At 42.1% G+C, this 61,157-nt stretch overlaps 2 protein-coding genes across 3 annotated transcripts; both read left to right on the top strand.

Moving 5' to 3' along the window:
• Window positions 1-2,641: 2,641 nt before the first annotated feature.
• Window positions 2,642-21,831, top strand: ARHGDIB (Rho GDP dissociation inhibitor beta). 2 transcript variants are annotated; one of them, XM_055571029.1, is made up of 6 exons: window positions 2,642-2,734; window positions 13,494-13,677; window positions 14,507-14,590; window positions 16,544-16,620; window positions 18,176-18,239; window positions 21,111-21,829. In XM_055571029.1, the coding sequence occupies exons 2-6, from the start codon at window positions 13,500-13,502 to the stop codon at window positions 21,308-21,310; spliced, it is 603 nt and encodes a 200-aa protein (XP_055427004.1). In that variant the 5' UTR covers window positions 2,642-2,734; window positions 13,494-13,499; the 3' UTR covers window positions 21,311-21,829. The 2 variants fall into 2 exon arrangements, with proteins under 2 accessions (XP_055427004.1, XP_055426995.1); XM_055571020.1 differs by lacking the exon at window positions 2,642-2,734 and adding an exon at window positions 2,807-3,128 and having other exon boundaries at window positions 21,111-21,831.
• Window positions 21,832-23,747: 1,916 nt separating this feature from the next.
• Window positions 23,748-47,528, top strand: ERP27 (endoplasmic reticulum protein 27). Its single transcript, XM_055566151.1, has 7 exons — window positions 23,748-23,841; window positions 24,407-24,504; window positions 26,723-26,860; window positions 40,170-40,286; window positions 44,679-44,804; window positions 46,392-46,589; window positions 47,481-47,528. Exons 1-7 carry the CDS (start codon window positions 23,748-23,750, stop codon window positions 47,526-47,528), a joined length of 819 nt encoding a protein of 272 aa, XP_055422126.1.
• Window positions 47,529-61,157: the final 13,629 nt, after the last annotated feature.

Here is a 61,157-nt window from a genome sequence, read left to right as displayed (position 1 = left end):
ATTGAATCTACCATTCCGGATTCTTCAAGTCCTTCTTGTTCCAAATAATGTATTCTACCTATGTTGTGGTTTTTTTTTATTGAGGTATATAGTTGATTTACAGTGTTGTGTTAGTTTTAGTTGTATGGATTCTTCTTCAGATTCTTTTCCATTACAGGTATTACAAGATAATGCTTCCCTGGTGGCTCAGATGGTGAAGAATTCACTTGCAATGCAGAAGACCTGGATTCAGTCCCTGGGTTGAGAATCCCTGGAGGAGGGCATGGCAACCTGCTCCAGTATTCTTGCCTGGAGAATCCCCATGGACAGAGGAGCCTGGCGGGCTACAGTCCACTGTGTTGCACAGAGTCAGACATGACTGAGCGACACACACAGTGAGCACAGCACGAGATACTGGAAAAGTTCCCCATACCACCCAGTAGGATCTTGTTGTATAGTAGTGTTATCTGTTAATCCCAAACTCCTTGGGATTTCCCCTTTGGTAACTATAAATTTGTTTCCCTTGTCTGGGAGTCTGTTTCTGTTTTGTAAATAAGTTCATTTGTATCATTGTTTTTTGGATTTCACATATAAGCAGTATCATATAATGCTTCTCTCTGTCTGACTTACTTCACTTTAGTATGATGATCTCTAGGTCCATCCACATTGCTGCAAATGGCATTATTTTGTTCTTTTCTTATATCTGAGTAATGTTCTATTGCGTGTGTATATAAATATATAAATATAACATCTACATATATGTGTGTGTGTGTGTGTATACATCACACCTTCTTTATCCATTCATCTATCAATGAACATTTAGGTTGCCTCCATGTCTTGGCTATTGTAAACAGTGCTGCTGTGAATATTGGGATGTGTGTATCTTTTCAGATTAGGGCTTTTGTCTTTTCTGGAAGTATGCTCAGCAGCGGGATAGCTGGATCATATGGTAGCTCTTCCTGTTTTAAAACTCGACCTATTTTTAAATTATCTTCTCCCAGATCATAAATTCCACAAGCCAGCAGAGATTTTGAGATTATGACTGCTGCCTGCAGCTGTATCTTGATACTTTGTATTTACCGACCCTGTATCTAGATGCAGTGTCTAGAACAGGACCTGGAGGAACTATGTGCTCAAAAAATATTCTTGAAAGAAGAAATATGTCCTCTCTTGAGAGTTCTGTGCTACAAAATTTACCGTCTACTGAGTAAATTAATATTTGCTTCTATTTATAATATGGTCATCCTCTTTGTTTCAAAAGCTCTTTCGTATCTACATCATCCTGAAATTTATAGACTAAATCTGTTTTTTGTTTTCAGCACTTTTACTGTTTTTCTTTTCATATTTTTCTAGATTAATCTCTTTTCTTCCATCAAATAATCACCACTTCCTTGATTACTTTAGTTCCACTGACTAAAGATAAGATTTAGCTGGTGCCATCAATATACAAAATGAAGTAAACAAAATGCATTACATTTCAATGACAACAAAATAAATGTCAGTTTCTTCAAATATATTTGCATAATTAATCAGCTCTAAACATATTGGAACAATGTAAATACTGAATGCATGTGTACTAAGTCACTTCACTCATGTCTGATTATTTGTGATGCTATGGACCATAGTCCATCAGACTCTTCTATCCAAGGGATTCTCCAGGCATGTATACTGGAGTGGGTTGCCATGCCCTCCTCCAGGGGGTCTTCTCCACCCAAGGATCGAACCCACATCTCTTACATATCCTGTATTGGTAGGTGGGTTTTTTACCACTAGCACCACCTGGGAAGCCCCAAAATACTGAATATTTAAATATTAATAATAACCATTTATTATTGGCAGCAGTTGTGGAGATGTCTAATGAAAATGTGGTTTGGGTGCTTTAAAAACTTCCCTCAAATGATTTAAATATGGCCTCTGTAACTTGTTCCCATTCAAATTACTTCACAAGCCATTTCCTCAAATAAGGTACAAAGTCAGTTTTAGCACTTGTTAAATTATAACAAGTTCTGACTTAGAAGACTATGAATTAATGAAGTTTTATTTTGCTATCTGCAATCCTTAGGTTTAATCAAAACAAGGCTTTGACTTTTTAGAAGAAAAATTAGTGAAAACTACAATACATAACATGTGATGATTTGTGCTGGCATACAAGCCACATCTTGAAATTCTGACCAACAAAACTCTAAAAACCAATTTGAGGACCAATGTTAAGATTTAGGGCTAAATACATGTAGTTAAAATTCATAATTTCTTAGCACCCCTTAGCAGTATTCACTGCCAGCAAACTTGCAACATATCTGGCTGATAAGGGAGCTGGCAGAGACCCCAAAGGAACAGAAGGTAGTCATACAAAGTAAGGCCTATGCGAATTTTCTGCTACTGGTTTTAGACAACTTGCCTCAGAAGTGTATGCACTGAAATGGCTTGATTTTTAGGTGCAGCCACACAATTATTCACAGCACTCACAATGATAGGCTGCAGACCCTTGTCTGAATCCTCAGGCAGCTGTGTGTTCACCTGGGTGGTCATGCTCTAGCCTGCACTATGAATCGTCAAGAGTGCTGCTCAGAGTTGGCTGATCAAGAGATACGCAGCCTGAAGGAACAGGATTTGAGACAGCCCAGGGTTTCCTCTTTGAGTAGGTTTAAAACATTTTTTTTTTTTCTCACAACTTCCTTCCTGTTCTAACTGCCAGTACTCAGAAGTCAGGCTTGAGAGACAGAGGCACCCAGGACGGAGACGTGGACCACTGACAGTAAGTTGAGATCCCTTCGGGGTGGGGAAGGCTGCAGGTGAGCACAGACAAATGCAAGAAATTTCTAAACCTGGCTACCGCCTGTACAGTTTATTTATTTTAAGAGGGGTTGTTCCTCTTTAAAATAAACCATGATAAGAAAGTTATTAAGGAGGCTGCAGAGAAGGGGAAGTCCGGGCAGGGAATGGCAACAGTGACTCAGGGGAGGCTGGTCTATGAGGGAGGGCGTGCACGCCTGCCCAGGAGCCCCATCCTTCATGTCCTGGAGAAGGATTCCAAGGGCACCCGCCAGCAGTGCCTGGCCGGGTTCCTACAAGGTCGAAGCCGGCATCTGGCCAAGCTCAGAAGCAAAAAGACTGTAGAACCAAGCTGTTACGAACCAAGCTGGTGCATGGTAAGTTGGTTGGTGCTGGGGTGGAGATGTGTGGTTTCCTGTTTTTAAGCAGACTTAAAGAGATGGGTTGAAAAGAAAAAAAAAAACAAAAAAAACATGAAACTGTTCTCCACGGGAAGAATTTTCTGGGCACATAAAGGAAATATATAATGAAAGCCTCCCCTGGGGTCCAGTGAGATTTAACAATCCAGTGGGGAGCATAGCAGAACGCATGGCTATTGATTCATCATCAGTCTACCAAGATGGCATTTTTACCACTAGCAAAAGCCAGTGAGGTGGGCAGAAAGAGAACTGCTGCTGTTGCCAAGACCAGCTCTTTACATCTGAGAGGGCTAAAAGGAAACCCAGAAGACACCCAACAATTTATTGAGAAATGCACGCTTGGTTGCTCTTTGCTTGCATGCTCTATCTGACTCTTTGAGATCCCATGGACTGTAGCCTGACAGGCTTCTCCCTCCAGGGGTTTTTCAGGCAAGAATACTGGAATGGGTTGCCATTTCTTCCTCCAGGGGATCTTCCCAACCCAGACTGAACCCTGCGTCTTCTGTCTCCTTCATTGCGTGTGGATTCTTTACCTGCTGAGCCATCAGGGAAGCCCCTTATTAAGAGATGCATTCTAGTAAAATTCAAGTAGGCTCAGCTAGGACACCCAGTCAGTGGGCCTTCCAAATGTTGGGGTCTGGTTTTGGCAGTCATGAGAAGTGCTTTAGGTGTGACCTGAAATACTTTCTTCTCTTTTAAAGGATGTTCCAGGTAGCACATGTTACAAACATGGTCTGTACTTCAACTCTGGTTTTTTGTTTAGTTGCTAAGTCCTATCAGGCTCTTTTTGTGACCCCAGAGCACACCGGGCTCCTCTGTCCCTGGCATTTTTCAGGCAAGCATACGGGAGTGGGTTAAACTCTGGACCTAGGGTAATTTGTGGTATAAGTCTGATAAACTCTGAGGTGTTCTGTTCAAGGTAGGGGAAGGTAGATGCCCTGACTTGGAGGTCCCATGGTTGTATCTTCATGGAGAGACCAAGAAACACTGGATTCAGAGTTAGCATATTGGATGCTCAAGCAAGGGAAGTCAAGAGGTCTGTGCTGGCGCCCAGGAAGTTCAGTCATAGGCAGTTGCCATTTATTTTCGCCATTGCTTGATTTCATTACATTTATAAAAAAAGGCCCCTCCCATATCTGGATATGACACAAGCACAGTAAGATTGTTTTATTCTTTCCTGATATGTGTGCAATTCTGAAATAAAAGTTCATTCACCACCCATACTACACAGATACAGCCTGTGAGGAATAACCAGGTTATAGCTGAACAAAGGCCAACAACCTCCAGGCACTGGACTATGTTCCTCTCTTATTTGGGAGAGCATGAGCTTGTCCCTCAGGCAGTATGCTCTGAGCAATGAGGTTCTGTTCTCAGCGGAAGCTCAGAATAGCTAAGTCAGTCTGATGGGAACATGAGGGGGCCTTGTCCAATTCACGGGAGCACAATAGAGTCCAACTTCAGCAGGCCGATAGAGAGACACCCTGAGGAGTGGGGGTGGGGGGCAGTAAAAGTTAAGAAGATAAAGAGAACCAGCTTATATGGAGGGCCTTCTGTGTGTCAGATCTGGTGTGAGAAACGTATAAAACTGAATCCCATGAGGACATTGAGAGGACAAGAAGGCTCAGAAGTATGCAATGACTTGACTGAAGTCACACACTGATGCAAAAAACAATCAGTAGCTATGCTGCCTCGGAAGGACATTTTAGGAAATGCCCCATGGCAGAAATGTTCTTTAAGCCCCCATTCTGAACACCCTTGTTCTAGATCAGTATTATTGTCACCCCAGATCTAGTGTTAGAGTCCATACTGGCTCCCCCCACAGATAGGTCTCATGTTCTTTTTGAAACTTCAATATTTATCCACTTAATAAAAGAATTACTGAGTCCCTCCCTACTGGTTTCCACATTCTGGCCCCACTTGGGTTTTCTTAGAAGAGTTAATATTCACCATGTGTGCTTATAAAAATTGTCTTTGGAAAAGTGTCAGTTGCTCAGTTGTGTCTGACTCCTTGTGACCCCATGGACTGTAGCCTGCCAGGCTCCTCTGTCCGTGGGATTCTCCAGGCAAGAATACTAGAGTGGGTTGCCCTTACCTTCTCCAGGCGATCTTCCTAACCCAGGGATGAAATCCTGGTCTCCTCTATTGCAGGTGGATTCTTTACCGTCTGAGCCATAATTTTTCATGTTTAATATAAAACCTCTGTGAGTGGACTGAGTAATTGCAGTGTAGTCTTTTGCCCAATAATGGCTGCCTTTATGCAATTTTCTTTGCAGATTATTTTAAATGAGTATTCATGAGAGCACCTAGCACTGTGACTTTACATAGTAGACACTCAGAAAAGCTGAATGCATCCACTGAGTTCGCTCTCCTTTTGCATATGAATCTAGGTGTCCACGGGGCATTGGTTCTAGGACCACACCCGTCCTCCTTGATACCAAAATCCATGGATGCTGCAAGTCCCGTGCTCTTGGTATCAAGAGAGGACCAACCGTACTATGAATGCCCAGGGAGGAATAACGTATTATATCTTGGGAAATAATTACTTCAAGGGAATCACTAAAGAATTCTGCTTCTAAGAATCTGTACCCTGCTCTGGCTTGATCTTATGCATGTAAGAGGACACTGTCCTCTCAGGCACTGGGTTGGTTGCTGTCTTCGGGCTCTGCAGTGGCAGTTGCTTTTGGTGGGGTGGAGGCAGTAGAGAGCAGCTCCTAATTGGAAGCATCAATTTCTCCGGGTCATTAGGGAATAGTGACACACCAGAAAGGAACTTAGAACCGAGACAGCGTGCTGTGTCCTGAGGGTTAAAGTTAGATTTCCCAATGAAGCCAAATCACCAGGCAGCAGAGCAGACCCAAATCCTCCTCGACTGGCTCCGAAACGTCTGTGGTCCTTCAGAGACGGTCCAGCTCACCATGACCTGCTGTAGACCAACGACCTCCAGTATGGGGAAAGTGAGCATATCCTAGACATCAGGAAGTAAAGATGACCGGGTGACATAGAATGCTGAGGCTCACATAGGTACTTCTCTGCTGGAAACCCCCTACCTTCTGGCACTTCCCCATTTCTTTCTATCCCTCCCTCAACTCTAACTCTTCTGTCTAATCCTCCTGGCCGGTGCATCAGGTTGTGTGATTAGGCAATTTCGGGGCTTGAGTTAAGTCTCCACTGCCCTTTCCTCCAGAGCCAAAGGAAAATCTCTCTATTTGCTGTGCCTGTGTCTCCTATCATTTCCCATCAGTCCCAGAATGACCTCTGGCTTCACTAAGAAAGGGAGCAATAAATAGAATCTAAAATTAAATTGCTCTTTAAAGAACTAGAATAGTGACGATTGCATTTTACAGGCTGATTCAGTTCCTAAACAATCCTGGCAGTTCCCAGAACCTCTTGTCTCTTCCATGCTCCTCAAAGAAACCAAATCTATTTTTAAGGAGGAAGGAGAGGACTTTGTCAACATGGCAGAGCCCAAAGAAAGCCTTGGTGTCTGGCAGTCAGGTACCTCGCTGAAACTGAAACCAGCAAACACGGAGTATCATGAAAAAGGGAGGAGAAGAAGGGAACAGAGGGTAATTGAACATCTACCGTTGGCCAGAATAGTCCTAGAACTTTTCACGTCTTCTCTAACTCTTCAACTCCATCAGAAAAGCTTATGATTCCCACTTTACTGGTAAAAAAAAAAACTCAGGCTCAGTGAGGCTAATAACACCCTTACATCCTGGAACATCAGTCATGGACACACATTTTGAATCTCTAGTCTATCTGACTCAGTGCTCAAGTCCCAAGAGACACAACAAAGGGTCATTGCTTTATGAATTAACCAGGTGGTTTGTTTCGTCTAAATTCAAGAGTTTTACCTTGTCTTTGTCTTCCACTTATTCAGAACTGCATTATGAACCAGAATAGTGTGCTGCATCCTGAGACTGGTAAATTCTTAGGTGTATGTCACTTCTGGTGTCTTGGAAATTTCACTGAATTTTTAAGCAAAAACACTGATTTGTGCTGCTATACCCGTGCCATGAATACCCACCCTAATTTAATTTGGCATTTTAATTGAGCCTGAGAGGATTAAGTTCCTGCCTCAGCCCATCTAATGCTTGACCCTGTTTCGCTGAGCAGTAAACATGGGTGTGTGAGGGTTCGCTGTGAAAATTCACCTGTATAGGCATCTGTGAAGCAGGAAATAAAGATAACTAGAGAGGTGAGCACATGAAAACAGAAAAGAAAAGTGTATATGCTTTGGGGCCTTATTAAATATGTAATTAATAATTCCCCATTTCACTTTAGGGCTTCCCAGGTGTCTCAGAGGTTAAAGTGTCTGCCCGCAATGCGGGAGACCTGGGTTCAATGCCTGGGTCGGGAAGATACCCTGGAGAAGGAAATGGCAACCCACTCCAGTATTCTTGCCTGGAGAATCCCATGGACGGAGGAGCCTGGTGGGCTACAGTCCACGGGGTTGCAAAGAGTTGGACACGACTGAGCGACTTCACTTTCACTTTCATTTCACTTTTACTGTGTAAAAAACTGTAATCAAACACAGCATGAAAACAAGCGACACAGCCCTGCTCTTTGTGGAACAGGGTACAAGCCCCAGAGGGAGGTGAGCACAGCCCAATCTAGAATGTTCTATGCTGATGATCTGGGTTCTCCCCAGCCTCACATCCACTTCCTCTTCCCTTTCTTGGTTTACAACCTTGTTTAAATTAAGGACAGCATTAGAATCATTGAATTATGAAGGAGCCTCAGAGATCTTTCAAGGCATCCGTTTCACTCTGCAGAGGCCAAAACTGGAGCAGAGGTTTAGCAGCTTGCGCAAGGGGACATGGGGTAGAGTTGCACCGAAATTCTCTTTAGATGACACTTCCCTGACTTGCTAAAGCTGCCCTGCAGAGTTTTGCAAGGCAGCACTCACCTCTGCCTGTGCAGCATCCCCCATGGAGATTCGCAAGATAACCAATGAGCTTTCTAATTTCATTATTACTTCTTAATAAAGACAGCTGGAGTGACAGAGCTTAGAGCCTGCTGTCAGAAACCTCCCCCCGGGCTCATATTCATGCTGTCACTTACACAGCATGCTTTCTCGGGCAAGTTATTTACTTCAAGTTTGGTTCCCTAATCCATAGAAGGGATGATGATAACAGCCATCCTTAAGCCTGTGGTGAGGACTAAGTGAGATAATCCTCGGGACAGGGTTTAGCGCTATGTGTGATAGCTGGTAGAATTATTGTTATCAATAACAAAACCAGATGTTCTTCACAGACTTACAGAATGAATTTATGGTTTTGGGGTTGGTGGATAGTGGGGGGAAGGAATAATTAGGGAGTTTGGGATGGGCATGTACACACTGCTATTCCTAAAATGGATAACCAACAAACACCTACTGTACAGCACAGGGAACTCTACTCAATGTTATGTGGCAGCCTGGATGGGAGAGGAGTTTGGGGTGGAATGGATACATGTGTATGTATGACTGAGTCCCTTCACTGTTCACCTGAAACCTTCACAATGTTGTTAATTGGCTATACTCCAACATACACACACAAGCTGTTCGTTAGATGATGCAATTGGAGAGCAAACTGGCATTTCCCTAAAATTCCTACAAAATGGAAGGATGAAAAGAGAAAAATGAGGGAGTTCCCCAGTGGTCCAGTAGCTAGAACTCTGTGGTTTCACTGCCATGGCCAGGGTTAAATTCCTGGTCAGGAAACTAAGATCCTGCAAGGCACATGGTGCAGCCAAAAAACAAACAAACAAACAACAAGAAAAACAAACAAAACACACACACACACAACACAAACAAAAAAGTTTTAAACTATTTTTAAAAGGAGAAAAATGATACATGTAGTTCACTATACATACACAGCTTGGGAAACTGTTGTCAAGATATATTAACCAGTTGGGGCCTTGGGAGAATCTGAAATTTCCCGGAAATGAATTGTAAAATTGAAAATGCAGACTCTTTGGGGAATTCACATAAATAAACAATATGAAATAATAAAACAGAGGCAGATAGCCTTTTATGCAGGTGAAATTTTATACAGGTGAAATAAGGTAACTGAAGGACAAGTGAGCTGACACCTGGCTACAGGTAGCAACCTTAGAAAAGGAAGCACCTAGAGATGGTCTCCCCTAACCCGTCACCTCCCAAGATGAGGAAAGGAAGATCACAGTGGTTGGAACATGTGCTCACAGGGTCATAGCTAGTTAGTGGCAAAGCCAGAATGAAAACTCATGCATGATGAGGCCTAGTTCATTGAGGGGATAATTATCCAAAATCAAGTACATTGACCCAGAACTCTTCCCAAACCACAGCTCTTCTGCTGGACTATGGTCATGTTCCCTGAGATCCAGACGTTACTCAGTATCTCCTCCTGCCTCCGCAGGTCCAGGGTTTCAGGTTCACAGACATGATCCTTGGCTTGAGGCTGAGTTGTGTCGTTGGTCTGGCCAGGCTTCGGAGAGAAGCAAAAAGTGAAAAAGAAAGTGAAGTCGCTTAGTTGTGTCCAACTCTTGGCGACCCCATGGAATGTCTGTCCACGCTCCTCTGTCCATGGGATTTTCCAGCCAAGAGTACTGGGGTGGGTTGCCGTTTCCTTCTCCAGAGGGTTTTCCCAATCCAGGGATCAAACCTGGGTCTCCCGCATTGTAGGCAGACGCGTTACCATCTGAGCCACCAGGGAAGTCCATGCTTAACACTCAATGCTTTGCTTCACTGTTTCCAAAAGTTATAGTTTCAAGGTCATGTTCTTAATCATGGACTCCAGTAGAGTCTATGAAGGACTTCAGGGCTCCACGAATCCCTGTGCTGCTTGCACAATTTCATGGGCTTTTGCTTTTCTCCTTTTATAAAGACCATGACTCTTACTAGATTTTTAAAGAGACTTGCAATCTCCAGAAAGATTAAGAACCACCAATCAAACCAGCTGGGCATTTTTGGTATGGCTAGATTGCTCATCCCCCAACTTTTTCCACTTTGGAGAATAACTTAGACATCAGTATGTGCTAAAGAACAGTGTCTTGTAAATGCTAGATGCTCTTCAAATATTTGTGACCTTCATTTTGCTTTCAGAAGGGCTTTCCCTAAGAAGTGCTTTGCAGTCCTTTCTTTGTCATTTTATTACATTTTCATCTTTTTTTCTTTTTTCTAATCAGCCTCTCAGAGTGAACTGATTTGGAGTCATCTGACTTCATATCTCTATTTCTTATGCTATATAATTAGACCAAATTATTTTCATGTGGTCCCAAATTTCCTCCTCTTGACTGCCACAATTTCATATCATAATCCCACATTATTCTCTGTTCTTCAATGTCTTTAAATAAATGTGTGGCTCATTTTCATTGAGCAATTATTATATCTGTTTGCAGTGGATCAAGGAAATTTAAAAGTGACATGTCTCTGATTTACCAATTAAAAAATCAAGATCTAGATGACAGATAAATTATGTTGCCAAGTATGACACTATTAAAAGTTAGAAAATACTGTCCTAGATCAGATCTTTCTCTCTGTCTCTGTTTCCCTCTCCTTTCAAAATTGAGATTTGAGGGTACAGAATTACAATTCCCTGTGTGTGTGCTCAGTCACTCAGTCATGTCCGACTCTTTACAACCCCATGGACTATAGCCTGCCAGGCTCCTCTGTCCATGGAATTTTTCTAGGCAGGAATACTAGAGTGGGTTGTCATTTCCCTACAGATTATTAAAATCACCTTGAGCTAATTAGTGCCTGGATGTGATGTCATCCTCTCATAGTCAAACTTCAAGCACATGACTTGTGAGAACCAAGTAATACATTCCAGAAAGGCCTCTCTACAGTGCTGAGATGTCCTCATATGGTGATAGCTTTGCTGATGCTCTGTCTGCAGTTTTTTTATGTGACCTCTACCCTGGGTATTTGGTCAGGCTCCTGGTGTCACCAGAGGAGAACCTGTCTCATCTAATTAGTCTCATCTGCGTTGTTCTTTATCTGTGGCTTAATGGTTGTCCTTAAACTACCCACAGCCTACAACCTCCACCAACTACATCCTTCATCGTTTTTCCAGCCAGTTTATTCACTTTCCCTGAGTGTTGTTTGGAATAGGACTTGAATTAGTCACTCTGTTTATTGTGCTGTTCTCTAGAGGCTCAGCTCTGAGTGGTTCTGGTTCTTCGGCAGAAGCGAGAGTTGCCATAGCAACAGGCCTACAAGCTTCCTTCCTGCCCAGGAAGTGGACCCAGGCAATGCAACACTGTTTGCAGAGTTGATCAAGGCTCATAGTGTTCAGCTTGTTGTTTTTCTGGAAGAGGATAGATGAGCCAAGAGATATCATTTCTTTTCCTTTCCTTTTTTTTCTCCCTGTTAAAATTGCTTTTGTTTAGCTTCACTTCCAAATTATTTTTCTTCCCATTGCCAATAATAGCAACATTAAATTTGAAACCACAACTGATTTGGGCCACAGATAGCTTCACTCTCAGAGGAACCTTATAGAACTTGGCAGGGTCACTCAAGAGGAGATGTGATAGGTATTGTCTTAGAGTTCTACCACTTCGGAACAGTAAAGCCTTTACCCAAGGCAGGGAAGAGAGTTACCCTGGGAGCAGAATGAAAGGAAACCAGGAAATTATCTCCTTGTCTAAATATCTCCCTTGTTTCCCCCAAATAGCTCCATTTCTGCCAACCCCAGGCCTGAAATTCTTCCTAGAGATTCCTTCCTCTTTATTAGGACAGGGCATCTCATTGAGATACATGAACTTGGGCAATTCTCTTAAGCTCTGGGTTTCGAGTTTCTCAGTGATAAAACGAGGGGAAGGGAATGGCTACCCACTCCAGTATTACGGTGTGAAGAATTCCATGGACAGAGGAGCCTGGTGGGCTACAGTCCATGGGGTCACAAAGAGTTGGACACGACTGAGTGACTAGCAAGTTTTTGGACTATGTCACCTTCAAGGTTCATTTCAACTCTGAAAAGCTCTGACTATACCTGCTTTAAGAAAAATAATTTTAAAATTTACAATCAGTCATTAACACTTAAGTGTAAATAATTGTATTAGATCTTCCCTTGATGTTTTAACACAAAACAAGTAAATGTAGATGATGAAGGAAGAAAACAGGGTATGCCCAGGTGAGGTCTTAGAGCATAAGGTCACAGGAGATCTGGAGAAGGGAAGGAGGTACTAAAGGAGAAGTGGAGATGGACAGAAGGGTACTAAAGAGACAGTTGCAATTTGTCTAGAAGTTGGAGTCCTTTATTATTTTGTGTTATTTCAAAAGAACAGAAGCTCATTAGATATAGAACCTATTAACCCAATCAATGAGCACTTATAAAATGACAAGTATTCAAGTGTTTCGGGAGATTCAAGAGACTTTTTGGTGGTCCAGTGTCTAAGACTCTGCGCTCCCAATGCAGGGGCCCTGAGTTTGATCCCTGATTGGGGAACTAGATCCCATATAATGCAGTTAAGACCCAGGGCAGCCAAATACATTTTTAAAGTGAGAGAGAAACAAAACCCACTAGCTGGCCTCGGGGAATTATTAACAATGTTGGGAGACGGAGGAGGACACTCAGGCAGATATCACAGGGGCCTAAAACTTCTCATGACTTGCTTTTGAGTTCTTGCAGGAGTTCAGGGAAAGATGCAATGAATGGGGAAAAACTAACTTGCTTTACCAAGTACTTGACACCATTATGACTGGGATTGTATTGATACATGCTGAGCACTTTGACACCTGCAAGACTGGCTGGATTTGTAGGACTATGATCATTTCTATAACTCTCTGAACTGGGGCTGTTCGCTCATTATTCAGGACAGCTTGTACTATGTTGCTTCACTTGTTTTATAGAATTCACAAGTGAGTTACTTACTGTCAGTTTCATTGAATGAATAGGAGGGATTCATCACAATATGAAAACATTCAAACATGTCAAAGGAAAACCTAGAATGTGTTATATTCTTATTTTGTGAAATAGAATGAGGCTGAATCAGAGGGAAATCTCCTGTAAAATCATTGACAATTACAGAAGTTTATTAGGGCAAAAATAGCACTAAGAGTGGGCTTCCCTGATGATTCAGTGGTAAAGAATCCATCTGTCAGTGCAGGAGATGTGGGTTCAATCCCTGGGCCAGGAAGATCTCCTGGAGAAGGAAATGACAACCCACTCCAGTATTCTTGTCTGAGAAATCCCATGGACAGAGGAGCCTGGCAGGCTATAGTCCATGGCATCGCAAAGAGTGGGATAGGACTTAGTGACTAAACAACGACAAGACTAAGAGCAGCCCCTCAAGCATAGCTCATATCCACAGACTTTTGGCCAATAGATCATCACTGTCTCTCTTTCTGTCTCCCTCTAGATCAAAATGACTGAAAAGGCCCCAGAACCACACGTGGAGGAGGATGACGATGAGCTGGATGGCAAGCTCAACTACAAGCCCCCCCCACAGAAGTCCCTGAAGGAGCTGCAGGAGATGGACAAAGATGATGAAAGTCTAACTAAGTACAAGAAAACGCTCCTGGGGGACGGTCCTGTGGTAGCAGGTATGTGTATGTGAGGAGACAGAGTGGGGCTGGTCGAGGGGCATAGAAAAGGCAGACATTTGAGCTACTCAAGAGCAGGTGCAAAGGAGAGGGTACCAAGTGCTTCTAAGCTTAAGGGAGTGAGCTGCAGTCTCCATGTGCCAAACCAAGTTATAGATGGATAATTAAGTTTTCTTTGGAGATAAGGGGTACGTTGCCTTGAAATAGGCAAAAATAACACATAGGACAGGTTTAGGAGTTTCAGACTATTACTCGGAATTGGATTCTCTCCATGGTCTCTCACATTCTCTCTTTCTCCTTCTCACTCCTTACCTAACATCCATCATTTCCAATACACAATGGCAGAGTCAGACATGGCCCAAAGATATGGATGCACCCTGCCCAACCAGCAGAGTACTTTACTCCTAGCCACTCGGGAAATGTTTGCTATTGATGAATAAGGTGGGCCTACAAGTACCCAGGTTCGATCCCTGGGTTGGGAAGATCCCCGGGAGAAGGAAATGGCAACCCCCCTCCAGTATCCTTGCCTGGAAAATCTCATGGACAGAGGAGCCTGGTGGGCTCTAGTCCATGGGGTCGCAAAGAGTTGGGCACGACTGAGCGACTAACACACTTACAAGTACCTGAAGCAGAAATAGCTTCACAGGAAGGCCCAAGGTCACTAAGACCAAGCCTGGTGAATCTGCCACTTCCATCTTTATTTCTCCTCTAGAGACAGAGATCCATTTTTCTTTTTCATCTTCTCTCTTTCCTACTTGAAATGGATACACACACACACTGTATGTATATACCTCTTCTCTGTGCTCACAGTGCCTTATAATTTCTGCAGACCCAACAGCCCCCAATGTCACTGTCACCCGCCTGACCCTTGTTTGTGAAAGTGCCCCAGGACCAATCACCATGGACCTCACTGGTAAGTGGTCACAGCTCTTCTGTTTGGTGGGGCCTCATGTCATCATGAGGACAAGGGCATGGTTTTTGTCCCTTGTCCCAGCCAAAAAAAAAAAAAAACCTAGTAAGGTAAACAGCTTCCCAGGTGGCACAGTGGTCAAGAATCCACCTGCCAATGCAGGAGACACAGGAGACTTGGGTTTGATCTTTGGGTTGGGAAGATCCCCTGGAGAAGGAAATGGCAACCCACTCCAGTATTCTTGCCTGGGAAATCCCATGGACAGAGGAGCCTGGCAGGCTACAGTCCATGGAATCACAAGGAGTCAGATATAACTGAGTGCACACACACACACACACACAAACACACACACATACAATATAAAGATCAGAGAAAATATTGATCCTGTGTTAGCTATAGAACTCACCTGAAGGCAAGAAATCTAAGACCTCTTGATTAATGCTAGGAAGTCCATTGTGAAATATGCAGGATTTTTTTAGCTTAAAACTCTGATTCTTTGAAAGAAGCAACTTCCCTCACTAAAGATGTACAACTTAACATGTTATTTTCTTTCACTTTATTGCTGCCAAGGTCAAGTCCTTTCCTGAGACTTAGGTCTGGAGGACATGATGAGACACTGGAAAGGTGGCTGATTTGGGGGAAAGTAGGCCACTGGGAGAAATAAGGAAAGGGCCACCAAGCCAGGGGTTGGGGACATCAAAGGCGGATCTTTAGTGAAAAAAAAAAAAAAAATATATATATATATATATATATTATTATTACCAGATTCATAAAATAGACTCATGAGACAGAACAGAGCATGCCTCTAGAACAGCAAGCTTAGGAGCAAGGTAGTTCCCCTCTCATAAGACAACCACTCTTTACCTTATATGGGCTTTTTGTCAGAGGGAGGAAATTGGAGGCTGAAAAGACACACTTCCTGTTCAACTGAAATCATTAGAGCAGAGTCCCACATTCAACTACCCCCACGTTCTAGCATCTCTCAGAAAGAAATTCTCTCTCTCTCTCTCACCGGGCCTCAGACCTCTTCCTGTGAGAAATTGTGTAAAGTTAACAGGTACAACCGTCATTTTGCAAGATAAGGTCTGAAGTAGTACTAAGGAAACCTGCTCTGTTCGGAAAGGCTCAATGATCGATCCTGCAGGGAAAACTTGGTCCCTGTCCCTTTTTCCCAGCAACAAGAAAAGCTTGGTTTTCTATCAGCAAAAAAAAAAGCCACTGAAGTGAATCCTAGATGTATACAGAGGAGGCTGGTGCCAGCTATATGCATGAAGCATCTGCACAAAACTGTGCAAAACACACACACACAGTCACCCCAATTGTCAAATTATACAGGATCACTTTGGGAAAGGAACAAAGACCACCTCTCTAACCAAGGTACAGGAATTAGGGGGCAGATCCCAGTTTTATGGAGCCTGAAGCCTTTAGAACTTAAGTGATAAGTTTTCTTTTCCTTAAGAAAAAAAAAGTATGAAATTGCAAATGCAAAAGCAAAATTAAGTACAAAAGTCTATTTTTTTAATTTTTAAATTTTACATATTTTTTAGAATGATAAAAAGGACCCAAACAAGCACATTTTCTAAAGCTTAGAAAACACAACACACGTTAACAAATCTACAAAAACAAATAGCTGGCATTCTTACATAATATTTTTCTCCTATATATTTGAGGACTGGGGGCAGAGTCTTTAAGCACAAAGTCTTGCATATTCTTAAGGCTGTAGTCAAACTTGGAGGGAAAGCTCTATCATGTTTCTTTCATATCGGCTATAAGATTTCAGGAATTCCAAATGTGTGTTTGTGCAGCGACTAATCTCAAACATTCTTTGACCTGAGGACCGTAGGGACTGTGTTGCTCTGAGGAGTCCAGAAAATGGCTCAGGAGCTTTGACTTCATTCATCTCCTTGTGAATGTCCTTTCAGTGAGAATTAACTCTTATAAAATTCACTTCTACAGGGGATCTGGAAGCCCTTAAAAAAGAAACCTTTGTCCTAAAGGAAGGTGTTGAATATAGAGTCAAAATTAACTTCAAAGTAAGTATCTGGCCCTGTATGTTTGTATAAAGTTTAAATTCTTCCTGTAATCAGAAGAAGAAAAAAAATCAAATTTATTGCATTATCACATTGGCATAAGTTTGTTAATTTCTATTTCTCCCTAAATCTGGGCTCTCGGTTTTAGTTCCCAAAGCTTCTTCCTCATGGGGTGGAAGACAATCGGGAAGGGTGGGCAGGCAGAGGCAGGGAATAACAAGGAATATTCACACTTTTCTTTTGTTCATCTCAACCATGTTTATATTAAATGGACGATCTGTGGAGCAGTAGAAAAACAGGAGTCTTTCTTTTTTGAAGTCCTTATTACCACTCCACCACCATTTCCGTCTTTTTTTGGTCTTTTACCCACCAGACCACATCTTCTACTATGCCCAGGAGACCAGCTTAAAGGCTTCTAGAAGGATGTGGGTTTTTTCCCTATATCTATGAGTCACATGCAGAAGTTAGAAGAATTAGAAAGCGGGTTTCATTTTATCACACTTTCTTCAATGAAGCTGTTTTCCTTCTGTCTGCTTTCAATAGCTTTATGCTACAGGTTTTGCTGACTGACTGTTCCAAACCTAAGCAAGAAGTATTCATGGCTATACTACCCCATTGCCAACAAAACAAAATGTATCACTGAGATACTGCTCTAATTGTTCTGTCCAAAATAAAAACAGAGCCCTGGTTATTGTCAAGGAGAAACAATACTCTTTCATTCTTACATGGGTGAACAATTAACCAAGCCATCCAGCTAATGGTGTTGTGCCCACTTTAATTTGCTTGTATAAACATGACCATGGTATAAAATTAACAGACCGGTTCAGCTCTAGATAGAATGAATCATGGAAAAATAAAGTGATCAAGCTGTCTATATTTTCATTCCACTTTAGTAAATTTTCTCTGAAAGGCTTGGGAAAGTGGCAAGATTCCAGACAACATCTGAGAACGACAGCCATCCAAACTATATGCCAGAGGCAAATGGATTTCACCTATTATTTTCATCCGAGGGGGATGTTTTCCCGTGACTCATCTCATCTCTAGACTCCAATCACAGTTATGTTACAAGCAAAATCATCTTCTAGGTCCAACCTTCCATTACAACTTTTACCCCTGTTTGTTCTTCATATGTTTGGTGGATCATTTCTGAGATTAGGATTTTCAGATATTTACATAATAATTAGTTTCCATTAATGCCTTTGTAACCTAAAAACAAGAAAGGCCTTATGGACAGTCTTCAGGGAGAAGGAGCTCAAGACCCTTCTCTGGGCCATGGAGGAAGGAGAGTAATGTAGACTATTGAGACTGTTTTAATTAACCATCCCCTCCCCCACACCAAAAATCATAGTATTCAACAATTGGAACCAGCTTCGGTAACATTGAGTCTTGTGACTTCCTCTCTTTAATCTCTGCTTCATCGCCAGGCTAAATGATGGTAGTAACTTATTCTGAACTAAATCTTCAGTCCAAGCCTCAGCTAGGTCAGATCAGCATGAAGTATGAGGAAAAATTGAAGACCCTCTTTAATCTGAATCACTTGGCTCCTTCCCACCTACAGGTGAACAAGGATATTGTGTCAGGACTGAAGTATGTTCAACACACCTACCGGACGGGGGTGAAAGGTAAAGTACGCACACTTGCCACTGTACCAAACTCCGCTTCTCAGGGACACGTAAATGTCGGGTTATCAGCGATGTTTAGTCCTAAATTCACTGAAGAATCTGATGACAGCTGTGGACATTCACACTTGGAGAGGCACACATATACTTATTTCCATGTTAACAGAAACCTAGTTAAGACTGGGTCAGCCACCAACGTTCAGCATTCTACTTCTGAAATCCAATTTTATTACTTATAAAGGGGAAGAATAAGAATTCGATCCCTGGCTCGGGAAGATCCTCCGGAGGAAGGCATGGCAACCGACTCCAATATTCTTGCCTGGAGAATCCCATGGACAGAGGAGCCTGGAGGGCTACAGTCCATAGGGTCGCGAAGAGTCGGACACGACCTAAGCAACATAGCACGCAAGCGAACACAACCAAGTTTGAATTCAAGTACATAAATGTACTCTTGAATTTTTTTAAAAAGCAGTTCACAAGTAAAAAACCTGCTGCTGCTGCTGCTGCTGCTAAGTCGCTTCAGTCGTGTCCGATTCTGTGTGATCCCATAGACGGCAGCCCACCAGGCTCCCCCATCCCTGGGAGTCTCCAGGCAAGAACACTGGAGGGGATTGCCATTTCCTTCTCCAAAAAACACCTGAGTGTCAGAGAAATCCGAGAGGAAAGACCTACCCAAATGGGAGGTGCTCGTAACATGTGATAGGCAGGTGGCAGGGGAGTGGGGAGCGGTGGGCTGAAGTGCTCAATTTCCTAGCCAAAGAATAGGGGGAAGAAAACAAAACAAAACCAAACCTCTTTCTAGAACTGAGAAAAGCGGCTCAGATGGTAAAGCGTCTGCCTACAATGCAGGAGACCCAGGTTCGATCCCTGTGTAGGAAGATCCTCTGGAGAAGGCAATGGCAACCCACTCCAGTACTCTTGCCTGGAAAATCCCATGGACCGAGGAGCCTGGTAGGCTACAGTCCATGGGGTTGCAAAGAGTCAGACAGGACTGAGCAACTTCACTTTCACTTTGTAACTGAAACAAATATCACATTACTTAATCTACAGTTTCCTTGACAAGCTGCACCTAAACGGTGCATGTTCAGTTGTGTTCTGTTAATGAGAGCAGAGAAAAATGAAAGGTAGAAGGCTGATAAAAGCACTTCCAACTTTTCGTTAACCTAATGGTGTGAAACAGCGTCCCCTAGAGGTGTAAAGCAGTAATGCATAGGTCAGTTCCACCAAATCCATCAATGAGGACTAAGGAAGACAAAGATCAATTAGCATGGAGTAAAGACCCACTTCGGAGAAGGCGATGGCACCCCACTCCAGTACTCTTGTCTGGAAAATCCCATGGAAGGAGGAGCCTGGTAGGCTGCAGTCCATGGGCTCACGAAGAGTCGGACACGACTGAGCGACTTCACTTTCACTTTTCACTTTCATGCGTTGGAGAAGGAAATGGCAACCCACTCCAGTGTTCTTGCCTGGAGAATCCCAGGGACAGGGGAGCCTGGTGGGCTGCCGTCTATGGGGTCGCACAGAGTTGGACACGACTGAAGCGACTTAGCAGCAGCAAAGACCCACTTAATGACTCAAATCCCACAGAAGATAGTTAACCTGAAAGATCGTCCTTGCTCTTCCAATACTTAGTCTCACGAAAACATAGTTCAGTTTCCTATTTTCCTTTGGATGTAAAGACTCTGATGTACCACTTGGGCAAAAGGTTGTCAAGAATGTCTGCAGCTATTCCTCCAAACTTATTCAAAATAACAGCCAATTTAAACATCACCTGCCTGCCTGCCCACCTACCTTTACTTAAACTTTCTAGTCCTTATTATTCCTAATATATATCCCAGTTGCTCACCTTTTAATAACTCTGGTTGGCTATTTTTACCATCTGTTTCAGCTTACCACTATTTAAAAAAAAAAACCCACAAATTATTGGTTTTCCCATTTCATCTTATTCCATCCATGATGTCTGTTCATTCTGATCACCAGCTGTTACCTTATCTCTTGAAACTATCCACAGAATGATAGTTTGTAGATAGAAGATCCTCAAGGTGTATTATATAGAAAAGAAACTGAATCCCCGAAACGTAGATGGTAGCAGGGCTGAGATCAGAACTCTGGTCTCAATTAGTTTCAGGGTTTTTTTAATTGAGATATAATTGGCATATAACACAGTGTTAGTTTTAGGTATACAACATAATGACCTGTACCTGTACATATTGTAAAATAATTACTGTGATTAGTCTAATTAACCCCCATCACCACACAGTTTCCATTTTTTTTCTTGTGATGAGAACTTTTAAGATCAACTCTCTCTGCAACTTTCAAATACACAACATAGTATTGTGAACTATGGTCACCACACTGTACTTTAGGGCTTCCCTGGCTCAGTTGGTAAAGAATCTGCCTGCAATACAGGACACCCACGTTCGATTCCTGGGTTGAGAAGATCCCCTGGACTTACTTATCTTGTAACTGGAAGTGTGTACCTTTGGAGTACCTGGAATTGTTTTTGTTTGTTTGCTTGTTTTTTATGATATAATCTGCTACATCTTCATAGAGTCTTGATCCCCATTGATTTAGGGCACTAATTCCTCAGCTTTCCTAAATCTCAGAGTTAAAGACACTGATTCTTGGGACTCCACGATAGTACTAACCATAGATTGAGAGTGGGTCAAAGTATATTACATTATGAAGAGATTCCAACTTTAAAAAATGTTTTTTAAGGAAAAAAAAAAAGTTGCTCCAGGTAAATCTGATATTTAGCCAGGCTTGGAAACTATTACTCTTGGCTTTGATCACAGTGAGCTCTGCTCCAAATTGTCACATGCAGCGTTTTCATCTAACAGGCTCTCACCCTAATGAACTTTTCTTTCTTCCCAGTGGATAAAGCAACGTTCATGGTGGGCAGCTACGGGCCTCGGCCAGAGGAATATGAGTTTCTGACTCCAATTGAGGAGGCCCCCAAGGGCATGCTGGCCCGAGGCACTTACCACAACAAGTCCTTCTTCACCGACGACGATAAGCATGACCACCTCACCTGGGAGTGGAACCTGTCCATTAAGAAGGACTGGACAGAATGAGTGCCTTGGCCCTTCGCTCTGCCTATCTTTGCCACCCAGAAGAGCCCTTGGTCCCTCCTCCCTGATCACAGTTGGGCCCCTTCCCCAGCAGCCTCCACCCTCTTAGCACTGCACCTCTCCCACATGGAGTCTCCCAGTGATAGGCGAACAAGATGCTTAAAATTGGGCTTTCATCCTGCCCTCCTTCTGATCATGCCCAGATCTCCCAAGTTCTCTGTCCCATAGACAATCATTTAATATTCCTTCTTTTATTCCCATTTGAGCAACTGGAGATCAGAAAATGGGCAAACTAGCACAGTCCTGTCTCAGGTCCTTGTCTCTCCCTCCCACCCCTGGATTCTCCTGTGGTTACTGCTGGTTCAGTGAAGGTCGATCATCACGTTCCCTGCCAACTGGGGTTTTTCTTTTGTGGGAGACACTGTAAACAGCACAAGAGAACAAGAATAAAGCAGTTATAAGAGCTGACTGAGACCCTCCTTTCTCTGCATTTTCCCTTCAAGCAAATATGGTAATTGGAAGGTTCCCATTCATGCGTTTCCTCAGAAGAGGTGGGCAGAGCTCAGTACAGGAGGTTTTACATCACTGGGAGCAGTTTCACCCCCCTGTTTCAGTGCAAATGCTAGAAAAATCTCAATTTATTTATTTATTTTTTTAATAAGCGTAGTATTCTTCTTCTTCTTCTTTTTTTTAAAATTTGCTTTGCTGTGGCTTCCCTGGTGATTCAGACGTTACCATCTTTACAGAATCTGCCTGCGATGCAGGAGACCTGGGTTTGATCCCTGGTCAGGAAGATCCCCTGGAGAAGGGGATGGCAACCCACTCCAGTATTCTTCCCTGTAGAATTCCATGGACAGAGGAGCCTGGCAGACTACAGTCCAGGGGATGGCGAAGAGTCGGACACGACTTTCACTTGCTGTGGTGAATATTAGTTGCAGCACGCAGGATCTAGTTCCCTGACCAGAGATCGAACAAGAGTCAAATAGAAGCAAGAAGGCTTTTTTTTTAATTAATTTTTTTTTAATGTTTGGCCCTGCTGGGTCTTGCTGCACACAGTCTGTCTCTAGTTGTGGTGAACAGGGGCTACTCTTCATCGTGGTGCTCAGGCTTTTCATTGGAGCTGCTTCTCTTATTTCAGAGCACAGGCTCTAAAGTACAGACTCAGTAGTTCCAGCTCCTAGGCTCTAGAGCACGGAGTCAGTAGTTGTGGCTCATGAGCTCAGTTGCTCCAAGGTGGGATCTTTCTGGACCAGAGATGGAATCTGTGTTCCCTTCATCTTCAGGCAGATTCCCATCCACTGCACCACCAGGGAAGTCCTTCAGTGTATTTTATTATCATATAGTGCATGCATGCTAAGTCGCTTCAGTCGTGTCTGACTCTTTGCAAACCATGGATAGAAGTTTCTACTAAGCTTGAGACTTATATATCCCCTGCTTATGAGAATCCCTTGGATTTCCACAGGCACTTGGGCCACATTAGGCATTTTTTCTCTCCTGCTTAAGCTCTTCAGTGGCTTCCCATCACCTGGAAAATATAGCTGAAGCTCCTACACTTAGTATACAAGGTCCCCATCATCTGAAAAATATAGCTGAAGCTCCTACACTTAGTATACAAAGTCCCCTGGGATCTGGCCTCAGAATGCCTTTCTGCCCAGATTTATTATTCCATTTTCTGGTAATACTCAATTACTAATAATTCTCTTACTAGTAATTTGCACATCACATTTGCATCTCAGTGCTTTGGCTCTTTACGTGAAACTCCCTTTCCACCTTCATTGCCTGGAAAAGTTTTATTTACCCAGGACTCTGCTTAGGCATGCTTCCCACATGGCGCAGTGGTAAACTGCCTGCCAGCGCAGGAGATGCGGGTTCGATCTGTGTGTGGGGAAGATCCAAGGAGAAGGACATGGCAGCCGATTCCAGTATTCCTCCCTGGAGTCAGACATGACAGAGTCTGCACACACGCACTGCTTGGGCACCCCCTGCAGGAAGACAGCTTTTACCAGACACCATCATTGTCCAAAATGTCCTTAGTTCATCTTCTCCTAGCACCCTATGAGTTTCCCAATTTTTTAATCACTTTCCATTTTACATTTAAATGATCTATTTAATTGCCCATTTTTCATATTAACAATCTAAGCTGGGAGAGGTGATCAGATCACCATTATTGCTACGTCCGTAGTGCCCAAGTCAACACTTGGCATAGAATGTTTTGTTTTATTTAAAGGAACTAGCCTGACTTTCTTCTGATTGGTTTCATTCTGAGGCCCTGTTACCGAATCCTGTCTCTTATCTCAAAAGTTGAAGGTCCCCCTGCCCTGGAGTCAGCTGCAATGTTCCCAGAGCACAAATTATGCCACAATCCATTAACTGCAGAGTGGGCTGCCCTGAGTCAGAGGCTCCAAACACCAAGGCCAGGGCGTGGAGCGAGAGCAGGAAAATGGAAGCCATGCTGTCCAGATGCCTGTTTCTGTTATTTCTCTCCACATGCAAACTGTCCCCGGAAGTTGCTGCAGAAGTTCAGGAATCATCAGGTAAAAGAAAAGAGCACTTGAGTGACCAGGGGGTGAAAGTGTTATTGGGAGAAGGGAAGGGAATATTGGTAGAACTCTGGGTATTTGTTCCCCAAACCTAGGAACTTTTCAGGAAATGCTAGATAAAGATCTGCCTTGCCTAGTAGAGAAGAGGAGAGTCTGACATCCTTCAGAAATGGGCTATCATGGACTTCCCTGGTGGTCCCATGACTTAAGTCTCTGTGCTCCCAATGCTGGGGGCCCCAGGTTCGATCCCTGGTCAGGGAACTAGATCCCACTACTGCAACTGAAGATTCTGCATGCCACAACTAAGATCTGGAGCAGCCAAATAAATAAATAAATATTATTTTTAAATGGGCTATTATGAGAGGAGTCCCCCTTCCACAAGTTAGTAAAGGAAGAAAGCCTTGGAATGACAAATGCACTCCTGACTCTCTTTGGCCTTAAGAAGAGGAAAAATAGAGATGCCCTTGTGATTTAGAGCTGCTTTTTCTCCACTTGGTACCTGCAAACTCTCTGTCTCTCTCTGTCTCTTCCTCCCACCCCTACCCTCATCTCTGTCTAGATGGTCCTGGTGCCCAGGAACCCATGCAGCTCACAGATGTCCAAGCTGCCATGGAATTCATTGCTGCTGCTGAGGTGGCTGTCATAGGCTTCTTCCAGGTTTGTTCAGATATTGCCACCTGCCCTTCTCCCAGTTCAGTTCAGTTCAGTCACTCAGTCGTGTCTGACCCTCTGTGACCAGAAATATGCTACCTTAAGGGAGCCATGCTAGTCACTTGCTGGCCGGATGATACTGCCTTAAAAGTCAAAGGGAAGAGTCTAATTTTAGCTTGTCAATCAAGATCTCACAATTTCTAGATGTTCCCAGTCTCTGAATCACATCTTTCTCATATTTGTTTTGAGAGTTCTGAGGCTGCTGTCTGGGTCTCCCCATCTGTACATGCTTTGAAGCGTCAGTCAGTATTTTAATTTCCAAGGCAGGGCCCAGAGTAAACCAACTTGTATCAAGCAGGCAACACATTTGTGAGTAGCTGCCTCCAGTCTAGAACCTCTTACCAAGTAAGGAGTCCCCCACTCTTCTTTTGCTTCCCAGGTGGCTCCATGGTAAAGAATCTGCCTGCCAATGCAGGAAACACAGGTTCAATCCCTGGGTCGGGAATATCCCCTGGAGTAGGAAATGGCAACCCACCCCAGTATTCTTGCCTGGGAAATCCCACGGACAGAAGAGCCTGGTGAGTTACAGTCCATGGGGTCGCAAAGAGTCCGACACAACTGTGCAACTGAGCATGCATAAACACTCTTTTTTTTTTTTCATCTGTTTGCTCTGAAATGTTGAATAAGGATGACATTTTGCATATTGAAGGTCTTAGCCAGTCTTCCAGATTGGCTGCCTGCTAAAAAAAATCAACCATAAAGGAAAAGGCATTATTCCAGCATTTTTCTTTTTCTCTGGAGGTAACATCTGGTGATTTCACAGCTAATTAATCCCCTACTCTCTCCTCTCAGACCTTGTCTGTTTCTATTCATTAATTCCAAATCACCATCATCTTGTCTTTTCTGCGTACACAGCTGGAAATAAAATCGATGAGATATAAGTAGGGGAGGAAGACGGGAGTAGGGTGGGGAAGTGGGGGTGAGGCCTGGGGGCAAATTTTTTAGTAATGAGAGATCAGACCTGTAGACAAAAACAGCAGCCTACACTCAGGCAGGAGTGGCAAGGAAGTGGAACTGGAGGAGGGTGCGATAACTCAAATGGCCACCAGGTGTCGCTGTTTGCTCCGAGAGCAATTCCATTCTAAGGAGCAGATTTTTTTAAAAAAGATGAAGCCTTGAAGAACAATTGTTCATAACCTAAAATGAACTCCACACGCCCTTTCGGATGAGCAAAGTGCCAACTCCCTCTACTTGACCCCAGCTGCAAGGCTAACCATGATCTTTTCTCTGAACACATTTCCTTCTCTGGCCAGAGAAATGTCAAGGACATGTTCACGACTGTTTATTGCTCAGAGCTTCTGGGGACGAGGGTCCCATGACTGCAGGGAAATAAGGCCAGCTTGCTGTAGAAGGCCTGGAATCATCATTCAGAACAGGCTTCCCTGCTCTGTCTTGCAGGCCTTGGTTCTAGAGTTGGAGCAACGCCTGAACAGTGTCTTCATGGCTTACACACAGTGGAAAGAGCACCCCAACGTCCTACACAGCCTTGTTAATAAAACTTCTAAGCTTCCACTTTAATTTCTCTTATTTTTATTTTCTCTTTTTTGGTTCTTTTGACAGCACCTATTTCTGATTTTTACATTTCTTCTTTCCTCTACAAATTATTCCCCAAATATTTGCCTCCTTTGGTTTATCAATGACTGTGGAGGCCAACTCTTCAAGTCTTTGTGATTTTGAGATCCCACTCAGCTATTAACAAACTAAAAGTTAGTCATTCAGTCATGTCTGACTCTTTGCAACCCCATGGATGGTAGCCCGCCAGGCCCCTGTGTCCATGGAATTCTCCAGGCAAGAAAACTAGAGTGGATAGCCATGCCCTTCTCCAGGGGAATCTTCCTGACCCTGGGTCTCCTGCATTACAGGCAGATTCTTTACCGGCTGATCCACCAGTGAAGCCCAACAAACTACAAGTTCTATGGTAAAGCCAGATAGGTGTTCTAGACTTAGCCACTATGTCATAGTTACCTATTAACCCACCCAGCCTGGAAAATTCAACCATGTCCCTGAGAAGCCAGCCTACATTTTTAGAGGTAAATGTTGTCTCACTGGACGCTTCGATTTGATAAGTATGAGCATATTTCTACTCCCTAGTCTCTTTCCTCCAGAAACAACCTGTGGGTTTTTTTTCTTTTCTTTTTTTTTTTTTTTTCCCTCTTGTCTTTAGGATTTAGAAGTACCAGCAGTGTCCCTAATCCACAGTGTGGTGCAAAATTTCCAAGACGTGTCTTTTGGGATCAGCACTGCCTCCGAGGTTCTGGCTCACTACAACATCACTGGGAACACCATTTCCCTCTTCCGTCTGGTAAGTCAGGTGGGCAGCTCCAGCCTTCTAGTTCTTCCTTGGGTTGTGAATACACAGACTTCTGAGACCAGAAAGGAGTCTAGATCTTGAATCACAACAGTGATGCCAGCATCAGGGACCATATGAGGAGGATGGCTCAACTCAAGCTTCCTAAACAGATGCTGTCATGAAATAGGAAGAGGCCTGGACTGAGGGTCAGCACATAAGATTTACAGCACTGCTTTGTCACTGAGCATCCATGTGACTTGGGCAAGTCACCAAACACTTTCTTGGCTTCAATTCTTTCATCTATAAAATAAAAGGGGAGTGGGAGGGAGGCTCAGGAGGGAGGGGATATATGTATACATGTAGCTGATTCATGTTTTACAGCAGAAATTAACACAACATTGTAAAGCAATTATACTCTAATTAAAATAAATAAATTTTTAAAAGAAAAAATACCAAGAAAAAAACTACTGCATACAGCGCCATAATTTGGACATGGCATAGCTTAATTAGCCATTTTCCTATTTATAGATAATTCGGTGTGTGTATTAGTCCCTCAGTCGTGTCTGACTCTTTGCAACCCCATGGACTGTAGCCCATCAGGTTCCTCTGTCCATGGAATTCTCTAGGCGGGAATACTGGAGTGGGTTGTCATTCCCTTCTCCAGGGGATCTTCCCAATCTAGGGATTGAACTCAGGTCTCCTGGTTAGCTCTCTACAGATAATTAGATAATCTCAAATATTTTATATTACTGCAGTTCTATAATAAATGCTTTTATGGGGCTTCTCTGGTGGCTCAGACAGTAAAGAATCTGCCTGCAATGTGGGAGACCTGGGTTTGATCCCTGGGTCAGAGATTTTTATATTTTTATATTTCCATATATATATACTTTTTAATATCTTCATATCTTTGAGAGTTTGCTTACATTTATCAAACATATGTTAACAACTACTGGGTTCTCTATGCAAGGTAATGATCCTTAAAACACATTGAGTATATTCTCCCCTCTCATAGCTCTTAAAATATGGTAGAGATTGTAAACATAACATACAAGTATCTATAATACAAACAGCATTACCATGGGTAAAATATTGTGTGTGTGTGTGTTAGTTGCTCAGTCATGTTCGATTATCTGAGACCCCAGGGACCTCCAGGCCCCTATTTGAGCCCTCCAGGATCCTCTGCTCATGGAATTCTTCAGGCAAGAATACTGGAATGGGTAGCCATTTCTTTCTCCAGGTGAAACATTACAAGAGTTTAACTGGTCAAAGCAGGATAGGCACTAAATGACTTGGCCCAAAACATCAGCTTTGTAACCCATGATCCAAGTTCTGGCTGAATGGCCTTAAGAGTTATTCCACATTCTGGACCTTCTGTATTGCCTGCACACATTAAATCCAGAAATGTGCAAAATATAAAATGCCATTTTCTTCCTTTGAGCCATCTCCCAAACCCCTACAGTTTCCCTGTCTCTTTTACAATGAAGAAAATCAACAGTAGGTTAAGAAGATTTCAGTGAGTATTGGAACACAGTTCCTTTGTTCCCTTCTTAAGGACGTTCTCAGTACTGACATCAACACAGTTTCTAATGTTAATGCCATTATCAACAGTGTTAAGGGTAATATATTCTAATAAAAAGAATAAAAAATGGATTAAAAAAAAAAGCAGAGTAGGAATTCTGACCAAAATAAGTTATGAAGGAGACAACTGAACTGGGATTTAAAGAACAGATAAAATTTGGACAACATAAAGGAGAGTTCATGGCCAAAATGGGGGAAAAAAATTAAACTTGGGAAAGAGTGATCAAGCCAACTTGACTGGATCTCAGGGAACATGTTTTGGGCAGATGAATAAAAGAGCAATTTGATTGGAACCATATTGTCGAGAAATTTGAATACCAGCTTAATGAGTTTGCACTTAAGTTGACTGGCGCTGGGCAGCCCCTCAAGCCTTTAGATCAGGGGAATAACATGAACAGAAATGTGTTTGCACAAGATTATTTTGGCAGCAATGAGTCAGATGGATGATTAGGCAAAAAATACAAGAATAAAGAGAACTTTTATTAGGCTGACGAGATAGATCGTGTACTAAGGATCTGCAGCGAAGAGGAAGCAGCAGAAAGTGAAGAAAAGACATCATATTCTCTCTTTCCTTGACCTGGGAGCCTGCTTCTCTGGGTCCATCTCTTCTTTTAGTCTCCTTGAGTTCTTCTCTTTCTCTGTCCACGCTACTGCAAGGATCAGATATCAAATTATGGAAAGGAGGAGAGGTTGGAAGTCACAGTATCTAAGGAGTAGTGAGGTTATAACAGAAGTAGGTATTTCTGAGGCTTTCTTTGGTTGTTGAGTTTATATTGTTGGTGGAATGTCATAGTGAAGATGACCAGAGTCCACTGGAAATAAGAAACTGAGCAGACATTAAAGTTTCAAAATTTCTGGTCTGAATGTCCTTCCCTCTCCTCTTTATCCTCTCTCTCTCTTACATTCTTCATCCAAATCTCTTTAAAATGTATTTTGTATTGTCTTCAGCTTTCTTTAAGCTCTTAATACATTGTTATCTAATTTGCATATCACTCCATTAAAACTGCTTTCAACCAGGTCACCATGGCTTCCATATCTCCAAACCCAACCAACATTGTTTAGATCTTATTTTACTGACCATTTATGCCATATTTGACATTGTTAGCCACTCTTTTCTCTTTAATATTCTCTCTTTCCTTGATCTAGGAACCTGCTTCTCTCGGTCCACCTCTTCTTTTAATCTCCTTGAGTTCTTCTCTTTCTCTATCCACACTACTGCCTGACCCAGTGCTCTTCCCAATCAAAGTTATAGAATCCATGGAGGCAGAGACTGTCTTATTCACTACTTCAACCACTGAGCATTTAACAGCATCTGTCAGGACTTCCTTGGTCGTCTGGTGGTTAATAATCTGCAATTCCACTACAGGGGCATGGGTTTGATCCCTGATCAGAGAACTAAGGTTCTGCATGGGGTGATCTGTGGCCAAAAATAAACTAAAAATAAATTTAGGTAAGCATCTTAAAAAAAAACAAAATAAAAAATAAAAGTGCCTGCCCAGCAGGTACTCATAAATATTTGTTGAATAAATGAATATGTGCATGAATCATTTTTTTTAATTTTTGAAAAAGGCTTTATTTATTTAGAGCAGTTTCAAATTCAGAGCAGAACTGAGAGTAAAATGCAAAGATTCCCCTTATATCTCCTGCCACACACATCCATGGCCTCCCCCATCAGCAGCATCTCCACCAGAGTGGTAGACTGGTCACAGCCGATTAGGCTACACTGAAATGTCATAACCACCCAAACGCTATAGTTTACATCATAGCTCACTCTTGGTGTTCTACAATGTATGGCTTTGGACAATGAGTAATGGCATAAACCTATTGTTATGGTATTCCAGGATTTTCACTGCCCTTAAATTCCTCTGTGTTCTGCCTGTGAATGAATCAATGAATGAATGAATGAGTAAGTCTTCAGTAACAGGATCTTTTCTTATGTTTGACGGTTATGTGTTTGTTGAGAATTTGGCATGTTTTATCCCTAGCCTAGACCTCTCCATGATTCAGATGCTTGCTGGATATAACTATTTGAATATCCTCATAAATACTGCAGGCCTGGAGTTTGAGCAAGCTCCAGGAGTTGGTGATAGACAGGGAAGCCTGGTGTGCTGCAGTCCATGGGGTTGCAAAGAGTCAGAGATGACTGAGCAACTGAACTGAACTGACTGACTGCAGTCTTCACTTAGTCAAAACTGAATTTGTCATCTTCCCTCGCTGTGTCACGTTCTTCCCACGAAAACACTATTTTACTGAATAGCTATGTTCATTCAGTCTCTAGTCTTTGCCGATCATACCTCCCACCCTGTATTTGGAACCTATGTTCTCCTTCACTCTTCTTTTTACTTTCTATTACATCAGTTTATTCAGGCACCATCAAAATATTTGTAGAGACACAAAAAACACAAGTGATACTTCTGAAGGAAGACAGTAATCAACAATATTGAGTTCATAAATGTAAGGGAAAGGGTTAGTGGCTCAATTATGTCCAACTCTTCAGGACCCTATGAACTGTAGCCCACCAGGCTCCTCTGACGATGCAATTCTCCAGGCAAAAATACTGGAGTGAGTATCCATTCTCTTCTCCAGGGGATCTTCCTGACCCAGGGATTGAACCTAGGTCTCCTTCATTGCAGGCAGATTCTTTACTGTCTAAGCTATGAGGGAGGTCCCTTAACAGCAATGAAAACTCAGTGTTGCCGCTGGTGAGGCTCCGTGATAGAAGTCTGATTTAGCCAGTCCCACAGCCATGGCCATTACATGTTGTTTTTTTTTTTTTTTTAATTTTATTTTATTTTTAAACTTTACATAACTGTATTAGATTTGCCAAATATCAAAATGAATCCGCCACAGGTATACATGTGTTCCCCATCCTGAACCCTCCTCCCTCCTCCCTCCCCATTCCATCCCTACATGTTGTTTTATTATCCAGTTAATACTTCCATCTTTATTAAATAGATTGAAGTATTTTCTGTGTCTATAGCTGCCCGAATCTTACTGTTGCTCCTGTATTATTATTATTGATTCAATTAATGTACTGATGGTGTTATGCACAAAATTGACTTTTCCTCTGCTCTTTCTATTTTGTTCCTCACTTAGACTCTTAGCACCTTTGGCATAAACATTTTAAATACCTTCTTAATAGGTTTCCATTCACTATTTCTTATTCAGTTTCTAGATTGGTATGACAATGATGGATTTAAAATGGACATTTGACCATGACACCTCCTTCTTAAAAAACTCTTCAATATCCCCCCATATTACAAGAACAAAATCAAGACATTTAAATGTGTAGTTTTTATGACCAGGCCACTACCTGCTTCTCCATTCCCTTTTCTAGCACATTCCCACCCTAGTCTCTACCATTTCAATACCCAACTATACACAGTATGAGGACATGATTCTATCATGTCACATGGGCTATTTCTCTGCCTAGAATGCCAGCCCCTCTTGGGCCCTTTTCTCTTAGGCTCACCCAACCAACTCCTCCTCATATTCCAGTGAATCAGTTCCAGCAGCTTATCCTTCAGAAAGGCTCCCTGGAATCTCCAAATTGTCCTAACTACTCTTCTAAAGCTTCCCAGGTCGCACAGTGGTAAAGAATCTGCCTGCCAATGCAGGAGATGCAGGAGACTCAAGTTTGATCCCTGGGTCAGGAACCCCTGGAGGAGGAAGTGGCAACCCAGTCCAGTAGTCTTGCCTGGAAAGTCCCATGGACCAGAGGAGCCTGGCTGGCTACAATCCATAGGGTCTCAAAGAGTCGGACACGACTGAGCACGGACAGAGTTTCTGCTAAAATCCCATGTAACTGACCACTTTAGAGTGCATGTCGTGTATTTCTGTGTCTGTTTCACCTTTACCCTACTAGACCATGATCTTATGCAAGGCAGGAACCATGACTCATTCATCTTTGTGTCCCAAAGGTCTACAGTAGGTCTCTGGTACCTCGAAGACACTCGGAAAGTGTTTGAGGAATTTACTCACTCCCAAAACTCTGAAGATGCCTGAGTCCCTTCAGCAGTTCTTCCCCCACCTGGACAGAAGCTGCTGGTTTGCACTGTAAAATAGGATTAAATCAAATCCTTCTGTGAAGAGTTTTGGTGAGAAAGATATAGACTATGTATAAAATAGACCAATAATAGGGTCTTAGTGTATTTCACAGGGAGCTATATTCAATATACTATAATAAACCATAATGGAAAAGAATATGAAAATACACATACATTATATATATAAAATCTAAATTGAATCACTTTGCTGTATACCAGAGACTAACATAATATTGTAAGTTAACTATACTTCAGTTAAAAAAAAAAAAAGATGCTTTTTTAAAGAAAGATATAGAAGGTTACACTAATGCATTTCCTGGTACCGTTGAACTATTTGTAGCAACCTGTCCATACAAAAAACTCCAATTAGCTACAGATGCACAAGTACTTCTTTCCCCGTTTGTTGTTTATAGTCTTATGAAAGCCTGATTTAAAAGTCCTAGTTCCACCAAGATACACATTTGGGAAGAAAAACAAGTGCTTGTTGCTTCCAGTGTCTCTGCAGGTTTTACGACCTCTAACGAGCGCTTTAACTTTGTTTACAATTTATTCTCTACAAAGCCCTGTTGATGACTTCCCAGAGCTGCTCGCGCTTCTTTAGAATCTGCTGGTTGTTTCCCACCAGTGACAGACCTACTCCAAATGAACTCTTGGAACCCCTGTGGACAAGGTTATTTATGCGCCATACAGAAAACAAGCACCCTGCTCCATTGGCAGGTCTGTGGTGACAACTCCTAGATAAACATGTTTTCCTCAGTTTCAGTTCAGTGGCTCAGTTGTGTCCGACTCTTTGCGACCCCATGAATCACAGCACGCCAGGACTCCCTGTCCATCACCAACTCCCAGAGTCCACCCAAACCCATGTCCATCGAGTCAGTGGTGCCATCCAACCAGCTCATCCTCCTGTCGTCCCCTTCTCCTCCTGCCCTCAATCTTTCCCAGCATCAGGGTCTTTTCCAATCAGTCAACCCTTCGCATCAGGTGGCCAGAGTATTGGAGTTTCAGCTTCAGCATCAGTCCTTCCAATGAACACCCAGGACCCATCTCCTTTAGGATGGACTGGTTGGATTGCCTTGCAGTCCAAGGGACTCTCAACAGTCTTCTCCAACACCACAGTTCAAAAGCATCAATTCTTCTGCACTCAGCTTTCTTTATAGTCCAACTCTCACATCCACACATGACCACGGGAAAAACCGTAGCCTTGACTAGACGGACCTTTGTTGGCAAAATAATGTCTCTGCTTTTTAATATTCTGTCTAGGATGGTCATAACTTTCCTTCCCAGGAGTAAGCATCTTTTAATTTCATGGCTGCCATCACCATCTGCAGTGATTTTGGAGCCCTACACTTTCAAAAATTCAGTCCAAATTTTACTAGGATTATTATTCAAGTTTTTGGGATAATTTTTTTAAAAAAGAACATCAACCAAAGCTGTTCTCTTTTTTTTAGTGTTTTCTTACATTGAGGTATATTTAGAAGTTTGGCATTAAACAAACTGAGGCTTTTAATATACTCAAAAAAATACCATACAGTGTGACTGTGCCCTTCAGAAGAGGATCCCAGTGTTTAGAAATGATAATCAGTTCCTGTGTCCTGTAGGGGTGGTCTGGGAGTGAACAGATATACTTACACAATGGACATGGTCTTCACGGATTCCTGCCCGTTGGTCTCTGTGGCTCTGTGTAGACCCATTAGGAGGCCCTTTTACGTGTGCAGTTAAGACTTCTTGACACTGGGAAATGTGAACCAATTGCAGATCTTCTGATACTTTCTTTTATTTAAGATCTAGAATTTCATCTGTTTGTTTTAGAGCCTAATTTATGATAGGCACTAGAATCTGATGAAATTATTATTATCATCCCTGTGTGCACTTAGTCACTCAGTCGTGTCTGACTCTTTGCAACCCCATAGACTGAAGCCCACCAGGCTCTTCTATCCATGGGATTTTCCAGGCAAGAATACTGGAGTGAGTTGCCATGCCCTCATCCAGGGGATCTTCCTGACCCAGGGATCGAACCCAGGTCTCCATCACTGCAGGGGGATTCTTTACTGTCTGAGTCACCAGGGAAGCCCATTATCGACCCTGCATTATCAATAAAGAAACTAAAGTTCCATGAGCTTGATTCTGATGTCTAGACTCTCAGAACTATAGAGTCACAAACATCTAACTCATATGCAGCATTCTCCAGGCCAGAATACTGGAGTGGGTAGCCTTTCCCTTCTCCAGGAGATCTTCCCAACCCAGGGATCAAACTCAGGTCTCCTGCATTGCAGGAGGATTCTTTACCAGCTGAGCCACAAGGGAAGCCCAAGAATGCTGGAGTGGGTAGGCTATCCCTTCTCCAGCGGATCTTCTCAACCCAGGAATTGAACCGGGTTCTCCTGTGTTGCACGTGGATTCTTTACCAACTGAACTAAGAGGGAAGCCCATATCCAGTATGGCTGACTCCAAAGCTACCTTTTCTACCTTATTATAGTGACTTTCTACAGTATTTAACTCTGAAAAAAGCCTGTTTTTACTCCTATATCGTACCTACTCTAATGCTCCTCATTAAATAAAGCCTTATTAAATAATGCTAAAGAAAACAAAAAATGTTTTTCCTAAACAGTTTCTCTCTCCCTAGCACTATTTAATCAAATCCCCATCTTATTTCTCAAGATTTAACCTAGGCATGACATATTTTGGGTTTTCCCAGGTGGTGCGGTAGTGAGAAGGAAAAGGCAACCCGCTCCAGTATTCTTGCCTGGAGAATCTTGCCCAGAGACAGAAAAGCCTGGTGGGCTGCTGTCTGTGGGATCACACAGAGTCAGACACAACTGAAGCAACTTAGCAGCAGCAGTAGTGAGGAATTCACCTGCCAGTGTGGGAGGTATAAGAGACGTGGGTTGGATCCCTGGGTCAGGAAGGTCCGCTGGAGTAGGAAATGGCAACCTACTCCATTATTCTTGCCTGGGAAATTCCATGGACAAATAAGCCTGGTGTGCTATAGTCCATGGGATCCCAAAGAGTCAGACATGACTGAATGACTGAGCACACACACACACACACACACACACATGTATGACATATTTTGGCAAAGAAATTTCAGAATTAGCCCATACAGCAAATTTCCACTGTAAGAACATGTTTAGAAATAAGCTGAAATAATAAGTGGAAATATGAGTTGACAGTTATATGGGAGAGAAAAGAGTGCAGCATTTGCTATATTTATGGAATGCATCAGTCTGTAAAAATAGTTCAGGCCAACTATTTAAACGTGACTGAGAAAAAATTAAAATGTCGTGTATGACAACTTGTCTGTGTGAGGACACAGCTTGTCTTAGCACTAGTGTGAAGTCCCTCCCCACTCTCCCATCCAAGCACTAACCAGGGCCGACCCTGCTTAGCTTCTGAGATCAAGTGAAATCCAGGGCATTCAGGGTGGTATGGCCATAGACAGCCCCCTACTCTCAATAGGACACACTGTTACCCTAATCCTGTGTTGAATAAACCGTAAGCCTGTCCTAAAATGGAATCTCAGATATTATTTGAATGTGTACCTCATTTTGAGTATTTTCCATCACTTCTATTTGAAGAAATAGAATTAGTTTAACTTTGACCCAACGGGATAGTAATAGAAATAGAGTAGAGGCATCCTTTCACGCCTTTCACAATTATTCCTGGAAACCTGTTATAAGAAATGCACCTAGCCAAGCAGAGAATCAGAGCAGAGTACATAAAAATAAACTGATAAGGAAGGCAATAAATAAGATTTGCCAAATTTTAAAATATTTTTCTAAAGTATATATATATATATGTATTTATTTTTGGCTGCATGGGGCCTTCACTGCTGTGCACGGCTTTCTCTAGTTGTGGTGAGCAGGGACTACTCTCTGGTTGCAGCGTGTGGGCTTCTCATTATTGTGGGCTAGAGGGCACGTGGGCTCGGTAATTTCAGCTCGCAGGTCCTGGAGTCCAGGCTCAGTGGTTATGGTGCATGGGCTCTGTCGCTCTGCAGCATGTGGGATCTTCCTGGACCAGGATTAGAACCCATGTCTCCTGCATTGGCAGGCAGATTCCCAAGCATTAAACCACCAGAGAAATCCCAAAGTATATATTTACCAAGTATATGGTAACCAATTAGCTTATAAAAACAAACCCCAGAGACAAGAGGGCATGTACTGAACAAATGATTTCTCCGTGGTAGCCAAGATATTTAATATTGTAGCTGGTGCAAACTAAAACAACTTTAATGTTTTACAAAAAGCTGGGTTGTTAATTACAGGAATCTACCAGAATTAATTCAAAGGAGTATTGCCGAAATACTAACAAACAGCAAAGGAATGATGAAATCCATTGGTATGATACAGTGTCTGACTCATATAATAATCTACATCTGATACTCTTGGGGAACCTCAAAATTATATTGTAAGGTAACAACCCTTCTGGTTTACTGTTTCTGTTTTTCTTCTGGTGCCCCTTTTCTTGAGGAGAAAAATAATATGATTTTTCAAGGAAAATTCTTTCCAAAAACTGGAAAAATATATTAAAAAATATTTTCTCCCATTCTGGGATCCAGGGTCGGATTTTCTTTCCAGGGCATTATGCAAATACATTCCCTTTACAGAAGGGAGGTTTCCTGTTTAAATGTTTCCAGGAACCCTACACATGAGCGCTCCAGAGTTTGTTGGTTTAAGAAATAGAGAAATAATCAGGTATGCTTCATTTAAAGAGCCATGACCAATTGGAGAGGCTTCGGGAGGATGGCTTTTATGAAAGATCTTCGCTTCTTAGAGAATGTTATCACCACTTCACAAACTCTGCCTCCCATATACTGCATTCCTCAAGTCCAGAGCCACCTGGAGTAGCTGGCATTTCCTGTTCATCCTGTTCTGGGAAATGCGAGGGTTTGCCGGGAAAAGAGAGCGGCGAGGGAGGAGCTCCTGGCTCTGAGCACGGTTCTATCCACTGTGGTGTAGACACCAGGCTTCCAAGTTTCTAGAAAAATAACCAGAAAGTATTTAAACATGTTAAACATAAAAAGGACCCTGGTTGTGATTACAGTAATGATTCTGATGGTTGTGCAATTAGCAAAACCTTAGGAAGGAAACGTACATTGCTAGGTCGCTTCAGTCGTGTCTGACTCTGCAACCCCATGGACTGTAGCCCGCCAGGCTCCTTTGTCCATGGAATTCTCCAGGCACGAATACTGGAGTGGGTTGCCATTTCCTCCTCCATGGGATCTTCCTGACCTGGGGATTGAACTTGTATCTCCTGCCTCTCCTGCATTTGCAGGCAGATTCTTTACCATTAGCACAACCTGGGCATTATGCAGCTTTAAAAATCCTTTGTGCTCACTTTCTTTCTCCTGGAGGAGAGGGATGGGAGAAGGGTGGGCGAGGCCCCACCTAGGATGACTTTTTCTCCTGCTTTCATAGTTCTCTCCCAGGCTTTCTCTCCAATAGTGTGAATTTTAAAACAATTAAATATGCAAAGGGAACTCACATTTTAAAATATCCTGTAGTTTCGATGATTTTTTTTTTCAAGATTCTTTTTTTAAAGACAAATATTTTCTGTACTTTGGCATTTATGTATTTCATAAGTTTGAGTTGTGGAAAAAAAAAAACCACACAATCATAAGGTGAGTAAGTCGCCAGTTGAGTGAATGTCAGCACTTCTGGATCTCAGCACTTTGGTGTAGTCAAAGCATTTTAAACAAAACAAAACAAAAACGCACACTAGTTATAAACAAAAAGGTTGATGACTACATTGAAATTAACTTCTATTCATATGCAGTTACTATTAAAATAGTCCCCAGTGAGAAAAGATATGTAATATAGAACCATAAAGGGCTCATATCCATAATATGTAAAACATCTTCAAATCAACAAGGAAAGGATCAACTCAATAGAAAAATAGGCAAGTGACTTGAACATAAACTTCAAAAAAGATGATATATAACTAGTTAATTGGGGAATTAGAGGTTAAACCACAATGAAATACTACCACATATTCATCAAAATGAATAAAATTAGAAAGGCAGATAATACCAAGTGCTGGCCAGGATGTGAAGCACTGGGATCTTTCAAACAGTACAGATGCAAGTATACATTACTATTCATTTAAGAAAATAGCTTGGCCTTCTCTCCCAAATAAACATCAAAATGCACATCAAAAATATACATATCCTATAATTAAAAATTTCAATCCTAAATACATGCTCAATAGATACAGAGGCATGAGTTCCAAGAGAAATGAACAAGAGAGTTCATTGCAGCATTATTTTAATAACCAGAAACTGGAAACAACCTCAATATCCATCAGTAGTAAAATAAGATTTTGCATATTTATACAATGGGATACTATTACAGCAAGGAAAATTAACATATTACAGCTATATGCAATAATATGGATAACTCTTAAAAACAAAATAATTGAGATACACACAAAAAAACCATTGCCTGTTTCCACTTACATCATTTTTTTTGTGCATCGCCACTGCATGTGGGATCTTAGTTCCCCAGCCAAGAACTAAACCCACACCACCTGCATTAGAAGCACGGAATCTTAACCACTGGACCACCAGGGAAGTCCCTACATAATATTTTTAAAAAGAAACTCAACTGTAATAGAGAGATGCATTTTTAAGCAGTAAAGCTATAAAGAATGAAAATCGTCATTGTAAAAGTCAGGATAATGGTGAACGTTGGCAGAAAAATAACGGATTATAAAATGGACATGAACTTGAGCAAACTCTGGGAGATCATGGAGGACAGGGAAGCCTGGCGTGCTGCAGTCCATGGGGTCGCAAAGAGTCATACACAACTTAGCTACTAAACAACAACAATAGAAAGATCTCAGAGGGCTTCAGACATTCTGGCAATATTCTATGTCTTTCCCTGAGTGGTGGTTCCACAGTTGTTTACTCTGTGACAATTTTCTGAGCTTTATATTTTCCATTTTGTGCTTTTATCTGCATGTGTGTTTTATTTCACATTAGAAATGTATGTAAATAAAACATAAATCTGATCCTCTAAGTGGCTCCCCTTGCCCTCAGGTTAGAATTTAATTACTTATCTTGACCTCAAGGTTCTTTGGGAATTTGCCCTGCCTACCCCATTGCCCTGATGGCTCAGATCCTAAAGAATCTGCCTGCAATGCAGAAGACCTGGGTTTGATCCCTGGGTCAGGAAGATCCCCTGGAGAAGGAAATGGCAACCCACTCCAGTATCCTTGCCTGGGAAATCACAAGGATAGAGGAGTCTGGCCAGCTGCAGTCACTTTCCACCCCGCTGTCCATGTGTCTCTCCTACTGCACTTAACATCCACTGCTATAGTCGAGCTAACCTAACTGCGGCTTCTAGAACAGAACGTCTGTCATCTTTTTGCCTTTTGCAAACACTGTTCGTTATTTAAAACTCCCATCCCATCCTCATTCATCTGACCAAGTCTTAGCCGTTGATTAGGAGCTGTCTCTTCCTGGAAGCATTTCTCCTCTTCCTTAGGTGACATACAGGTCTGTGATGATACTTGTCACCTTCTGTGGGATGTTCCTGTTTACTTCTCTGTGCCCCACAGGACAGTGCATTCCTCGAGGGCCAGAAACCTTTACCTTTCTGTCTTTGGAGCTTGAGTTAGTGCCTGATTTGAGGTTAATAGTTCAGAAACATTTATTGATGACAGAACAGTGACAATTTTATCCTTTCTGTGTGATCCAGGTGGATAACAAACAACTGGATTTAAAGGGTGAAGACTTTGAAAGCATGGATGCCACCAAGTTAAGCCGTTTCATTGAGAGCAACAACCTCCACCTGGTTACAGAGTACAATGCTATAGTAAGTAGCCCCTGTCTCTAGACCTGGAAGTCCTTTTGTCAGGGAGGGTAATTGCCTTCATAGGAGAAATCTTTTCCTCCAAGCATTCTGATCTTTTAATGAATAATAACGGTTATTATTGTTGTTTAGTCACTAAGTCATGTCAGACTCTTTTGGAACCCCATGGACTGTAGCCCACCAGGCGCCTCTGTCCATGGGATTTCCCAAGCAAGAGTACTGGACTGGATTGCCATTTCCTTTTCCAGGGGATCTTCCCAACCCAGGGATCAAACCCAGGTCTCCTGCATTGCAGGTGGAGTCTTTACCAGCTGAGCCACAAGGGAAGCCCAAGAATACTGAAATGGGTAGCCTATCCCTTCTCCAGTGGATCTTCCCAAGCCAGGAATCAAACCAGGGTCTCCTGCACTGCAGGCAGGTTCTTTACCGACGGAGCTACCAGGGCAGCCCATAATAACAGTAACCACCATTAAATCAACTCGAAATTGTTTATATTGCCATCCCTACTACAACCCTTAAGATTGATAAACTTGTTCCTACCCAGCAAAGAAAGAAATAGACAAGTGAGATGACACGTTACATGACAAGTAAGAGAGTCAGAATGCAAAGTTGAGGTGACTAATCAAAAACTTCTGAGTTTGGTTGCAAGAGAGTTCAGTGAAGCAACTCTGATGTGACCAGCATTCTAGACCATGCTTCTCAAACAAGATGGCAAGCTTGCCACAATTGCAAAAATGCTGAAGGTCAATTTTTTTTTCCTAAAGCATTAGAGACCAATATTTTTATAAAATACAAATGAGCTGTTTAAAAACACTGATCACATATTTGGATGTTGCAGCAATGTAAAATTTCTAAAAAGTTTTTACACATCTATTCCCATTTTCTGTGTCTACCTCCTTGCAGACTCATGACCAGCAGTTCTGTCGGGTACAATTGGCACTTGCCTAGACCCTCCTGGAGTCTCAGGTTTCTTTCTGGGTGTGTTCCTTGGTTGTTGCATTCTGTCTACAACCTGGGTGAAGGTGTTGGTCCACCCGTCCGGATAATCTTCTGGCCTTCTAACACCTACAGCTTATAGAATTACCTTATATGTCCTACCTTTTACCTTCCCGAACTTACATCATTAAGTGATGGAGTGTTGATTTCCAGTGATCTACCTCGGCTCCGAAATGCTGCATATTCTCTCATAACAGTACTTTATATGCATGTCATGCTTTTCAGAACTAACAAAACCCTTTTATGTCACTTTTTCATATAATACTTACATATTTTTTTGAGGTAGAAGAGAGGAGATTATTATGTCCATTTTATAGAGGAGGGCTCTCAAGTTCCAAGCAACATTCAATATTACACAGTAAGTAGAAAAGAAGGCAGAAAATTTGATGATGCATGAAGTCATATTGTCTATTTCCATTTTATAGGAGAGGAAACGGGAGTTCAGAAAAGTGAAGTAACTTCCTCAAGCCCTACAACTTGTCATTTGAAGTTCAGTGACAGCCCTGTCCACTTGACCCAGCATTTTTCACGACTGATCTGTCTGACTGAGTCCTGTGGTTTTTCCATTCCCCCACATAGCCTACAACAGAAAACACCTCTCTTCCTGTTGACTACATTCCTGTCCACCTCTCACACCATGTTTGTCTCCATAGAATGGTGATCCCATTTCCACTTCTGCTAAGATTGCAAACACATGCATCCCAGGGTCACTGGTAGCAATAATTTAAAAGGCATTGAAAAGCGCCTAGACCACTATCATTCTGGTCATTGTCTATAAGGCTACCAGGAGTGCATTGGGGACCAGAAAAGATGATCCAGTGCCAGACATAAACCAGTGCCTGGTTTATGACCCAGGGTCCTGGAATTCCACAGGTGAATGAGGGCAGAGGCAAAGACTAGCCTTCCTAAGTTCTGATGATTGGGCCGTCTCTCATCTTAGAGAACAATGACACATTTTGTTAAGTTCTACATTAGAGGTGACACCAACTCATATCAAGAAGAAATTAGGAAAGAATTTCTCCAGAGAACCAAGTTTTATCATGACTTTTTCATTTCCCAAAAGTACCGTTTTTCTCTTATTGAGACCTGCTCACACTACTATGGTTATTTCTCATCTGTTTCTGGTGCAGAGGTTTGTACCACTAGCAACTGGACAGAAATCCCCAGTCCCATAGTTGACCTCCTGTGCACTGGTAATGCATACACTCAACACTTGGCTTCAAGATGAAAATCGGACTGTGTCTATTAGGATTAAACTCATCATTTCTGCAATGTTCAATCTCTTCCTCTATCCTTTCACTGTATCATTTGACTCTTTAGCTTTGGTTTCTTGACTCTTCCCAAGATTTATCCTCTATCTCTGTTCTAGAAGGGTAGATTGCATGCTATAAATTTAAATAACAAAACAAGAGACAATTATTTAAATTTCTAATCCTCCAAATTTAAAATTGAAGCCCTGTTTTAAACTACAGGGAGAAAGTTTCTGGAAAGAACTTATTGGATCCTCCTTGCCTACACGTCAGCCAGTAGAGCTGAAAATTCTCTACAGGGTAGTATGTAGCTTCTGCTGCTACTGCTAAGTCACCTCAGTCGTGTCCAACTCTGTGTGACCCCATAGATGGAAGCCCACCAGGCTCCCTGTCCCTGGGATTCTCAAGGCAAAAACTCTGGAGTGGGTTGCCATTTTCCTCTCCAATGCATGAAAGTGAAAAGTGAAAGTGAAGTCGCTCAGTCATGTCTGACTCTTAGGGACCCCATGGACTGCAGCCTACCAGGCTCCTCCTTCCATGGGATTATTTAGTGACTCCAGTTCCCATCATTTTGGGACTTTGTTCATTAACCTACAGCTCTCTCTGTGCACATGCTAGTTTTACAGCAATACTTTCTGTATTTAGAAGGGAGAGGTAAGAAGAAATGGGATTTTGTTTAAAATAGAGACAGTTGCAGCGCTGTTTCTGAAAAGGGAAATGAAAGGGGCTAGAGTCATAGTTTTACAGTCTCCCTTCTCTCCTCCCTCTGCCTCACAGCTGTCTCCTCCACTCGACCATCCACAGCCTCAGGGGAAATCACCATCTCTAATCAGCAAAGAAGGGCCAAACTTCCCATCTCCTGAAGCAGTTATCTTACGGCTGACCTGAAATGAACTAACTCAACCGCGCTTAGGGCTGAGTTGATTTTGTTGAGGTTTTGCCATCAGCTGAATAGGAGTCTCATGGATAGTCTCATGTATAGAGTCTCTTGTATAGAGTCTGTACTTAAAGAGTACTGTACTTAAAGAGTCTGTACTCTGTAAGTACAGACTCTCAAGTCACTCTGCCTACTGAGAATTCCAGCTCATCACTTATGTGACTTTTGGAGATCTTGCACCTCAATGTCTTTATTTATAAAACTGGGACTTTGAGGATTAAATTAGTTATTATACGTAAAGACCTGAAAACACTACCCAGCACATCATCAGCACTCAAAAGTGTACACTACTAAGAAGGATTCAAAATCCTATTTTAAGTGTATCTGGCTTCTCTTGGTTTTTCATTTGTTTTGCTTTGTTGTTTTTTTTTTTTTTTTTTTTTTTTGCTGTGCTAGGTGGCCTAGCAGGATCTTTGTTCCCTAATCAGGGAATGAACCCACACTTCCAACAGTGAAAGCTTGGAGTCCTAACCACTGGACCACCAGGGAATTCCCAAAATCTGACTGCCCTTGCCACATTTCAAAAGGGGTTGAAAAAAGTGACTAAAATATTCCATGGTATATTTGTTGTCTAATGATGCATAACAGTTTACTCCAAAATGTAACAACTTAGAACAGAAAAATAATTGATTATCTCATACAGTTTCTGTGGGTCAAGTTTGGGAGTGGCTACGGATGGGGGCCTCTGATCCCAGGGGCTCATGTGAGGTTGCAGCCATTGGTCAGGGAGGCAATCACCTGAAAGTTTGATGGGGGCTGGAAGGTTTCTTCCCAGATGATTCAGTCACCTGATTGGCAAGTCAGTGGTGGTTGTTAGCAGGAGAACTTAGTTGCTTCATAGGACCTATGTGAATCTCTTCCCAGGGCTGGTTGAGGGGACAGTATAAGAGAGTAAGTGATACAGGAGAGAACAAAGCAGATGCTACTATGTCTTCTATGACCTAACCTTTGGAGGTCACACTGCATCACTACTGCAGTATCCCTTTGGTTACTCAGCTCCACCCTGTTCAGTGTGGGGATGAGGGATCTACTAAGTTGCATGAAAACTAGGAGAGTGAAACTGATCCAAAGCCATCTTCTAGGAATTGCCATTGGTGTGATGGGTGGACAGCTATCGTTTATGGTCCAATGTACCTAGTCATTGAGTCGCCACTAATATTTTTTCCCCTCCTTTTCTCTTTCATTCTGCTTTAATACATTTCAATTTGCCAGACTGCAATTGGCCTATTCAATAGTATGATTCCAATTCATCTTCTACTGATTATGAACAAGGCCTCCTCAGAGTTTGAAGAAAACTTGCACAGATTTCAGGAGGCAGCTAAGCTCTTCCAGGGGAGGGTAAGTCTGGACGGGGAGATTCCCTTTTGAATAATCAGCTGTAGGACACCAGAAAAAGAGAGATGGGGCTAGGGAAGTGAGAGAAATGTGGAAAAAAATTATGGTTAAGAGATAACGAAGGGAGAACTGGAGTATAATAAATCCCATTACTCTGCCTTAAAACTTAAGATGTATTTTAAACTGTTAAAGATGTATTTAATCATATCTTCCATTAGCAGTAAGTCTATTTCTTTTTTATTCATTGATGGTTGGACAAAAAATAGAGATCCAAAGAGACTGAACATAAAAATCACCTGTTAGTCATGATAGCTTCATGTATCTATGCTATGCCAAGCAGCTTCAGTTGTGTCCGACTCCTGGTGACTCTATGGCCTGGTAGCCTGCCAGGCTCCTCGTCCATGGGATTTTCCAGCCAAAAATCCTGGAGTGGGTTGCCATGCCCTCCTCCAGGGGATCTTCCTGACCCAGGGATCAAACCCATGTCTCCTGAATTGCTGGCAGATTCTTTACCACTGAGCCACCAGGGAAGCCCCGTGATTTATTTACTCTTACTATAAACTCTGAAGTTTTAGACCTCAGGGCTTATTTCTCACATAAAACACATATCTTGTACCTACTGCCCACTGGATAAGCAATAAATATTTTTCTTTCCCTTCCCCACTTTGTGCAGTTCTGCTTATGTCACTGAAATAGTAAAACTTCAACTACTTCAAGTCTACTGCATTGAACTAGAGACCTCAGTGATGGGCTGTTTGGTAAAAAAAAAAAAAAAAAAATCTTTCTGGTGGTTGTTTCCCTAACACTGGAAGTTTTCAGTGTTACTAAATATAGATAACTCTCTAACTAGACTGTTATCAAGGAGATTTCCTCATTGGGCAGAAGGTTTGATTTAATAATATAAAATAGTTAACAATTATTTACCGTCTGAGCCACCAGGGAAGCCCTATCAAGCACTTACTATCAGTTCAGTTCAGTTGCTCAGTCGTGTCCGACTCTTTGTGACCCCATGAATCTCAGCACACCAGGCCTCCCTGTCCATCACCAACTCCCGGAGTTCACTCAGACTCATGTCCATCAAGTTGGTGATGCCATCCAGCCATCTCATCCTCTGTCGTCCCCTTCTCCTCCTGCCCCCAATCCCTCCCAGCATCTTACTATATATACTAAAAAGTATATTAGAAATATTATGTATTCTCTCATTCAGTCTCCCCCCAACAAAATCCAATGAGAACACTGAATCTCAGAGAGGCCGAGTAATGCACCCAGAGTCAGACAGCTAGAAAGTACTAGAGGCAACATTTAAAAAGAATTCTCCATGTTTAGCCATTTAGATCATACTTTCTCCCTTAGCTAATCATGAAACTGTCTTCCAATGCTATGTTCTTAAAATTAAATAGACCTGATCCAAAGGGAAAAAACTTAAAACAATGCAAAGTAAAAGAAGAAATTCATTTTAATTCAATGAAGATTTAAATTGTGCAGCACAGACCCTAAGTTCAATCAGTGTAAACTGCAACCATCACCAAGTGTCTCTTTCTTCCAAGGACCTCAGACAGATCTTTCTCTTTCAAATTTCCCCAACTGCAGATTCTTTTTATTCTGGTGGACAGTGGAGTGAAGCAAAATGAAAAGGCGATATCATTTTTCAAACTAAAGTTGTCTGAACTGCCTGCTTTAGCAATTTACCAGACTCTGGATGATAAGTGGGATACATTGCCTATAACAGAAGTCTTAGTAGAGCAAGTGCAAAATTTTTGTGATGGATTCCTGAAAGGGAAGGGATTGGTAAGTATGAAACTGCAGGTAAAGCAAGTTGAGGTTTTTTTTCCCTTTCAGTTTAGTTCAGTTCTGTTGCTCAGTCATGTCCAACTCTGTGCAACCCCATGGACTGCAGAATGCCAGGCTTCCCTGTCCATCACCAACTCCCGGAGCTTGCTCAAACTCATGTCCATTGAATCAGATCCATTTTACCTCTCAGTCCCTTTAATTTTCTGTTGAATAAAAATTCTTTGACCTCCACTGGATTTGATTAAAAGTAAAGGAGTGGGAAGATATGGTGGTCAGGATCGAGACTCTTTTTAGGATGTAATCATGGGAGTGAGTGAACGTTGCTCAGTCATGTCCGACTCTTTGTGACCCTATGCACTACATTCCATGGGATTCTCCAGGCCACAATATTGGAGTGGGTAGCCTATCCCTTCTCCAGGGAATCTTCCCAACCCAGGGATCGAACCCAGGTCTCCCGCATTGCAGGTAGATTCTCTACCAGCTGAGCCACAAGGGAAGCCCAAGAATACTGGAGTGGGTAGCCTATTGCTTCTCCCAGGGATCTTCCTGACCCAGGAATTGAACCGGGGTCTCCTGCATTGCAGGTGGATTCTTTACCAACTGAGCTATCAGGGAAGGCCATAGTCATGGGAACCAAACCAAAATAGAACTCCAAAAGCACTTGGGGGAAGATCTTGCATATTCAAAGGAGCTGAATTTTGGATTTTACCATTCTGTGTACAATATTGATGGGAAACGAGTCAAATTCATATGAGGAGTTCATGAGATAACAGTGGAAGATGGATTTAGGGCTTTCAAGAGGGATTAAATAGCTCAATTTGTTAATCTCAGAGTTCAAAAACAAGATTGGGCTCCAGAGCTGAATATCCATGTCATGATGTTTTTCAGAGAGAAAATCATGAAGCAGAAGAGAAGACGTCAAAGGTGGAACTCTGATTGCTTCCCTGTTTCTTCTGCATACAATCAAGTAACTACTTTATGCTGAATAAAAAGACTCAAATCTCAGAGACACTAAATAACAGACTCACCAAGCTTCACATACAAACACACACACACACACACACAAAACTCCAGTTTGTTCCTTAAAATCTCAATTACTCTACTTGCCCTTTCTTTTAAATTTTCTATATTCTCTACTACCCATCTGATTTTTCTCTTCTACATTCATACTGAGGGGACCCATACACTGGATGGAAGTTTTAGGAGAAACACTGTGCTTTTGCTGTCAAGTGGAGGGCAGGGGAAGTTGGGGAATGGGGAGCATTCCTAGAGGGAGACTGTTCTGATGGGTCATTTAATATTGAATTCATACTGCACGAGACTTACATACAACCTCTTGTAGAGCTGCCTAAGGGTTGAAACCCTACTCTTCATAAGCCCTTGTCCCTCTCTGACTCAGAGCCAAGGACACAAACATGGTTTTAGACACCTTTCTGGAATTGTCTTCATGCCAGAAGTCTAACGATATTTCCAAGTCTCTGAACTTGACAGAAAAAGACCGTGTACAACTCTATGCTTGTTTGCATTCCTAACTCCCCATATGAATCAACAACCACATGATAAGTTAAAAGCCCTATCTTATAGGAAAAGGCTGGCATCTCTTTGCAGACCTAACCTCTCGTAAATACCCCCTGCCCAGCTCAGCAGAGTGGACCTCCCTCTTCAGTGCCTACTGTTTGGAGTCAGGCCATGAGCCACCTCTGTGTCATTGTTCCCCGTGGGTGGGATGGGAGCTGGTGGAGATCATCCTGCAGGACCACTGGGATAAACATGATAGTGGAGCTGGGGATTGAACTAGGGAAGAAGTTGGGGAAGAGGGGGGAAGAGAAGTGGGACGCTTGGCCCCTGGAGACGAGCTGGGGCTGACTGAGTATGGATTATTGCAGATGAGGTGTGCGATCCAGCCCATGTGGGACAGAGGGAGAGTTTGGCTGAGTGTCTCTGGCCCACAGGCTGTTACTGTCAACACACAAATGCTGCATTGTTCCCAGGAGGCCTTTGGCTCCGAAGGAAAGTGCCCAAGTGCTGAAGAGCTGAAAAACCACAGTGTATACCTAAGGGCTGGTCCAAGTGGGGAACAGACACTGAAAGACTTAGTTGTTCCTTTCTGGGGGAAAAACTCCATGGCCTGTGAGCTGGGAGTTGGCTGCTGGCTGGGAGTCCATGAAAGCAGCTGTGGAGGGCACGCCCCTCGGCAACATGAGACCAGCGGATTCCAAGGAGGCAGACCCATCCATCCACAGGGCTGCTGAAAACCACCCAAACAGTCTCCTGCTTGAGGCTGAAAAATATTCCTGGGATAGGCACATCCCAGAAGCTGCCCTTTGATCCTGCGAACCAGAACTCTTGACATTTACCATCAGGAAATTCTTCCTGATATCCTGCTGAGGTCCACTAACCACACAAGCTCGTTTCTTCTAACTTATACTGCATGGAAATTCCTAATGGCTGCCAATCACCATCTCTAAATAGTACCTTTAACTCCTTGCTAATTGCTCTTAAACCTTCTTAACCTGTCTTCTTTCCTCCATGTTCATCGTAATCCAAACTTTTCACCTTTTTAAAAAATTTCCAAGTCATTTGATTGACTTTATTATTTTCTCTTTTCCTCTCTTGTCAACATTCTCTGTCTTCTGCTTAAAAGAATGGGATTCCAAACCCTGTAGGTATTTGGTAAATGCTAACACATAAATAGGAGATCCAACCAGTCTATTCTAAAGGAGATCAGTCCTGGGTGTTCTTTGAAAGGAATGATGCTCAAGCTGAAACTCCAGTACTTTGGCCACCTCATGCGAAGAGTTGACTTATTGGAAAAGACTCTGATGCTGGGAGGGATTGGGGGCAGCAGGAGAAGGGGATGACAGAGGATGAGATGGCTGGATGGCATCACTGACTCGATGGATGTGAGTCTGAGTGAACTCCAGGAGTTGGTGATGGACAGGGAGGCCTGGCGTGCTGCAATTCATGGGGTCACAAAGAGTCAGACACAACTGAGCGACTGAACTGAGCTGAACTGAACTGAACACATAAATTCCCATGAGCTATATTCTTTTCAATATTGGGTTCATTTTTCAATTATTTTACTTGAAGTCTTCCTGCCAATAACTATGGTCAGCATTGACTACACAGATCTTAACATCTTTACAGGGTATTTTTCTCTTGATGACCTTCAATAGCAATGTCATTATACTTTGTACTTTGTATGTTTCTTTTTATCTTATGGTATTTAATTATTCCTTTTAGGTTTATGTTTCTCCAAAACTGAAAGATATTCTTGTCTGTCTCCTTCACGGCCAATCTTGTTCTTTGTATGGGAAAGTGTTAGTTGCTCAGTTGCGTCTGACTCTTTGCAACAACATAGACTCTAGCCTGCCAGACTCCTCTGTCCATGGAACTCTCTAGGCAAGAATACTGGAATGGGTAGCCATTCCCTTCTCCAGGGGATCTTCCCAACCCAGGGACTGAACTTGGGTCTCCTGCTTTGCAGGTAGATTCTTTACCATCTGAGCCACCAGGGACTTATGAGCAAAGAATGGAACTTCTCTAGAAAGAAGAAATTTCTAAAGGTTCTCATTCATTCACTAAAGATCAGACTTAGTACTAGAAACTTCTGTCATCTCTAGATCCTCTCTTTGTGTAATTATCTTCCTAAGACTCTATATTCCTTTCCCCAAGGCTGTATTATTGTTGAAATATCTAAATATTAATATGTCACAGCTATTTTTCACTGTGGAACCAACCATTCATTAGTCCTAGTTGGCAAGACTGCCATATTTTTGTCCTTAAATTATGAAGGAAGTGGTGATGTTATACAATACTTTGTAAAAGCTATTGGATGGTTTGGAAGACTATGACAGAAGGAAGGAGTGGGAGCAGCATGAGTCAGAGGAATGCCAGGAAAGTTTGTATTTGAGACTTACCTCTCTGTGACCTTGGAAAAACCACTTAGAACTTCCACTCATCAAGGATAATACAATAATAATTCATAGGATTTTTTTTTTTTTTTGAGATCTCAAGGTGACATCATATATTAAATAAGGTTTGTCATTACTTTTTTTGAAGACTTTTTCTGATGTGGACCATTTGTGTAAAGTCTTTATTGAATTTGTTACAATAATGTTTTTGTTTTATGTTCTGGTGTTTTGATCCCCCAACCAGGGATCAAACCTATACCCCATGCACTAGAAGGTGAAGTCTTAGCCACTGGACTGCCAGGAAAGTCTCAATCATTACTTTTATTTTTTTAATTTAATGCTACCCTCCCTTTTCTGGGTAATAATCATTTCTCTAATCATCTGAACTTATAGCAAAGGAGAGGCTTCCTTCAGGGTCTTAAAAGAATTAGCATGGGGGCAAAGCCTCACTCCTGAGATTGGAGAAATAGTTGAAACTTTAAAAGTTTTGGTTTTATCAAACATGGAGGTACTGGGAGTTGAATCCAAGGCCTCATTCCTGCTATACATGTGCTCTACCACTGAGCTCCACCTTGAAATAACTATAACATGTAAAATGTAAGCTTTATTATCACCCAGATATGGTGAAGCCAACAGATCAGGAGATGATTGCCACTGAAAAGAGAGCTTGTTACTCACAGTTCCCAAGAGGAAGGAACAGCTCTGTCACAAAGAACCACATGGAGAAGCACCAGGTTGGTCAAGAGACAGAAGGACCAAGGGGGAAATATGGGCAAGGGCCTTCATTGTGGCTTTTGTGGGAAGGAACAGTCAAGGCAGGGTATGCTGGATGGACTGATATAAATAATTTCAGAGACTCTGGGCTATACAAACTGTCCTTAGTTGCCTTGAACCTGGGCCTGGTGTTATTAGAGCAAATGGACCGTGTCCCAGAATGTGATGAGAGTCTTGTGAGAGCTCAGTAAAGAAAGTGGTTGGGGTATAAAGTATGGATTTGTTGGTTTGCATATGAAAGAAACTCTATCAGGTAAATTGTTTATTATTGATAGGATTAGCTAGCTCTGGGAGGAGCAATCTCTCCAAGGGCAGCAAATTCCCAGATGTCAAGTCATCAGAAACATTCATTGTTTATCTACAATCTTCTACCACTCACCTGTCATGAGGTTTCTCTGTCAACTCATCTGGTTTGGTCAGGCTACAAAGGAAGGCATACTGTCTTTATCAGGCCCTTATGAATACACATATACCTTGGGTGTGTGGGGATAAGATGGGTGCTAAGTGGCCCATTATGAGAGAGCACTTCACTTATTCATATGTCCACTCATTTATTTAAATACTAATCAACTACAAGTAAGTCAGGCAGAAATGCCTCCTAAGAGAGAAAGTTGGCCTTGACTGATGAACGACAGAACAGGGAAGTTTCAACAGTAGTGACAACAGGCAGCACAGAGTCCATCAGACTGATTCTGGGTCATGGATAGAGAAAAGTAGAGCAGGGAAACCTGGATAAAAAGGAATGGAGAGCTATGGGGAGAGATGGGTAAGAGGCTGGCGGTGGGCTGGGGAGACCCCAGAGTCAGGGGAAGAGAAAAGGCAAAGTGACAGGAGTATCCCACAAAAGGGAAGAGGCTCACCACAGACAAACTTTATTTCACAATCGAGTTTGCAACCAGCCCTATGTGGTTCAGATGGTAAGGAATCTGCCTGCAATGCAAGAGACCTGGGTTCCATCCCTGGGTCAGGAAGATCCCTTGGAGAAGGAAATGGCAACCCATTCTAGTATTCATGCCTGGAAAATCCCACAGGACAGAGGAGCCTGGAGGGCTACAGCCCACAGGGTCACAAAGAGTCAGACACAAGACACAACTGAGAGACTAACAACATTTGCTATGTATTTCACCTTCCTGAAAGGATCTGGTTTCCTAAGCAAGGAAAATAAACAGGAAGTGGGATGGTATCTGACACATGCCCCTAATTATAGCACTTTTACATCCAGAGACATAAGAACAGAAAAAGAAGAACATTTAAAACTTCTTTTACATTCCAAACCTTTGGAGAAAATATACTTGAGAAATCAAAGAAACAAATGAATTTTAAAATCATACCTCTGTAAACAGGTGTGAGATTCACCTGCATTCAAATCATATCTAAGGTAGGTCAGAGTGTCATTCTTTTTTTTCTATTCCACAACCAGAGGTCATTGTTCTGTGAGTTTCACAGCAAAATCTCTGAGTGACACTAGAGCAGAAGGTTAGGGAGAGTGAAGGATGAGGAGGTTAAGCTGCATGTATGGGTTTTGAAAATTTGTGTGGAATCCAGACTTTAATGTGTCATTGTCCAAATAGTTGCACTCGGTCTTAATAGCAGGATTCGATGTCTACATTAGACCCACTATTCTTAATATGGTAACATGGTTTTAGCCTAGGCTCAAGGAAGAAAAAAATAGATGAGATTTGATGTAATTCCAGCTGTAGTGAAGTAAGAATTTAAAAATTAACAAATATGTAGTGTTTCAGGTCCTATTTCCCAGAAAGAAGACTCTGAGACTGAATTTCCTTACAGGAAGTTTATTGCAGTGGGGCGGAGGGTGGTGGGCAGTGTTCTTAGGACCTATGAGGAAATGAAGAAGATCGGATTGGGCAGAAGGAAAAGCTGGTATGTGATATTGTCACATACGTCTCAGATTATCCCATGGGGCTATTAAGTGCTGAAATGTCTTTGCAGGGTCATACCAAACTGGAGAATGGAGAAGGCACCTTTATACCCAGACACTGATCATTTGATGCAAATCATGTTTCCCAGGTGGCTCAGTGGTAAAGAATCTGCCTGCCAAAGCAGGAGCCCCTGGAGACAAGAGTGAGATCCCTGGGTCAGGAAGATCCCCTGGAGGAGAAAATGGCAACCCACTCCAATATTCGTGCCTGGAAAATCCCATGAACATAGGAGCCTGGTGCGCTATAATCCATGGAGTCTCAAAGAGTTGGACATGACTGAGCATGCACGCATGCACATTGCTTGTTAAATATCTTTTCCCTTTACTTGGGAAAAGATATTTAACAATATCAACAGTGCCTTACCTTCCTGTCTCCACTTCCTGTTCCTCATTCCTTCTTGTATGTTCACTTTCTTGCTAATAATTGCCAACCCTGAGTTCCATCCTTTATTACTTTCCCACTAATGCATGGTCTCTGTCTCCACTTCTTCCTCCATCTTTACCTATCCTAGGATATTGCTCCAGGTGACTACGTGGGGGAGAGGTTGAGACAGGTTGAGTTATAATATAAGTGCTGAGCACAAAGGGTCATATTCAGGGAAAGAAGTATCTGGAAGGAAGCAGGTACATGTTGAACAGTATATTGAAAGTCCTGGCCCTGTCCCACACCATCCACTTTTATCACCATGACCATGAGACTCTTACTGGTCTCAATGGGCACTCCACTGCACTTGGGCAGATGTGCCACTGAATGAAAATGGGAAATAATTACTTGCATTGACTCATTCTGCTCACTCCACCTGCTCGTTTCCCTTCACACCACTAATAATATGCCAGGGCTGGAGAGGGGAAGAGGCTAAGTCAGTCAACAAGTGGAAATGTGAGGTGTTTGTGGGCAGGCAGGTGGTTTTGTGGTAAGATATTTACACGATGGTGCAATGCAAGAATGGCAGCAGCCAATGATGGGATGTTGATTTGCAAGGCAACAGGCTAACGGGTCAGAGAATGATTGCAGGGCTGGGGCTAACCAGTGTTTGGAAAAGAATGGTAGTCAGTGAGGTTAAGCCTGGATATAATTATGGAAGCTAGACCAAGTGTTAAAATGGCAATTTACCAAAGGTGACAGTTTTAGAATTGCCATCAACTTATGACCCTCTCTTTCTCCTTCCACCGTCTCATTTTCCAATTTGCTAAATTACAGCATATTCAAGTTCATCAGGACTTCTTCAGGGAGAAAGTCACCATTTTCTAATTGCATGATTTTAATTACATTTTAGCATCTTATTAGCACAAGCCATGTCTGAAAAGTCACAAAACACATTTTTCGCATAGTTTTCAAAATATCTGGTTTTAACCACAATGTTCTCAACTTCCAAAAAGAGATAGAAATTTTAAGAATAAATTTTAAAAGGACTTTGTTGCTATATAAGTAAGGAATGAATGAGAAAGACTGTAATAACCATCAAGCGGGATCTTAAAAGGGATGTATTTGGAATAAACCACATAATAGATACAACTCTTAGTCACCAAAAGCAGAATAGAATCCAAACCACAGCAAAGGCTTTTTCATTTGGGAAGCCAACGGTGATTTCTCATGCATCTCTACAAATTCTTGACCATGTTTCAGTTTATCCTTAAAAAAACAGATACTCAATAATCCATCGAGATAAAAGATTTTATTTTTTTCCTATGAGGGATTGACCCCTTAGAATCTGAGCAAAGTGGTCACAGTTGTATGAAAAGGAAGAAAAGTCAAGGGAGTAGGAAATCTCTTAAGGAAAAAATCACCTCTCCTGGCAACTGTCCCTTCCATCAGAGTTACTCCTCTGTTCAGCACTTAAAAGATGGTCATGGGGACTTCCCCAGTAGTCCAGTGGTTAAAACTCCACCTTGCAATGCAGAGTACATGGGCTCAGTCCCTCATCAGGGATGTAAGAACCCACATGCCCTGGAGCACCTAAGCCCATGTGCCGCATCTATTGAGCCCACGTGCCACAACTAGAGACTCTGTGAGACACAACGAAAGATCCTGCATAACACAATGAAGATTTCGCATGCTGCAACTAAGACCCAATGCAGCCAAATGAACAAATAAACAAACAAACATTTTTTAAGAGACTGTCACAGGTTTTGTTTGATTAAGACATCTTACCTCTAATAATTTGTCATAATAATATGATTGGCCACTAGAAGTGTTGGGTGTGGATAGTCCACAAAGAGGATCTGTCTCTTTAGACCAGACATGGAGAATTAAAATTTAAAATAGAGTCCAAAAATGAAGTAACTCTTAAGAATCCAAATGCTCTTCAAAATTAGCCCAACATATTGAAGAAACAGAAGTATCTCTTGTGAAAATAAATCTAGGAGCACACATACCTTCCAGTCTTCCTTTAGTAGACAACTTCTCTAATTCATATTAATAGGAGGGAACAGTAGAAGAGGGACATGATGAAGTCCCTCTTCATCATGAAGAAAGGGGACATTTGGGTTTGAATCTGGACTTGCCCATTAAATTCAGCATGTCATCTTGGGAATATCGTAGGTCTCATTTTCCCAGCATATAAAATAGGGTTGTCATAACTTTCTTAACTCCTCACATTTATATAGTCAAGATTAAATGAGTTGAGGAATGTAAAACATTCTGAGATGTAAAAATACACATTGACTTTGGCCTGGACTCACACACACACACACACCCTTGTCCAGATGTACTATAAAAGGCAGTCTTGAATGGCTAAGAAGGAGAAGGGACAAAACAGGAGAATCCTCAAACATGGAGTCTATCAATTCATAAAGAGTTAACTCAGAATGTATGATCAACTGTATTTCAAGCCAAATTGTTTCTACATTAATTTCTCAACCCAGAAGAGCCAAAACTGAAACTCCTCCTTTGTAGGTGCTATGCTGTGCTTAGTCATGTCCGACTTTTTTGAGACCCCATGGACTATAGCCCACCAGGCTCCTCTGTCCATGGAGATTCTCCCGGAAACAATACTGGAGTGGGTTGCCATGCCCACCTCCAGGGGATCATCCCAACCCAGGGATCAAACCCAGGTCTCCTGCATTGCAGGCGGATTCTTTACTGTCTGAGCCACCAGAGAAGCCACCCCCCACCCCCACCCCCTGCCCCTTTGTAGGTACTGTTTGAGACAAGGTTTGATCCAGCACTAGCAAGGGAGACATCTTACTTCTCTGAAACCTAGTTCCCACCACACAAAATAGGTGATGGGAAACGTGACTGCAAAGATTCCTTGAACTAACATTGTCAGTTTTGGAAAACTGAAGGACAAAGAGTGCACAACGGACTGATAGTTCCTGTCCTGGGCGCCAGGCCAGACACATCGCTTCTTTATTGTCTCCTCAGAATGAAAATAACTTTGGTTCAGTTCAGGCCAGCACAGCCTTAATCTACCACTGGTTTGTAAATCAATTATTCGACTCAACTCAAAAGCAGCTGATTCTATTCCTGTCCGACTCTCCATGCCAAAACTCAGCCCCCAGTTTGTTTGACTTTAATACATTTATTCTGTTGTTGTGAACATTGTGCAAAATGGAAAAAACAAGTCTAGACGGATTTGAGTTCAGGAAGGGAGGGCAGGGTCTCTTTATTAAAAATAAACATCCTCCTCCTTGCTTCCTTTCCACTCTTTTCTCACAAATCTGCTCCCCCAAAGCCTTCAGAATCCAGGGCTCCGACCCGTGCTTATTCCCTCAGATCTGTGTAAAGCACCTCAGTGAAAAATAGAGCCCAGAATACAAGAAATTCCTAAAGGCAACTGGCAGTAACATGAATTACCTAAACCCTAGCAGGAGCCTTTATCTTCCTTTGATGAAAGTTGGCACATTCATCCCAGTGAACGAGACACATTTTTGTCTGAATCTTGCCTTCCATGTTTTTTGAGCTCTCACTAACCTTCTAGTGTTAACCAGGGATGGTGGTCTTTATCACTTCCTGTCCCAACATGATATTCAGACCTATAACTAAACCCAGGATTGAGTTTATTTTTGGCCCTCTCCCTTCCACTTTTAAGGGTTTTCTTTTGCTTTTAGGTCTGCTTTTTTTTCTCTCTCTCCTCAGGAGATGTTATGAAGGGCTATTAAAATTTAAGGATTTATAGGATATTGCAGCCCTATTTACAACAGCCAGGACATGGATGTCCATCAACAGAGGAATGGATAAAAAAGATGTGGTACATTATACAATGGAATATTACTCAGTGATAAAAAAAAAGGAACAAAATAGTGCCATTTACAATGACATAGGTGAACCTAGAGATTGTCATACAGAATGAAGTAAGTCAGAAAGAGAAAGACAAATATCTTAAAATATCACTTATATGTGAAATCTAGAAAAATGATACAGATGAACTTATTTGCAAAGCAGAAATAGAGTCACAGATGTAGAAAACAAATTTAAGATTACCAAGGGAAGCAGGAGTGAGATAAATTAGGAGATTGGTATTGATATATATACACACTATTGACACTATGTATAAACAGACAACTAATGAGAACCTACTGTTTAGCACAGGGACTTCTACTCAGTGCTCTATGGTGACCTAAATGGGAAGGAAATCTAAAAAAGAGGAAATATGCATGTAACTGATTCACTTTGCTGTGCAGCAGAAACTAACACAACATTATAAAACAACTATGTACCTAGTCACTCAGTCATGTCCAACTCTTTGTGACCCCATGGACTGTAGCCCACCAGGTTCCTCTGTCCATGGGGATTCTCCAGGCAAGAATATTGGAGTGGGGCACCATGCCCTTCTCCAAGGGATCTTCCCAGCCTAGGGAAGATCTTCCTACATTGCCAGAGGATTCTTAACCACTGAGTCACCAGGGAAGCAACTATACTACAATAAAAATTAATTAAAAATACATAGGGGTTTACAATTAGTGAAAGACACAAGTGACCCACAGAAGGAACTAACACTAATATTTATTTCTAGTTCAAAAAACATATGGAAGGAAGTATAACATAGCATTTAGCACACAGACTCTGGGGGCAGACAGTCTGATTCTACTACTTATCAATAGTGTAATAAAAGTATGGACTCTCAAAACATTACTGGTTTCTCTGTGCCTCAGTTTCTACCATGTAAAATGGGAATCATAACAGAACTAATTTCCTCAGGTCAGTTCAATTCAGTTTAGTCATTCAGTCATGTCCGACTCTTTGCAACCCCATGAACCGCAGCACAGCAGGCTTCCCTGTCCATCACCAGCTCCTGGAGATTACTCAAACTCATGTCCATTGAGTCAGTGATGCCATCTAACCATCTCATCCTCTGTCATCCCCTTCTCCTCCTGCCTTCAATCATTCCCAGCATCAGGGTCTTTTCTAATGAGTCAGTTCTTCGCCATCAGGTGGCCAAAGCATTGGAACATCAGCTTCAGCATCATTCCTTCTAATGAATATTCAGGATTTATTTCCTTTAGGATGGACTGGTCGGATCTCCTTGCAGTCCAAGGGACTGTCAAGAGTCTTCTCCAACACCACAGTTCAAAAGCATCAGTTCTTCGATGCTAACTTCCTAGGTGAAGATTAAGCGAAATAGCACAAGTAAATGACTTAGCACAGAGCATGAATCTGTTATCCTACTTGAGAAATATTTAAAAATGGGCAGATGTCACACACTTCACAAGCTTTCTTTGTTTTTCCCTTGGCTGGTTTGTACTAAGGTATTAACTGTTCATTTTACCTAGAAATGCCCACCCCCACCTTTCCTTGTTGGCAGTCCTTCATCGATCATCAAGGGCCCGACTCAAATGGGTTTCTCTGGAGCTTTCCTTGGGTCTCGTTCCTCTTATTGCCATTATTAATTTATTATATATTATATGTTTAAATGATATATATTATATATGATAATATATATCATGATATATGTATCTTTACAAAGCATATAGCACACACTGAGAGCACAATACATAGCTTTGATCTCTGGGAAACATCTCCAAACCTGTTTTCAATAGTTTCTTTCCACCATCACATCTGATGCTCTGATAATGTATGAGCACATGCCCATGACCATCAAAAGACTCAGAGCCATCTGGGCATAAAGAAGGCTCTTGAACACAGGGCTGGAGCATAGTAAGTAGAGCCGTAAACCTCAGGACCAGATCTAAACAAATCAAGAGACTCCACAGAGTTTATCTATTCGGTTTAGAAAATTAGCTTCACTGCCTCCAAGAATACATTTGCTGGAATCTATTGGTTTTCTTCTCTAAGACACCGTATGTATATTTCCCTCCCTTTTGGAAGGCCATAGAAATTAGCAACCCCTGCTAAACAAATTAACTTTTTAAAATTTAACTCATTATCTAAAGAGCTTTTGCAAAATTTTTAGATTAGACCAGCCATTTACTGATGGAAAATTGTATCAGGGAGGTGGTAAGAAGGATCGATATGCAAGAAAATTAATTTTCTTAAAATAAATGAGTGTGTTTATGAGCAAGTAAAAGTACAAAAAGTAGAAAAGACAAAAGAAGAAAGACAAAAACCAAAAGAGAAGAAATGGAAGCTTTTCTCACTTGAAACAGAAGGCACAAAATGCGGATCTCTCTCTTTTTCTCCTTCTCTCTCTCTCATTGGCTCCTGTTTAGACTGGCTCTGGAGATGGTCACAGAAACTCTAGGAGATGGGGAACATAAATTATGTAATCAACAATTCAAATCAATCAAGTCAACAAGTGTTCCAGGACAGCCTAGCATAGAGAAGAAAGATCAAACCTGAGTTCTGATCTCAACCCCAGCATCTACTGGTTCAATCTTTGAGCAAGTTAAACTTTCTAAGCGATTCATTGGTGGCTCAGGTGGTAAAGAATCCACCTGCAATGCAGGAGACCTGGATTTGATCCCTGGGTCGAGAAGATCCCCTGGAAGAGGGTATGGCAACCCACTCCAGTATTCTTTCCTGGAGAATTCGAAGGACAGAGTAGCCTGACAGGCTACAGTCCATGGTATAGCAAAGAGTTGGACATGACTGAGTGACTAAGCACAACCTTTCTAAACCCAAAATGGGAATAATATCCATATCTGGAACAGTTTTTATGAAAATTAAAAATAATAAAGGTGAAATATCTGGCATATATATGGGACTTCATGAATGATAGATATCATTATTATTCAAAAGTATATAAAGCAATATAAGTAAAACATGATTCCTAACCTGCAAGAAGTATTATGTGCTGTGGGCTAAGTTGCTTCAGTCATGTCAGACTCCATGTGACCCCATAAACTGTAGCCCATCAGCTCCTCTGTCCATAGAATTCTCCAGGCAAGTGTACTGGGGTGGGTTGCCACACCCTCCTCCAGGGGATCTTCCCAACCCAGGAATCGAAACCATGTTTCCTACATTGGCAGCAATTTCTTTACCACTAGCGTCTCACAAGCTAGTAAAGTAATGCTCAAAATTCTCCAAGCCAGGCTTCAGCAATATGTGAACCATGAACATCCAGATGTTCCAGCTGGTTTTAGAAAGGGCAGAGGAACCAGAGGTCAAATTGCCAACATCCGCTGGATCATGGAAAAAGCAAGAGAGTTCCAGAAAAACATCTATTTCTGCTTTATTGACTATGCCAAAGCCTTTGACTGTGTGGATCACAATAAACTGTGGAAAATTCTGAAAGAGATGGGAATACCAGACCACCTGACCTGCCTCTTGAGAAACCTGTATGCAGGTCAGGAAGCAACAGTTAGAACTGGACATGGAACAACAGACTGGTTCCAAATAGGAAAAGGAGTACATCAAAGCTGTATATTATCACCCTGCTTATTTAACTTATATGCCGAGTACATCATAAGAAATGCTGGGTTGGAGGAAGCACAAGCTGGAATCAAGATTGCTGGGAGAAATATCAATAACCTCAGATATGCAGATGACACCACCCTTATGGCAAAAAGAGAAGAAGAACTAAAGAGCCTCTTGATGAA

The sequence above is a fragment of the Bubalus kerabau genome, chromosome 1 (genome assembly GCF_029407905.1).
Source record: "Bubalus kerabau isolate K-KA32 ecotype Philippines breed swamp buffalo chromosome 1, PCC_UOA_SB_1v2, whole genome shotgun sequence".
In the NCBI taxonomy this organism is placed as follows: Eukaryota; Metazoa; Chordata; class Mammalia; order Artiodactyla; family Bovidae; genus Bubalus; species Bubalus kerabau.
Note: the sequence above shows the minus strand (reverse complement) of the source record. Positions and strands in the feature narration are given on the sequence as shown.

Coding starts and splice junctions, on each gene's coding strand:
- ARHGDIB (XM_055571020.1), top strand. CDS start 2,919: ATGGCAACAGTGACTCAGGGGAGGCTGGTCTATGAGGGAGGGCGTGCA. Junction 3,129..13,493: donor ACGAACCAAGCTGGTGCATG/GTAAGTTGGTTG, acceptor GTCTCCCTCTAG/ATCAAAATGACTGAAAAGGC. Junction 14,591..16,543: donor AATCACCATGGACCTCACTG/GTAAGTGGTCAC, acceptor TCACTTCTACAG/GGGATCTGGAAGCCCTTAAA.
- ERP27 (XM_055566151.1), top strand. CDS start 23,748: ATGGAAGCCATGCTGTCCAGATGCCTGTTTCTGTTATTTCTCTCCACA. Junction 26,861..40,169: donor CCATTTCCCTCTTCCGTCTG/GTAAGTCAGGTG, acceptor TGTGTGATCCAG/GTGGATAACAAACAACTGGA. Junction 46,590..47,480: donor TCCTGAAAGGGAAGGGATTG/GTAAGTATGAAA, acceptor GATGTTTTTCAG/AGAGAAAATCATGAAGCAGA.